This window comes from Pseudopodoces humilis, chromosome 8, assembly GCF_049639895.1.
Source record: "Pseudopodoces humilis isolate 2021_Gansu_Grassland_sample_001 chromosome 8, ASM4963989v1, whole genome shotgun sequence".
In the NCBI taxonomy this organism is placed as follows: Eukaryota; Metazoa; Chordata; class Aves; order Passeriformes; family Paridae; genus Pseudopodoces; species Pseudopodoces humilis.
The window spans coordinates 8129993-8202081 of NC_142207.1; the positions used below are offsets into that span (position 1 = coordinate 8129993).

The window sequence follows — 72089 nt, forward strand, 5'->3', positions numbered from 1 at the left end:
CAGCCAGAGACATGTCAAGCCTGGTATTTGAGCAAGGCTCATTCTGTATGAGATCTGCTGACTCAGATATATTTTTAAAAAATAAATAAAATAAAGACTGAGGGCACGGCTCATTAAGTGCATTTTCAATTTGCACTGGAATACACATCTCTTTAATCAAGTCACTCAAAATTTACATGAAGCCACAGCCCATAAATTGATCATCACAACTTTTCCAAAATCCTTCCAGAATGTCCATCCCTGGGTCTGAAATATTTCTGTACCACTCCTATTACAATCAGTAGGATTTGAACACTTATGTCTGCAGAGAGTATGACATTTATACGCTAATGAAATTCAACTTTTATAATGCCAAGCTATTTATTTACTGCCATCCATAACTTACAATGGTGCTGATTTTTATCTTGTATTTCTGATACACTCTCCATTATTGCTTATTAAAATAAGCTGTGCCATCAAGAGTTCTATTCCTCTTTAATGAAAGAGTCACTAACTAAAATTACAACTACAGAGACAGACCAGACTCGCTGACCTGTGATAGAGTGCAATCACAGGGAAAAGAAATATTAGTTTTGAATTACCATGAGTATATACATAATCTTTATATTAATTTGTTTAAATGGACTTGAGCAGCACTCAGGGACAGTTCATCTTCATCTCTAAGATAAAACACCTGAGAAATCAATGTCACAGGACCTCAGTAGTGTACAAAGTGGGGTCCACACTGGACATTGTAAAAAAACATTATTTTGCTTTTTCTCTGCCTCCACTACATTCATATGAAGCTTTATGAGATTTTTGAGACTAAAAGCTGGAAGCTTTGACTGCAAAATATCAGTCCATTTTTCAGACAAAGAAAAGGACTGATGTGCCCTTAAGAACCAGAAGACGGGTTAGTCTCTGCTGGGGAGTAACTGAAGAACCAAGGGTGATTTTAAATTAATAGCATAAAGGCAAGCTAATAAAGGAAAGAAATGAACAGAAAAGTCCAAGATTTCATGAGAGTTCAGCCGAATTAGGAAAGAAAGACAAGAAATGCTTCAGTTATCACTGTATTAATGACAGGAATCTGAAAAACAAAGCAAAAGGAATTGGAAACTCACCAGCGGGAAGAAATTTCATATAATTAGCATTAGTGAAGCCAGATGGGAAGGTTTGCAGCATCACTGAAATGCTAAAAATCCAGTTTTATAATCTGCTTAAGGGCATAATGGGTGAAAGAGGTGGAAGTGTATATTATAGCCATCATTACTTGTTTTATGCTTAGTGATAACTGTGGAGTGCCTGGGTTGAATATGCAGCAGTGTTCCCAGCAGCAGCTTCCCAAAAGGGGCACAGATGTAGCAAATGCAGCTGGGGAACAGGATGGGCACCTCCTCCAGAACCCACCTACATCATGCAGGAGAAAACATCCTACACAGGGCTTTGGTCTGAGCACTACACAAAAGTCACTCGAGCCTTGTAAAGTTTGTGAGAGTTACTTGAAGTTACTCTTGAGAACAGACACTGAAATGAACAGAGAATTAGTTAACTCTATACACAGCCACCTCCTAAGCTAAAGCATGGGTCTAACCCTGGCACCAAAGCCTGAATTCATTTTGAGACAAGTGACCACAAAACACAATGCTTGATGCCAGCAGAGGTAGAAGAACATGGCTAAATATTAATTCAGAGGTCTGACATAGGCCAAAAGAAAGGCATGAAAACTAATGGATTCTTTATTTCCTTACATTGTCTTCTCAAGATGGGAACAGTTTCAGAAAGCAAGCCTACTCCTACAAGGTGTGCTAAAATTACTCTAACATTGAAGCACTTGAAGCAAAATGGATCCAGTCATGGAATCATAGAATATCCTGAACTGGAAGGGAGACATAAGGATCAAAACTCCAAAGTTGAGAGAGCTGAATAAAGCAGCCATCAGGACTGAGACCCAGATAGCAGGTAAAGTGGAAAGCAGACACAGCACTTTCCAGGTAACCCCTACAGAAAACAAGCATGGTCTTCCTAGATTACTACTTTTACCAATCACATATCACGCAGCAGAGCCCAGAGCACACCTCAGGGACTGGTTTTAAGGCAGAATCTAGATCCAAGAGCAGAGTTTAAAAAAATATTCCATTTATTACCATGATATCACATAGTCTAGCCTAATGTGCTCATACCAGAAAGTTTCTGTTTTTACAAGTCAAAATTACACAGAATACATCAACAGATGCAATGTGTTCAGCCTTTCCAGTGTGCTTAATGACACATGTATTTGTGATTAGAACTGGAAAACTTCATTTACCTAGCAGCTTGTTTTAATAAAGCTATCTTCCTGTGATTAGGCAGCCTACGTAGAATTTACAAGCAGAAAGAGTAGCTGATGAGAAAAGCTATAAGCTCTTACATACTGTCCTGAATTGTAAAACATCCCAAGAGAACTCACCAAGGAAAAATTATTATGCACTGTGAATAAGCACCCAACACAGCACTTGCTCTTTGCATTTCAGATTTGATAATCATCCCTGGAAGTCTCAGCTTCACCAGAAAAATGCATTCAGTTCTGTAGTTCAAATGTCTATGAGACCTGCTTGCTAAAACAAATACGTTTTCAGTCTAGTTTTCCAGCATAATCCCCACAGAGAAAACTCAAATGTAGCATTGCATGGAAATGTATTTTGTGCCTGTATCACGTAAGTCCTAAAGTATATTATTGATTTCTTCTGTTCAATAGAAGAAACTGAGTTACAGGCTGAGTCTTAACTGGAAACCCTGATGTTAAGGCCATTACTTTCCAAACATCAGATATTACAGCCAAACCCACCCAACTCCTAAGTACACAGCAAAAAGTCTACCACCAAGGATATTTTGGAATTCATTTAAAAGCAGCTGAAAACATCCCATTTCAATGTCAGAAAACATGATTGGGTACTTTGAAGGCAAAAACTTCTCACAGCCATCAAATTGCAGGATTTTTGCTCCTTTCAGTCCATCTGTTTGTTATCTCTGTAGCGCTAACAATAAGAATTCCAGGTTTTCCTTTGGGCTGTTGACTGACAAGATAGGCTTTTCAATGAATCTTTCCTGCATATCTGTAACTTTTTGTGAGTATGATTTAAGCGAATGGGGAAAATGGTAACACCAAAAAAAGACTGAAAACACCTAAATTGAGATAAACACTTCATCTGCTTGACAGACTTTTTGTTTTACCCACATTTTCAAGCTCCTTAGAAAATAAAGTCATTGTCATTGAACAGAGAATATAAAAAGAACACATGTTCTTAAATTACAAAGAGAATTTAGACATTAGAGAGGAAATTAAATTACAAGATGGGAGAAAATTCAGTGTTTTAGTAAGAAATTGTCATTTAAGTTTTCCCAGGTCCTGAGCTGGTGCTATAACTATATTCCATTGTTGGAACTTCCTGAAAAATACAGAGTTTGAGAGTGGATTAAAGCACCAGAGGTTATCCTTAATGAACCAATCTGCTGAAACTTTATGCTACTACCATCTTAGGTAAGGGAAATTAAGTGGAAATATAAGCATATTCAGATTTCCAAAGGGTACTTGATGAGATTCTATGATTTAAGATTGCTTAGCAAATTGGGAACCACCAGGTTAATTAGGACAATTTTCTTGACAGACAATGTCTCAAGAGCAGGAATTTGTGCATTAGCAATTCAGAAGAACAGTGGTAAGTACAGGAATCACTTGAAAAGTCTCAAAAGTAATAATAATAATAAACCCTTAACAGACCACATCATGTAAAGTGCCAAAGAATTATCATGAACTCACATGGATTGAAGGCATGAAAGGCTGATGAGGAGAAAAACCAGAAAATTGACATATCAGAGAAGTAATCAAAAATAAACTACATGGTTCACCAAAAACTTCAAACACATGACTTCAGAGAAATATGCATCTATAAAGAGTTGATGGGAAAGAGCTGCTAGCTGACAGGGCTTTGGAAAATGGATGATGAGCACCATGCCACTGTAAGATAAAGCATTGTAGGAGTGTGCTCTACACCTTTGTTATAGATTATGTGGAAGCAGCAGCTCGAACCACAGAAGGAAAACATTCAGGCTGGCTCTCAGGAAAATGGACAGCGTAACTGGGACGTGGGAACAGTCTGAAACACACTCATCATCAGTGCAATGGATGGGTCTTCATCCAAGATTTAAGAGGAAAAAATAAATTATAGAAAATAACTTCCCTACAAACCCACTTTCTATGGGCAAGCAGTGTGGCTCACACAACCTGCACAAGAAAGCTGCTCTTCCTGTTTCTTACATACATCAGCAGAGAAAAACATCTGCACAGGGGATGGGTAAGAGCTTTTTTAAGCTTTTACTCTGAAATGCAATCAAAAAAAACTTAGTCTCTTTTCTGACTAACAGAACTTGGGAACACAAACTATCTAATCTAGGAAACCCTTGAATTTAAGCATTGTGAATGCTGCACTATGGCTCCACCTGGCTCAACAGGATTTGTGTTAGTTTCACAGTAGTTGCTGCTAAGACCCTCACTGTTCTATAAATATGAAACTAAGTTTGACTGAAGTCAACAAGGAAAAATTAAAGCTGGCTCAACAAGCAGAGGTAAGAAGGCATAAACCTCACTGCTGGAGAGCTCATCCCAAACCTGCATGAGCTACTGAACACTACAGAAGAAGTGCTAAGAGCCAAAGAGATTGTAAGTGCCTCAGCAAATGGTTCGACAGAAGGAGAACACAGTGCAGTGCAAGTTAACTTAGAAGAAAACAACCAACCTGCCCATACCCTACCCAAAAAGGATTTGAAAGGTCTTGTGAGACCACATAACTGGCAGAGAAACGTCCTGTTGTGGTTTTGTAGAAATTACTGTGCTTTTAAGCACATCTCTCAGACACGTGGCATCCTGGACACCACGACACTGATCCTGGCTCAGCACCACCTGACACCAAAACCTCACAGCCTCTGAAGAACATAAATGTGAAAACTATTCAAAGAATCTAAAAGATCCTTTAAAAGATGATTTCTCATAGAGGGAAAATGAAAATGCTGAGCTAGCCTAACATGAAAGATTTAAACAGTAAAAAAAACCCAAGAAAACCCAGAGGTTAAAAGAAACAAAGTCAGATCATCAGATGGTGTCAGCTGGCAGAACTCCATTGGCTTTAAGAGTAACTGCACCAATTTCTGCTAGTTCAGGATTTTCTTGGCCCTTATCATGCTCCATTAAGAGTATCTACTCTTAAAAAGAAAAAAAAGACAATCTGTTAGGACTGGTCACTATACCACATACAGAGAAAAAGTAAAAATTTGAAATACAACTGGGGGAAGAAAAATTCCAGATGTAATTGTCTGACTGTTGACCAATACTGTTAGGTGCATTTTGATAACAGGACAGACAGAGGGAAGAGGGAAAAATGCAGCCAAGAATATTGAGAACATTTATAAGAATGATGCAGTAGTGCTGCAAACATTTCCAAACCTAATACAAACTAGAATTATTTAATATTTAATATATTTAGTTTTAAGTCAGCATATATAGAACTTCTCACTGCCTATTTACTGGTATATTCAAATATACACAGTATGGGTTTTATCTTCCTCTTGCTAAATAGCAGGTACATTCTTGGCAGATCAAACTGCTTCCTACTGATATTGCTCATTTCATGTTTCTCATCCACTTCTGGGGCTCTGCTTTGTTCTGGGAAATGGGAACCACAGGCCAAGATCTTCCCAAGCATCCATTACAAACACAAGCTCCATCATCTCAGCCTGCCTTGATGGATGGGGTGGCCCACTCTGGTAGGCAAAATAAGGTCATTTTCTGGATCATGTCTGTTCAAATAGAACAGATGTTTAAAGACTTGAAATAATCCAACCCAGCTACATCTAAGTCACTTCCCATTTGACCTCCTCAGAGCTTTTTTTCCCTTTTTTTAAATGAATCCTGGTAAAAAGCTCTCACCTCTAGAAGGTTTTTTTGCATAGAAAATTGCACTTTGTCCTGCCCACCAACAGAAAAATACAAGTATATTGTATTTCAAGCTGCAGAACTTTACAAGCTATACAAGACATTTGCTACCCTTTTCATCTAAGCTGAAGATGTTATTTGCCTTTTACAATCAATGCTATTGAGAAACATCTATTTCCACACAAAACAGGACTCCTGTGTATCTGAAAGAAATAGGAAATAGGAATATTATTGTGCTTATGCAACCCCAGTGTCAACTCAGCATAAGAAAAGCATCTCTCCATGACAGGAAAGATTCCTATATCTGATTTTATTCTCTGTGCTCAGGAATATCCAAGGCAGTAATCATATATGAGCTGACAGGCTGCAACAATATTTGCCTCAGTTGATTACTTAGTTCTGCCACGGATTCTATTACCAGAGTCCCTGGCTCGGTTTGCCTGCCTCTCTTTGGAGAGTCTGAGACATGTTTATTTGATTTCCTCTAAGATTCACACTCACTTTTAGGGTTTTGGTTATGTAGTTGGGGTTTTTCAATAAGTCTGCCAGAGCCCCAGAGCAGGTATGTCCAAACCAGGCAGAGTGACAAATTGTTGTAACACTGTGTTTCACAGACAGATAAACTACCAAGATGTGGCTGTGATATGCTGGATACAGCCACAGCTAAGATCAAAGGGAGAATTATCTTGACAACAATCAAAAACACGCCTGTCTGATGTCAAGACAAACCACAGTTTACGCAAACCAAATTTTCACCTGGCCTTGTGCTCTACTTTTGATGTTCTGCACAGGAGGAGACAGCCACAGATGATGTTTTTGCTAACATCTATTTCATGTAGTTCACAGCCTGATCTTTAAAGAGATGGGGAATTTTGAATTTAAAAGCCACCCCACACACTTTCTGTCTGGTTGTATCAATGAGACCTTGCCCCAGGTGAGACACTGGTGGTGGCTGTCTGTCAGGTGGGGGCTCTGTGTGACCTCATTTCAGCTACTGCTCACCCCATCCTGAAACCTGGCACCAGATTCTCTTTGCTGAACCTTTGCATTGCTTCTTGCATGAATTTCAAAACACTTTTGTGTATCCTGTGCTATTTGTCTACACCAGGATTGAATGAATCATTTACAATGAAAATTGCACCAATGGGACTTCAGCTGCTTTTCTGTTTGCAAATTGCCTGTGAGCAAATTGCAGAAGCCTCCAACAGATAACTCAAAAATATTGACAATTTTTCATAGAGTAATTAATTAGACTTACAAGCTGCCAGCAAATATTTCACTGAAGTGGTTGCACACTCCCTGTTCTGCTGCTTGGTGTTCAGAGTTACTAACAGAGTTGTACTAACTCCACTCTTTTATTGGGACCCCTCTGTATGGCACACTCAGCATCATCTAACTTGAAAACAAGGCATCCAGCCATGACAAACTCTGAATCATGCACTTGAATGTCAAAATTAAAACCCACAGTTCAGAATTCTTTCCAATTCAGAACATATTTCATTTTTTGAGGTTGATAGTGTATTTTTGCTAATCTTTATCTTGCAGTGTTTCCACACTGTCACAGGAAGAAGTATCTTCCAGGATTACAGGAATTAACCAAGGCAAAGTCATCTTAAAATTGAAATGCATATTTCTATTTCTATCCTGTGCTACCTCTCACCTTTGTTTTCAATGAATGAGAATGTGATTAATATGTAATTCATGTCATTAAAATGTTTTTCTTCCTCCTGAATGATTAATGACTGCATTAAACAAATACTCCATTTCCTTCTCTTAGAATCCTTAGAAAGATTTTTTTAATCCAGATTTCACAGTTCCCTCAGCCAAGTCAATTTCTTTTTTCTCTGCTAACATGTTATTGTTTGCTAAAACCAGGAAGATTTATTTCTGTCAGATACTTTAAAACAAGTGATTTTCATAATTAAGCAATCTGCTCTTCATAAAAGCTTCACAGGCTCAAGTTATGGTAACAGCTAACATATTAAGAACTCAAATAGCAGTTCTAACCAAAATTAAGAAATCTGAAACACGCCTGAAAATAAGATACAGCTGCTAGACCTTGTGGCAAAAGGTGACATTTTTTTCCCTCCTCCAACAGGAAACAACTCCCACTCCTCACTGTCAGAAAGAGGCACAGGCTGCTGTGGCTTCCAGCTGCCTTTGTCCTCTTCCAGTCTGATTTTATCCACAGACCCAGAGATTCACCATAAAATCACTGCCACTGTCTCATGCAAAGCTAGGGCATCTCAATTACACTCAAATATTGATATTTCAATTAGACCAATAGGTCCTAAAAGTAGATACTAACGTTAAAAAATGCCTAGATTTTTGCAATCTGAAATTTGGGACAAAGTTCTACCACTGTGGGAAATTGGCAACAATTTCATATCAAGGTAGGCTAGAGAGCAATCTAGTGTTTCACTCACAAGTGGAGTGTGGGAAGAGCTTCCCAAATAGGGCATGTAAAGAATGAACAAGTTAGACCCAATCAGTTGAGAAAAAGAAAATTTTCCAGCATTTTCCTTGTCTTACAAGAGAGCATAGCATGAGAGAATGATTAGAAGCTAGAATTCAGACTGAAGATACAGGATGGATTTTAAGCCACTGGAGCAGTTATAGAAAAATATTTCCAAGAGACATAGCAGCTTCTCCACCTCTTAAAATATATAAACCACGAGCAGATTGCTTTGGAAAAGGCCATGTCCTACCAGGGACAAGGTTTTGAGAGCTGGTACAATATCATTGCTTGGTATTGCATGCTGTAAAAAGCTGGGCTGATCACAGTCTGGCCTTCAGAATTCAGAATTTATTCATTTCTAAGTCACACATGAAAAACATTTTTTTTGTTCCTTCCAGAACAAAAGGCCAGTGAGACACACTTATTTTGTTTTGAAAAAAGAAGAGCTAGAAATCATCTGGAAGGCAAAATAAAGTTCATGGTGTGAAAAACTGAACTTTGAGATTCTATATTGAGATGTCTATTAGAAAGTTACAGTAACAGAATTGCAGAAGGATGCTCAGCTTTCCTGGAAAACAGCTGAAATTGTTGAAGATGAGCAGAGGCACAACAGAAAACACAAAAGGAATTCATATTCTGAAGCTTTTGAGTTGTTCCACATACACACCATGAAAGCCAAGCAGAAACTTCAATGTACAGTAATTTCAACTAAAGCCTTAAAAAAAAATGCTTTTTTAAATAGAAGCCAAAAGTATTTGGCTGAAGTCCAGGAAAAGCCTTCCTATTATCTTTCATTTTGATGTTGTGGGCCACAAATTCACCTTTCCCGTTACTTGAATGGTACTAGGATGGAGAAGGGGGGGAAATTCAGCTTTTGTATGTGGTGTTTTTCCAAAAGAAACCAGTTCAAGAGAGTATGAAACACTGAAGGCATTGCATTCTCCCCGACAGCAGCAAGAGGGGAAGGAGTTCAGAGGGCAGTCAGCCTTTCTGCCCTGCCATCCCTGCAGAGCCCAAGGTCACCAGGAGGGAAATGCAGGGACACCCGGGTACATCATGGGTTCTCCTGATTTTATATTAATCAGATCTAAAACCCTTACAAGTAAATGATGATCAAAAAGTGCAGTATTAGCAGATAACATACAATCATTGGGAGAAAAAAGAAGACATTTCCATTAATTCATATTCCTATCACTCAGATATTTTCCTCATATGGAGGAAAATAACATTTGTCCACTTTATTTCTGTGGTAACTATATAGCAAAAAAAGTCTTTACTAAATGACGTTTTTAAATCACTTAAGCCACCATTTTATTACTACCTGACAATTCAATATTAAGTTGCTTAGGGGATATTATTTCAATTTATTCTCAGTATGCTGAATACAGCTTTTAGAAAGCTTTTATTTCCCTATTGGTATTCATATTCTTTTGTGTTGATTTTCTTCTGTGTTGATTTTTCCATAATAGAAAATTAATAAAGGATTATTCCTTTTCAATTACAGACTATACAGTAATGTGAAAATTGTAGACTTGGCACAAGGAAAAAGCCTTCAGTAAAAGAAGGCTAAGTATTACCCTAGTGGGAGTAGATAATGCACAATCTCTAGATGAAAAGGAAGCATCTTCATCAATTTGGACTAGTTAATAATTACATATCTCATGCATTCTCAAGACAAAAACTCCCGCTGAAGATCTGCACCAATATTAGGTTAGACAGCAACATAATAAACCTTAGGGAAAAAAATGTGCCTCTTACAAGCCTGGATAACAATTTTGTAGATAATTTCTGATTGTGTGGATGACTGGCTGTTACTCCTGTTTCACCAGAAGGAGGTTACCTTATTAGCTGGAAGTAAAGTGAAATGAGCATTGAGTTATATCATTGTAAGGATCAAGTTTTTGTGAGATACACAATGATTATGTCAAGTAATAATACACCCAGGAACTGCAGTCTGAACAAAGAAAATAAGGTTTATAATGTCAGTTGTGAAAGCATTCCATATTTCTTTCCATGTGAGATAAAAACACTCTTGAAAATATCCCTTAAAACACAGTTTTTCACGAGGGAAGTGAAGGCACATCTGAAACTCGAGAAAGCAAAAAGCAGGGACAGAAACAGAGCAGGTGTGTGGGGTTTCACAGCTCTGCCCTGAAGCTGCTGACAGAATTTGGACATCAGGATAGCAGTTTCTCCCCTGCCCACAAAAGCAAAGGAGGGTGAATTTCTATAGCATAGAAGACAGAAATGACTACTTGGGCTGGAGTTCCACTGAGATAAGAAGTCATCCTTGTTTTAGGGCAGCACAGAAAAATCAGCAATCAATTAAAGTGCACATTTATATGAGTGCTAAGTCAGAAACTACTTCAGTGTCGTTAGAAAGCATTGACTACTCATTTTTTCAGAAACACTGGCAATTTAAAATCTCCTATCTATTCCCAAACAAAAACAAACCTGTATTACAATTTCATAGTACAGATTTGCTATTTCTCATTTCCACAGTCAAATGCTGTCATATGTATACATTATTCCCTTAGACAATAGAAGAAACAGATCTCAATCCTACTGATTTCAAATCTGACACAAATCCCACTGAAATGCAGTGGCTAAATTATATAGATGATTTATTTGCATGAACTGAATGAAATTAATAGACAAAGTAAATTTTCTTTAAAATATTTGATTATTACATCAAAATTGTTTTTTAACCTCACTTCATATATATGGGCCAGTATTTTATCTTCAAGATTTCTATCTTAATAACTAGCTATTACTGCACATTACATAGATTTACTTTTTCTACTACAGTAGAATTACAGTAATTAACTTTGTACCAATTACCAGGGTGCATATTAATATTCATACACTTTCACAGAAAGAACGATCTTGAAATCTCACAGCAGGGATAGTTAAAATGATTCATTAATGTTCTGCACAGGTTTCTTTTCTAATTCATTAAGAAAATATTAGCATAATCATGTGAAATTAATTTCCTTAAAAAGGTTGATATAAGTAAGGGATTAAGGGGACTGGTTCTAATATTAAAAAACATGGTTTGCACCATGCTCTTGGTCTCCAGAGGCTGACTATCGTATTTGAGGTATTACTTGCCACTGTACTTTGATAATGAAGAATAAATGAGAGATAGATGGAGGTAGCTGAGCTGAGGATTTCATTTTCACACAGATGAAGTCTCATGTACCCTCTTCTTATAGAGACAGAGAAATAACACATTACTCAACATGAACAGGAGGTTGCAAGGAAATAAAATGAAGGCTAAAAACGATAGGCTACAAATGAGAAGACCATCAAGAGAATGGAATGCATGACAATAAAGGGTAAAGAGAAAGTTCAGCGAACACAAGGAAAAGTAATCCAAATAGAAAAGACTTGAGTTAAAATAAATGTCCATTAAAAAAACAAAACAAAAAAAAAGCAACCTCAATAACAACTGGCAGTGAGAGGGTAACAGACCTTGCTCACAGACTGGTGTAGAAAGACATAGGGAAAAAGACAAGATCTCCTGTGCTATAATCCAAAGTGACTCGATAAATTCAACTCTGGTGTATGTAGTTAAAACAAAAAAGTGTGTTGTGGAAGCTACACTGAGTGAGAATAACTTCACTGAAACAAACCCAGGAAAGTGTGTGCTGTGAGCCAAGTCCAGGACTTTTGTCAATACCACATTACATCTGGCATTGCTGTTCCATTTTCCTCCTGGCAACTGCACCTTCCAGTCAGCTTCTAGCTCCATAACAAAACCCAGCTCAATAACACTTGAATGTCCTCCAGAGACAAAGTTTTCTTCTACCAGGAAAGTAAATGCAAAGGTTTTAATCTTTTTTGCAAGGACTGTATCAGAGGTGGTATGGGAGGAGCTCATTATAAAGATACATTTGGGGGCCCATTTTTTATATTTGTTTGTGGTTTTTATTTTCCTTATATGACCCAACAGGCTTTCATGACCTAAATGCTTGAGCACCTAAATGCTCTTTGTCCATGAAACTGTTACCCAGCATCTAGCTGTGCCACCCTCCTCACTTCTTTTCACAAAATCATCTAATATTCCAAGTGTGGAAACTGATTAGAAAAATACATTTTTTTATCTAAGTCACAAAGCACCTGTATCTCTGTACCAAAAAAGTGCACATAGACTTAACTCTTCAGCTTCAACATCCTAGAAATTAGTATTTCCTAGTGTTTGGCACCAGTGATGTAATAGTTAAACCTTGGTACATTTTCCCAGTGCATTCCATTATTTATGATCCCTGCAATTATTCCGTGGCACAGAGAGTCAAACCTTTCACGAGTAAATGATACGCACATAAGTCCCACCGATTTATGACGGACATCCATTAATTCTTCTGTGTGCTCATATTATTCCATCCATTGCTGTGAAAGGGCCATCTCTCACTTTAAGCAGCAAATCCATACATATGGACAGGAAATGCAGTGGAGTGGGGACCCTATAATGTGGTGGGGGCAGAGGGAAGGGCACTCTGGGATGAGTGTGCACTTGAGAGAAAGACAAGGAACAGCCCACACAATTTATCTCTGCTCCACATTAATGCAACTTAAATATTCTACAAGCTTTTTTTTTTACCTCCCCTTCTAATTGCTTTAAATCTACATAGTTCCACTTTTTTTTTTAAAAAAAATGTATTCTTATACTTTAAAATGTATTTAATTTCTTGGAACTGTAACAAAATTGTCCCCTCTCCCCCCTTCTATTTTCCACTTTTAATTATTTTCTGCTGAAAATTTTTTAAACCAGTTCTTGTATCAATTCAGACCTCCAGGTACTTCTCAAAAATTTTAAGTGTCCTTAGTTTTGTTGTTTTTTTTTTTTTACTTTTCCCCTCTAACATTCTGGTTATCAACTACTAAGCAAGATCAGTAAACTCAGGTATTTCAGTTTCCTACTTCCTAAAATTTCTGTCATTTTAAGTGAAAAAAATGCCCTTTAACTTAAACTTAATAAGATGTTATACTTCTTATACATATATACAGAAAAAAAAATAATATTTTTTTCCCAACTAATTTTTCCTAATTTGTCCTAATTACAAAGGTTTTGTAAAAACCTCAAAATATTACTGCTTTTGTAAAGATTTTTTCATCCAAATAAAAGCTACAGTTCTGAAGGTTTTAGATCTATGTGGAAAATGTTCAGTTCAAACGTATAACAAGTGTTCATTCTTCTGTTGCCATCTCTGTCATCAATTGTTCCTGAATGAGGAAGGGGAATGCATTCAAAATATACTCAAGGGCAAGCTTCCATCTTTTTCCCTCACGGTCTTTTCTTTTGTATTTTTTTTTCTTGCAACCACTACCTGCTCAGAGGTAGGAAAGTATTTTTTACTGACATGAAAAACTTCTTTGAAAAAGGAATGTAAAACCACTTTCTGAAAGCTTTCCAGCTGCTACTGAAAGATCATCAACAGGAAAAGCAAAGCAGATTAATTTTCCTCATTATTAAAAAAATAACAGTTAGAAAGTCATGGACATACCTCTCAAAGAGCTTCATGGAATCTCTTTTTAAGTAACGTTAGTTTCTCCCAATTTTATTAGCATCCCATCTTTTTCTGTCTCTTTGTTATAAAACTCAAGTTTTTCACTTCATCTAACACCTCTGTTGGCAGGATTTTCACCCCAATTTATGATTCATTTACTGTTACTATATCGAGATTTATTTCAAATTGCTTTTGAACAACTAGACTGTTTAAAAGGGGTGGGGAACCAAACCCAGTTACACATAACAAAGAGGAGACTTTTTCAAGCAGTCTTAGAGAATGAAATTTCAGCTCCATAGCTGTCCTGAGAAGTGGGTCAGGCAGCCACACAGTTATTGTTCAGCCCTAACCAGATCTAAACTTCTGTGTTATGTCTTTGAAGCCTCATGGGCACTTTAATTACAACAATTCTTTGGCTAAAACTGAAGGAAGTCAAAGGAAGACTGGAGATTCAAGGGCAGGTTACACAGAGATAACCACACACTGCAAGATACCACCACAACAAGCACTTAAAATGAAATTTAGAAATAAAAATCAAGGCTCTCACACACAAGATGTAGGCAAACATCTGTGTACAAGGAACAACCTGAGTGCCACACAAAATGCTCCCTAGTGCTCCTGGATGCCACAGGTGCTTTATGCTCCACCCAACATCAGAGTTAATGCAGCCTCACCTTACCTGTTTTGAGAACTAATATTTGTTCAGTGATTCTGGGATTTGGTTTTTTTTGGCTTTATAAAGGCAGAACAAGTTTGAATTTCTCTTTAAAAAGGCAAAAAAAATGCATTTGTCAGTGTTCTCCACCGTCTTTGTTGCAGATCATTGAGTTTTGCACAAGTCCAAGTTGCCTAGGTGTTCCCTGTGCTGCTGTTGCCCTAACATTTTTGGTTTATCTCAAATCTCAGGTTTTAAAATGACTGTACTAAAATGCTGGCATGAAAAGAAGGGTAGTGAAACAATTCAATTAAATAATCCAGTCAGAGTTTTCTATAGCTCTTGTATTTATTCTGCTTGTTTCCCTTATTTATCAGCACCAATGCTTGAAAAATTGGGTTCTCTATCATTCATCAACACTTCTTTGACAACCTTTTAATCAATTCTCAGTTTGATCATCCTATTAAAACTGGCAAACCTGATTTCCATTTTTCATGTCAGCTAGGTCTATTCTCTTAAGAGCCTGAACCATCTGTCTTTTCTAACTTGCTATCTAGGGTCAATGCCTCCTGTTCTTTGAGTCTTTTATGAGATCGCAGTGCAGTGTGTCCCACTCTCTCTGGAGGTTCTCTCTTTTGCTGCACTATTTTCTCCTTACTTCTGTTTGCCATGGAGTTTCTGGTTTTGGCTTTTTTGGTTTTGTTTGGGTTTTTTAATAATACACTTCATCCTACATCTCTTGTCTGAACCAAGCTGGTATCAGCTGCAGTCACAAAACAAAAAAAAAGGAAATTATATAGGATAGGTGCAGCTTTTCCCAGAATAACATTTAATTAACCACACTTTCATGGGCATGCAAAACCCACCCTGTTTTAGAATTAATTCAGTCATTCCTTTCTAACGTCAAATATCACCACCACACCTCTTTTGTGAGATGATTTTCAACCATTAAAAAACGAAATAAACATAAAAGCATAGATATTCTGAAGTTCTGAAGTTAACCTCACCAAGACACAGGGCAGTAGGGATAGGCCAACAACAATAAATTAAATCCAAAATGCAGAAAAGTAAAATTCTATCAATGAACCAGATATGATTGATTCAAGAGAAAACAAGAAATGCAAATTACTGCCTGACTTAAAATCCGGGGGGGGAACCTTGCTTTAAAAACTGACAACGTGAATTAAGCTTGCAGAAGTAATACAAGACAAGTAAATTCAGCTTTATAAAACTGAGGATGTGCACAGTAAGTTGACAAGCTTTTCTAAGAGCAGATCCAGGAAACTGGTGTAGTCTCACAGATATCGTGATGCACATCAAGTGGATTACATCAAACTCATCAAATCCATAATAGAATCATGATCAGGAAATTACTTTCTTGATTAAGTATTCCTTGAAATAATGGTAATGACAGAGGTTTCTCAAAACACAGAAGTGTAGTAAAGGAACAATTTGATCATATGTCATTGCAGACAACCCAATTAAAATGTCTATTTGATGTTCAGTAACAGAGGAACAGTAAAGTTGTGAAGTTCTATTAAAAATGAATAAAAATAGCCTAAAAATATGGAACTTTTAGTTAGATTCACACTGACGCTGAACTACTGTCCGACTTTGGCTGTTCCATTGCTAGAAACCTAGAATTGAAGTTTCACTAAGTTAAAAATAAAACAAAAAATAAAGGTATTAGGTAAAAAAAAATAATACAAGAACACTATTTGAACCTAATAGTGCAGGAGTTGTAAAGCACAAATCCAGAAGCAGGTACATTTCATCTTATGGGCATAATTGCTGCTTCCTTTAACACATCCACCTCCTGCAGGCACTGATTTCTGCCTCTTCTTCCAATATTTATTCCCTCCCAGTTCAGGGCAACAGCACATCTTCCTACTGCCACTGTACATCGCTCCTATTACAAGTTAACTATTCTAAAGCACATTTCACTCAGCTTCCAGGCTGAAGACTGTTAGAAATATTCAGTATGAGGTCCTAGGAAGCTCCACATACATCCCAAAGCTGGCTGGGAGGCACACAGCTGCTGCCTATTGCAGCATCAATGGGCACCCACTTCACCCCTCAAAAGTGGCCACTTCATGGGCACTCAGAACTTTTTTTTAAATGCAATAAAATACCCTGCAGCTGAATTCCTTCCCTCTTCAGATTATCTCAATAGGTTTTCATCCTAAACCACTTTGCATCTCAAAAGCAGTAAGTACTTAAGCTTCCAAGTGGACTCGGGATCTCCTGCCTGCAAATTTACCCAGTTGCAGAACTTCTCTCTCCTCCTTCTCACTCAGCATTGTAAATGGTGCTACAGCATCATGTTGTGTGTTTGGTTTGGCTTATCTTTTCTGTAACTCATGTGGCAATCCAATCCACTAGAGACAAAAGTAAAGGAGAAGATAACATGATCTCATCGTATAAATGGGACTGAAACTAACACAAGAAAAATTCTGATTCTAGAAACCTGCAGTTCCTCATCAATGGCTACGTGAGATGTCCATGCCCAAACTTATAATTCTTGTCTTTGCAGCCATCACCTTGAACAAATAAATGAAAACATGCAGAGGGGCAGGTGGCTGTGCAGCTGCAGATGTCACTGTGAAACAGATTTGATCAGGCTAAACTTAGTGATGACCCAGTAGGAAACAAATTAGAGATTATAAAGGGGACTGTGGGCATTTTAAGCAACCTGAATTGCATTTAAATTAAGCAAAACCCTTAGGCAAATCTGTGCCACTTTGCAGCTTCAACAGAACTCCAAACCTATTTAAAACAACCTGAGAACATGACATTACCCCACTGTTCATCGCCTGGAAGTGCAGGATGGTGTTCTAGTTTATAGCAAACCATTACAGATAACAGGACACAATTGTACCGCACCTTGTCATTACTGGAGACTCTGGGTTTTACAGTGCACTTACTCAGAATAACATCTATCAGCTCACCAGAGACAGCAGGACAGCAGCCATTCCTTTCTGCTGTTTTTTCCTCCCTGTTTTCTCGCCTCACCATTTGTTATTGAGACACTTTTCAGCTGTTTGCTTCTGAGCAGCTCATTCCTACAATATATGACACAGCAAATAATTCAAGTTCCCGTGGCATTATTACATCAGTGTGCAATGGAGGAGCAACACATGGCTCACTGTAGGGTTATTAAATCACAGGGCTATCTCCACAGCTGCCACAGAAAACAAACAAACATGCATGCAAACAAACCTCACTTATTATTCCCCTCCTCTTTTTTCATCTACCCCCACACCTCTCCTCCTTTTGCTACCTCACTATGCTCCATGTTGTCTTTTAACATAAATATACAAGTAACTAACTCCAGAAGAACATGTGCTATTCCTTATGGGTTGCATTCATTTAAAAGGAAATTAATGGCAAAACCCTCATTAACTTCAGAGGTGCCAAAGCAATTCCATTTGTTACATTAATGGTCTGAGTGAACACAACATCACCAGAATTTCCAGCCTTCTCCAACCTCTCAAAATGAGTTTGCTCCTTGCAATTGCATCTAACCATTAGTCCCTCTCCTCAGAGTGGCACTACATGTAAATCTGTGCAAACTAAATGCAATTCCAGGCTGCAGCTCCTGGCTGGATAAAAATACATTTCTCTAGGAAAAAAGGACAGTGACTATCAATTCATCTCAAACACTATGCATTCTTTCGGGACATGTTACAAAAGATAGAGATATCTAAGATTGCTCCAATAATCAGGCTTTGGAACCAAAAGCAATACAGTAAACATTAGCCCTTTGACCCGCTAATTAGCGTCCCTGAAAGTGAGGTATGTGAATTTGAGCAGAGCACTGGGAACTGGATGTGTTGCAAAATTTCTATGTGGTTCATGATAGCTGTAGGAGGAAACACTCCTTTTTCACCTGACATCTGCCCCTTTGTAAAAACACTTCAGTTTTCATTGGGTTCCTATGGACAAGTAGTCACTGAAGCTCATTTTTACCTTTAACAAGTTAAGAAAAAAAAAGGAGAAAAGGGTTGTTAATACATGCCTAGATAATCACACAGCTCAAATTCAGGCAGACCAATATGGGAACAGACTGTGGAGGGAAGTTTGTTGTGGTTTTATGGTTTGGGTTTGTTGGCTTCTTCCTTTGTCCCCAGCCCTTTAAAAGGTTTTGCTTCTTGCACAAAACAGTGACCTGCAATTTTCAGGTATCAGTCTAAAGCATATCACAAAATTAAACCCTCTGTAGAAAAGAGACTGAACAAATGCACTACAAGCACTGGGTCACAAAAACTTGACCAATTCTGACACAGAAATTTTTATTCCTCTCTCTTACTAATCCTTTTCACCAGCAGGATCTTTTGGGCTAAAAGGATTAAATTCAGTACTTTTGTAAAGGTCAGAAAGGACCACTTCTAAAATCTGTTCAACTTTCTTTTTTGTTTCTTTTCAACAGTGCACCAGAGAGAGCAACTGTATGGGCTCAAGTTTCCATTTAACGTATTTTTGACATTTTGCTCCTCTGGTGAAGGAACGAAGGGCAGTCAGTTAACTTTACCAGAGCTCACAAAGGAAGAGATGTCAACAGAGCTTATCTCATTTCTTTAGAGCTGACACAAGTCTTCAGTATGCTTGGGAGGAAGCCACATGAAGTGTTTTGTCATGAAATTTTTCTTATTATTTTATATTTCAAATTCTTCAGTGTTCCCTGGAATGGACCTAGGGTTCATAATGCTGTATTTCAATTTATTTGATAAAGCTAACTCTCAGTGCTACTACAGATTATTTTAAAATCTCCCTTAAAATATTAAATAGCATCTTGGGTCTGCACAAGGAAAAAAAATTATCACTTAATCACAGCACTACTGAGTAGCAGAAATTAGGGATGGAAGAGAACATCCACTCTATCCCCATGCCAGTGAAGAATTGCCCCCTAGAGTACTCTTTCCACTGCTTTTTCATGTCTAAATTTAAGCTGTCTTAAGTGATGGGTCTTTCACCACTTCTTCCTCTCCTGCATTCTCAATTTAGTGTCAGGAAGCTTTATCATGGAATTGAGCCCACATTTTATTTTTCTTAATTTCAACCCATTATTCTCTGTTATACCCCTCTGTTCCTCTCCATAGTAATTTTTCGCCATCATTAGTCTTTACTGAGCAAGTATTTCAAGATAGTTATCATGTCCTCTGCTCTATTTGCATATCCAGTCTGGATATACCTTAATTTTACCTGATCAATCGGATCCCTCTAGTCACTTAATCTTTCTGGTTGTTCTTCTATAACTTGCCCTCAAATTTTGCACATCCCCAGGGTGGCAACAGACAAAGGCATCAATTTATCTTTCAATGCTTCACTCAGGCTAAACTACCAAAGCAAACCCAGGTGTCGTCCTGACAGTCTCCAATAAAAATGCAACTTTTGGTGGCCTTGCTGCTCTCTAGGTTTCCTTTTTCTTTTAAAAAATTTATATTATTATCATCTGGAGTCATTGTTCTTCAGGGTGAAAAAAAAAGTCTGCTTTAATTGTCTTAGTACATATTCATATACATGGATTTTAATCTGAAAAAAAAATAAATATTGGATAGAAATTATCACAGGAGCTGCTTTTGGAAAGAAGAGGGTTTTACAGTCAGCAAGGCTACAAGGACAAGAAAAAATAACTACTATAATTGAAACAAAGAAGAGAAGTCAACTCCATGTACCAAAGCAGAAAATTCCAGTCTCAGGAAATGTTTTGTTTTGGTTTTGCTTTGGGTTGGCAAAACACAGTATTTCCACATAGCTGTGAAACTTGGAATCAGTCCCCATTGAGATTAACAGTATTAAAGGGCTTTTATTTTTTTTTTTTTTTTAATATTAATCCTAAAAGCACTTATTGGCCAGTTTCACCAGTCAGATTGGAAATCTCCACTGTGCCTCATCATACCTCAGCCCTCAATAATATGGGCAGCACACAGTCTTCCATCCTCCCTTTTCAAAATAAAAACAGCTGCTTTCTCTCTTTCTTTTGGTAGAATCAATTGTCTCAGTATTAACTGTCATATTAAGTCCTTCTTCCTAAGGACACACATGAGAGATTCCAAGTTTTCCCAACTTCTGCTTCTTTTTCCCAACCTCACCACATAAATCATGGTAAATCAGGGAAATTAGTTGATCCCCTTTTCAAATCCAGCCTCACTTCAGGGAAATAAAAGAGCACAGGGACTTATTTTCTACTACATATATATTTCCATTAAAGATTATTCATATTTCATATATGCAAGTGTGAACACTTCCTGTCTGACAAGATTATGTGGTAAGACTAGAGTGAATTTCAATATTGTCAAGTTTGATTTTTTATTTTTTAACCACAAACCCAGCACAGATGACTCCCTCTATAAATATTGTTCAAATTAGTGTGTAAATTTGGAAACTACAAGCACCACCTCAGGGTGTTCAGCAGCCTTCTCCCTTATCTGTCCTGATAAAAACATTTTGTAAAAGTTCAGAAGCATCTCTCAGCTATTTAATGCATCTTGTCCCTAAACAATAATGATGGATTTTGTTTGGTCTGGAAAACACAAATTATCCCATAATCATTTTATCTTGCCAGCCTCCCTTGACTTGCTTACATTTTAAGAAGAAAATGCAGTGATTGTAATGAAAAATGGAAAAGGCTGGAGGCACGCAAAAGATTTCTCTGCTTCTGGAAACACATCTACTACATAATGTATTTAAAAATAAAAGGGCACATTCCCTTTAAACTTGCCTTGCAACTATCCAGGGCTTCATTTCCACATTTTTCCTGCTTTATAACAAAATAACATACACACAACAGTGATGTTTCTTTCCTCTTATCTTGTCAAATAATTTTACACTTTAAAAAGACAGAAACAGAACAAAATTCAAAACTTCATATGCATAAAAGAAGCTTTGAGTGAGACAGCACAGTCAAGTGAAAGAGGGATTGGGCTGGAGCAAGGTACAATGATGGCTAGAGACAAAGAAGAAAACAAAAATTCACCAAACTTTTGCTAAAGAGAAAAAAAAAATAAGTATGGTAAAAAGGAAGTAAGAAAATGCTGGGTTTTACCTGTATGAGTTCATAGGCCTACACAAGAGCATTTGAAACTTAGTTTTCTGTGCAGAATAACTGGCATGGGACAGTGAGGTGTCTGTGGAAGGAAGGCAGCCTGTCCTGAAACCACAGACCCAGTGTTCCCAAAGTCCTGAGCTGAAAACATTGACAGGGAAACAAAGTAGATTCCTTCTTTTTTTTTTTCTTCTTCCAAAATTATTCTCCAGGTTTCACACAGCCTCACAGATAAACCATTTCTTGAGAAATACTTTTTCAGAAAGTTCCAGCTGAACATGAGGAAGAATTTGTTCTCTCTGCTCTGGAACAGTCTGACCTGTACTGAAACTCAGAACACCAAAACTCACCAAATCTGAACAAGAGCACCATCAAACACTTAGATCATAATGTCCAGGACAAAGTGGTGACTGCAGCATGCACAAAGCACAAGAACACACTCATGGAGTAAAGTAAAGGATATTGGAGCAAACAGCCAAGGAGCTGCAAGTTGTTGCCACAACAAGGCTGAACATGAAGGTCAATGTGACATGCAAGGAGCTTTCTGCCTTTAACAGCAGCTTTATTACATTAATTGCAGCCTAAAAAAGGTATTATAGTAATATTGCTTCTGATCTATATCTTCATTCCCAGTAGAATGATCTCCTTTTAAGGAAAGGGGAATTTCCAACAGTTAACACATTAAGTCCAGCTATAATCTTACTAGATTTTGATACCTTTATGGTTCTCCAATTTCCTGCCAGCAAGATAACTCACAGCATTTCTCTGAAACAACAGGAGTGATATGCCTGCACTTACTTCTAGTAATATATCATATTTAAGAAGTTCAATCAAAAGCTGAGGTAGCCATTTACAAGGAATTATTTGATCTCAGCTCTCAAAGACCCCATAAACTGGAAGAAAGAACAACTTTAAGAGCAATAAATCTATCTTTAATGTCAATACAAAACTCACTGCTGTGGTCAACAGCATTTCAGAGGAATTTCAAGATGCTCAGAAACAAAACACTCCCTGGAAGCTCCACCAATGTAGCTGCTGTGTCAAGTCAGCAGTTTTGAAATGCTCTATTTGGTAAAATAGCAAACAGCTACCACCTATTAAATATTTCTGTTGATTCAGCCTGACAGTGATCCAGCTGTGCCTCAGCCAGCATATTTCAGCCAGAGCCCCCTGCACTGTCCTCGTCCCCCCCAGCTCCAGGACAGTCTCAGTGGAAACACACAGTCCCCACACACCCCTTCAGCTGTTACAAACTCCAGCTCCTCAGAATATGCTGTCAGATGCTCAGGAGGAACAAACAACTGTTGAGGAAGGACAATCATACAGCTGCCACACCTCTCAGTGTAACAAGCCACCCCAAAACCAAACCAAGAAATAATCATTCTTATTGAGGTTGTTTGGCTTTTCACTCCAATTTACTCCTTGCATTACATAGGCCCATCTTGGCATCCAACTCTTCTAATAGCAGAGCTGTAGTGTGGATGTGATTAAAGATGAAGGAGCAGGTAGTTTCACTCTAGTAAGTATTCTTAAGCATTGGGGGTTCTCAGCTACAGATCCCTAGGGATGCACAAAGGCCTTGAGGTGGCAGGCAGGTCTCAATAAGGAACAGAAACAGCTGCAGTGATGTTGCTTTAATCAGTCCTCTGCCTCCAGACTCAACCCAAGTGTCAGAGCTCAAACTGGAGTTCATTGGGTGGGAGGAACCTAAGCACACTCACACTCTTGATAGGGTACAGTTAGTTTTCTTTTAAGGCTGGAATAAAAAGTTGACAGCACAATTAATCTTCCACTGCAATGGAAGCTCCAGAAGAAATGCATCCAAACAGAAACATTTTGTTTTGTTTTTCCTTAAAGCCAAGGATCTTACTGCTCCTTCAAATTAATCATTTGTGTTAGTCTACTGAAATGAAGCCAGCTGATCCAAAACTCATCTGTATTTTCATATAATATATGCTAAGTGGTTTCCCCCTGGCAGGGTGGGAGGATGAAACAACACCTGTTTCGTTTCATCCACAACCTGTAAGTGGATGATTAAATTAAAGAAACAAGAGGGAAGAAAGTCCTTTCATAAGTGGTTTTCATTCAAGGGGGAAGAAAATCTTTTCATAAATGGTTTTCATTCCTGCCAACAAAAATAATATGCCTCTTCTGGTTTGAAAACAGTGTCCCTTTGACAGCCAGCCTATAACATGCCTTTCAGATGTTCACCCAGAATCAAGATCAAACCCTGCCATCAGAGCATGAAGCATCAGAGCTGTGTCTCAACAAACCCAGTGACCTTCTACCCTCTGAGCTCTCATGTAAATCTACAATCAGCATTTGACAAGACCAGCCCATGGAAGACACTGGCTCTTATCAAGTGCAATGAAATTCCACCACCTGATCCAAAGCAAAATCAGCAAACTGAACTCCAGGACTTGCCATGCTCTCTGGAAGCAGTTTATTTGCCCAAGAGCTCACCACTTGCAATTTTAAATCTTCCCCACCTCAGTGATCTCCAGCATAACAGATCAGAGGTAGCTCTTCCCTCTCACTGCCTGGAGGACTGAGGCCACGCTGAAATTACCTTTTTTTCTTTAATTTCTTTGGGGGTCACAGCCCTTTCTCACAAAGGCAAGGCAGCAAATGGCAAGACAGACTGGAAACCATCTTGGTCAGTAAATTTTGTCTCTGCAGGGGACTTGCCCACAATTTAAACCAATGAATTTCATCTGAGAGCCTGGCTTTAAATTGACAGCAGTCAGCTAAACTCTGGCATGAGCAAACAGACAGCAAGAGCTGCTGCTTAATAAGAAGCTGTTAGCAGCTGGACAGCATAGAAGTCTTAGATTTTCTGAATGGATGATTATTAGAGCTGCAATTTCTCCCCTTGCCCTGCACTTCTCTTATGATGTCCCACAAGCTGCTCTGTTGAGGAACACCACAGACACTACCTGTAGGTACTGAGCACTTAATTTAAGTTTATTAGGAACAAAAAGGAAACAGATTGAAGCCCATTGCAATGAAGCAGCAGCCACATCCATTCCCTGAGCTTCTCAATCACTGCCTAGCAGCTCAGAGTCCAGCAAGGCAGAGCCCCCAGGCCCAACAACTGAATTATCCACAGTTTGCCCTGGAAGGCTCCAAATACAATCCTTCTCAGCAATACCCTTCCTAAAAATGACAAGGGGTGTTTATATTTAGTCTTGTGTGCTGCAGAAGTTATCAGTGCCCAGCAGAGGCATTGATAGGAATCCAGGGGAATACCCTGCACTCCTGGAATGGACGCTGCACTTTCACAGTGGCATCACAGCTCAGAAAGACCCTATGGTTCCATGTACCCACTATCTTATACTTGTCCTTTGACAAAAAATTGTGCATCTCTGATGTTTCAAGAATGTTCCTCAGGGCACTGTTATCACAGATACAGAGATTCAAAACAACCTGCAATTTCATAGCTACACAGTTGTAAAAATCCACAAGAAATTAAAAGACTTGTGAGAATATCAAGAACAATACTGCACTTCTTGAAGAGACAGGCAGATATATCTTTAAAACCAAATTATTTGCTAGTCTACTTCTGCAGTCTGGTATGTATGAACTACTGCCTGCCTTGGGATCTAAGCAGAATAAACATTCCCCACTTTCAAGCCAAAGAGCACAAAACCAGGGGGAAGGAGCTGACAGAGCCAAGGGCTCTCCCCACCCCAGCTGGGGAGTTGCTGCTCTCACCTTTCCACCAGAGTGACATTGTCCTGTCACCTGGTGACAGGGAACCTGCTTTTATGCACAGCAAGACAAAGGAGGAGGGCAAAATAAATCAACTGACCACTGGCCCATGAGTATGGGGCATAATGGATCTTCAATTCATCAGACTAAAACACCACGTTAAAAATGGTCAAGGAACTTTCTACTGATCAGTGTTTATTTATTTTTAATGCTGAAGTAATTTAGGGCTTTCATTTTTATTTTCTAGTAAACCATCACATCTTGTTTATATATCAATTCAAGGATAGAGAAAATGCCCATATTTACCCACACTTATGCATCAGATGCAGCCATTGCAGTTCCTTTTTAATTTATGAAAGGGGTCAGGCTTGCAAGACGTAGAAAATTAACAAATGCAACTTTTGAAAACACACAGTCTCAAAAATAAAGAGGACAGAGAAGCAACCTGCTGCAATTCACAAGTTTTCACCACTCTCTGCTCCCAAGGGTTTTGCAGAAAAGAAAAAGAAAGTGGCAGAAGTAACAAGCAGAAGCCGTTTCTGAGCATTGGTGATAATACAGGGGAACACACACTGCCAAATCACATATTTTACAGTGTTATTCTAACGAACTGACAATAAAATGCAGTGAAATGTAGTGCTGGGATTGAATCCCATCTGCAAATGTAAATGCATTTTAGACACGTCAGCTGTTCACAGCGTTCATATCACCACTCTGGTTTCCTCCAAAACGGCAGTAGGAAGCCCTACCATGGAAGAAAAGGCCATCAAGGGCTATTAAATGCAGACAGAATATAATCTCCAGCTCTGAAAGTCCCTAAACTGCAGATTGCCAGACGCTGGAAGAGCACAATCAGAGCTGCAGGTTTGATTTATCCCCACACTCTTCCCCTAAAGCATCTGCTGCTGGCAGCTGCTGGGGGTGACTGGGGGGGGCAAGGCAGGGCTTCCCTCTCTCCCACTCTCACTGGGGTCACTTTCCAGACTGGCTGAAGGTTCAGGTTCTCAGTGGTACCCCCCCAGCCCCCCAGAATGTCAATAGGATAAAGAAAAGGATAATTTTACAGATGAAGCAAAGAGGGAAAACCCTCACAATCATAAAAAAAGTATGTCACAGATAAAGAATGCTAGGCAGGAAAAGGAGACACAGGATTTTTAGTAAAATCCATGGGAGAAGAGCTCAGCAAACTGTAATTCCTTAAAAGTAAGGGGATATTGACATGAAAATACCTGCTGGGGGAAACCAGAGGCATCTCTGATACAGTTAATAGCCACATTAATATCACCTTTGGTTCCTCACAGGGCCAACAAAAAACAAACCTGTTTGATTGGCTCATTAAAGTAGAAAAAATTCTAATGAAGCTCTTATTGAGAGTGCAAATAGGAACAGATTTATAGTGATCTTGCATAGCTGCTGTGGTCTTGCAGGAGCACACACAGTTTTCAGAAGGATTCATGCCATTTCAGCGCATATTTCTTAGCATATAGTCATTTAGCCTGTAGAGAACAAATAGCTGGGATAAACAACCCTGCACATAAAAGTTTGTCATAGCAAGGGTGACAGACAGGAGTACTCAACTCTCAGCTTCTACACTTCCATCAAGTGTTCTCAGCAGAGCTCAAGAAAAATCCTTCAGTTTCTCACCAGCCATTGGATAAAGCTTTAAGAATGATAAGGAAAAAGAAAACTCTTCAATTCCCATCCCCAAGCATCTCTTCACAAGCCTGGAGATCACAGTGCTTCAGTGCTATAAGTGAGCAAGAGTGTCTCCAAACCTGTCATGTCCATAAGGAAGAGAAATTTAAAGATTCCCATTAAATTGTCTCTTATTCCATACACAAATGCACATTTTCTACTTTAAGCTGCAGGTACTGCTGGAGACACACATACACTAGGAATGAAACGTGTTTTTCTCCTTCCAATGATGTACAAACCTGGATTCAACTTTAATGACAATTCTTTTTATGTACCAGGAAAAAGAAATCTCCTGAACAAGGTATTCTGCTTAGTAATACTCTATAAAACTGCATACACAAGACACTTGAATTATTAGGATTCCCATTACTCAGGCCAGTAAGTATCCATAATTAACTGCTGCCTTGAGTAATTGCTCATGAGAATCTCTGCTGCTGTGAACAAAGTAGAATCCACCCTAAAAAAATAATACTACTGTTAACTTATAGGTTAAAAAAATTAGAAGTGCTAAAAAAAATTAAAACAAGCTACTGAACAGGATCAGTTACTTAACATCAGTTCTTCTTTTCCCCTTACAATAAAAAAAAAAGTTCTATATCCAATGTGAAAGCACATTATTTCTTTCAGAAAATGCAGTGAAAATAGATCATCATCCACAGGAGAGAAAGTCCCCCTAGGCAAATCCCTAGGTATTTCTAGGACAGATCCAGTGTTAATAGACTTGTTCCCTCACAAAATAGCTGGTACTGGAGATTGCGTTTTCTGCAGTCATGAGCTGCAAGTTCAGATCAAACCTGCTGCTTGCAAGGTTGTATTTGAAAAAGTCCTTTCTGACTGTGGAACACCAAAGCAGCTCAGTGTGGCTCTGTACTCCTCCAGACTCAGCATGGTTTGAGTTATAGCCCTGGACAACCATCCTAACTCAAGGACTCTTAATTACTACTAACATTTCATGACTTCATTAATTCCCTGGAGAGGGTAGGAACAGACAAAAAAAAACCCCACTTGAGTCATCCAGCACTCTGAAGGGCTAATGGTGCAACAAATGTGGAATTTAAAACAAAAAACAAATAAAAAAACAAACAAGAAAAACCAAAACAAAACACACACAAGAAAGAAAACAACATAAGGAAAATAATCCTGTCCAATATAACTAAAGAACTAAAGTAATATGAATCACAACTACTAAATGGGAGAGGAGGGAGAAACCACAGCAGAAAAGCAGTAAGAAAGCAGCTGATAATGGTGCCTGTGCCCAGCCCATCTGTAGGAATTCAGCAGCAGAAGGCCAATACAATTTTGGAAGACAGATAAAAGAACAGCATATCACTAAGTGCTCAGGGGAGAACAAAAAATTCTTTTCTCCAAATCCAGTCAATTGATGCTGAACCTCTATTGACTGAGGCAGCTGTGAAACACTTCAAGTGCAGGTGTAATACTGAGACATCCTGGTGGCCCACACTTCCAAAGAAATGCTCACAAAACTGCAGTGAAATAGAGCCTCAGCATGCAGAGGCACTGCCAGCAGGTCCTGAAGCAGCAGGTGACACCCAGCAGTGACAGTCCAGTGGGGCACAGCACCATCGTTTGGGTCTCTGCATCACTGGGGGCTCAGCATCACGGGAACTGGAGAACCCGACCTCCAAAGCTGTACCAAAGCTCACAACAACCCACTCAGCCACAGAAAAGGGACTTCTCTTTAACACAGCTTTTCTCTACGAGAATAAAAGCATTTCCACAAGGCCTGTTGGCACAGTTCTGCTCTCCAGGTGAGGCATAGCACAGCTACCTCATGCTGCCCAGGCCACACCTACTTTCCCTCTTTTCCATCCACTTGTATTTCCTCCACATGAAAGCAGCAGAGCAATCCATACCCCAGGTCTTTCCTCAAAGCTGGGACACTTCCAAGGCACAGCCTAGGAAACAGGATTTCAGAAGCATTTCTGGGTCACATGTACTTCAGCTCATATTCACTACTGGTCACCTATTTACACACACACGTGCAAAAATCCAACCCAACACCATCCAAACTCAATCCCCAGCTTCTTGAGCAAGCACAGCTGATAACAGGGCACTAACACTCAAAAATGGAAGGTTTCCATCCCAGGAGAGACTGTGGAGACACTAGAGCAAAGCAGACAATGTGACTGAATCAACCAAAGAAATCCCACCGAATATAAACAGGCAGCTTTAGAGCCAAGTGAAAAATTTTAGGCCAGAAACTGATCTGACAAGAGCACCTTTTCAATAAGCCTTTCCATTATTCAGTCAAATTTCTAGATCACAAGCACTCTTACATGCTTTCTGAACAAGTCCAAGCACTCCTGAGACAAAATAAACCAACAGAATAATTGTGTGGGTCTCTGTCCATGACAAATCTCCATGTCAGATTCTACACAAATGTTGCTGTTTGCAGCTTGGAGAATTTCATGCATCTTGAAAGCTCAGAAAAGGTTTTTGTTGACTAATTATCTCAAAAAGCACAGCTTGATCACTATAATCAAAACCTGAAAAATTCAATTATTGTTTAGTAAAGACAATTGGCTCGATAAAACAAGATGAAGTTTGTACCTTTGTTGTGTTTTCTTTAAAATCAAAATTTCTTTTGACCTAAATAGAAAAGATAGAAAAGAAAAAGAATTCATGAACTGATTCAGATTGCAGTAGTTCCTCATCTCCAGATGGCTGAATGATCTTCTCTGGAGTCACAGTAACTCAGACTGCGACACATTACTGATTTCCCCTATTTTCCAATATATCAAAGATAATAACAGAAGTTCCTCAAACTGAGCCAGCAGCTAAAGAGAGAGCTACTGTTCCACAGGTAATGGGCCACTGGGGGTTCAAACAGGCAACTGGGGGAAAAGAAAGCAGATGGGAAAAAAAAAATATTGGTTTTAACGGTAAATGCAAGATAAATGCAAATAAATAGATGGAGAGAGTGCAAGGAAACTATGGAGATTCTCCAAAAGAGTACATTGAGCCAAAAGGAAGGTCTTGGGTGTTAATCAAATCCTAGCATTTCCTTTATGTGGTTCAATTCCTTGAAAGTTGCCATTTATTTTTTTCCCTGTGCTTTTGTGCAAAAGGACACTAAATAATATCCTTTTATCAGCAATGAATTTTGGGGTTTAGCAGCATGGCTCCACTGACATTTGAATCTTATTGTCCCTTCATCAGAGCTCTGATAATGACCCAAACCCAATCTCTAATTTGCAAAAACTCACCATATTTTCTTTTCAAAAATTAACTACTTTGGCCATTTCTGTTTAAAACAAGAGAACTTAACATCTCATACTCTAAGCAGATTTGTGTTTCTATGGCTGTTTCACAGCAGCTATTGACTTGTAGCTGAGGAGTTTAACAGACACAGGGGCACAAATTGGTTTAAGGGCAGCCCCATGATCTGTGCAGCAGCACAGAGAGGACAAACACTGCTGACACAATTAAATACAGGGATGGTGTAAGAATCAGGTTGAAAGAGATATGGAAATGATGCCATGAAACATAAGTGTCTTCAGGAAATAAGAAATTACAGACAGAAATAGCATTAAAAATATTTATGAAGAACATTTGTCTGCATTCACGATAGAATGAGGACAGGCATACAGCACCAAAAGAACCACAAGAATTAAGCTGGAGATAAAGCATCAGCAAATCTACAGCTATCTAAAGATATGAAACCCATAAGTTATCCCTCTGCTGCACTTACCTTTCAATTTGAATGGGAAAGTAGAGCCTCTTGGTTTTCAGCAATTTGTCTTATATCTAGTTTTTATTTTCCATTGATTTCCTGTTGTATCCATACTTTGTGTGAAATAGCATACAACGGAAAATAATATCTATGCCCATTTTACTGTCCTAAATTGGATTTCTGTGCCATTTCTTCTGATAGACCAGTTTTATTTCATCCCATCATTATTTCACCTTATGTCCTCTCAGTCTTCATTTCATTTCAAGGAGAAATTCACATCCTTATGCAGGAAAGCCAGCATATGAAATGCCCAACATTAAAAACTTGCTGAAGCTTTCTTTGGAGCACATAGTTCACAGCATACAGATGAATTTCACCCTCAATAAACACCGAGGATTTCTGGCCAAATGAGGGATAATACAGGATGCCAGCATTCAGCACATTTTCCTTAGAACAGAGTCAGTGCTTCATTTCTGAAGTGATTTGTGGCCAGCTCCTACTCCTGACTTTCAACATCCCTTAAGTATTTTCTGAAATGACAAAATAGCAGAGGTGATGATATTATCTGTCAGCCAGCTCCTGACTCAGAGTCAAAGGTATGGCCATGTAAGTTTGACTCTTGATGACTATTGGACCTTCTTTCAGGAATTAAAAATAGATAGCTCTATACCCCTAAACTATCATGTCATGTAAATCAGGATGGAATCACATACTCAATTGTTTATTGTCACAAAAACAAAATGCTTACCTTTCACCCTGTGCCACTTTCCACATTTAACCAAGCTAAATAAAACTGACTCTAAATTTAAATTCTTTAGAGTAATACAAGTTATTCTTCTTTGTGATTTTCAATAATAGTTGTTCGTATAGGAGAAGGCCTAAAATATCTACCTCCCTAAAAGAGAATGCCATCAGGAGAGGAATGTGAAGAATATACATGTTCCTTCAGCCTAAAACTATTGGAGTAGAGCAGTAAACAAGGACATCCCTGAACATCTATGTGGTCACAGGTGAAAGGAAACTCCCAACAGAAACTCTATTTCACAAATTATTTGTGTTGATTACTAACTCAGGAATGAGGACAGCCACATAGAGTGTCTTGGGGGAATAAAATAGCATCAAATTTAATGTTACTAGATCTGAGTGCTCTTATCCCCCTGGTCTTGTTTACCTCCTTGCTCAGAACTCCTGCATTCACGGCTGTGTCACCTGAAGCCGGGAAGCAGCAAAGCTCTCAGGCCAAGAGTTCTCAACCCCATGGAATACTCAGGGCAATGCTCTGCACCCTGTCCCTCCTGGAAAACACATTCTCCACTTGCCCTATGATCTCCCAAGAGCTTCTTCAAAGCACCCAGACTTGCCTTGCTTGTAGCTTCACCTGGTTTTAGAAGGTATTTTTCACATGGAAGGCTGAGCAGCATTTCCCAGCCTTGCCAAGCTGTTTCCTGTCTCTCCTCAGCAAGAGGCAGCACCTCTGAGTGTGATGATATATGAACTACAAACACAGTCTACCACGACGAGCTTGTACTAAACTTCAAGCTCATTAAATGATTCCTGCCTCTAAAGTCAGTTACATTCAACTGCAAATACATCTTTATCAAGGCTTTTTGGTTTCATTTACAGGTTGCTTCTTTTCCTTTTTCCACTTTCTCACTGTTTTAGTTTGACTTGTAGTTTGACATCTTTTGTTATTCCCTTATACCAGCAGGGGCTTCTACAGACTTGCACAAACTGAATTTTATTAGACTCAACAGGGAAATGGTGCCATGGGATTCATCACAGGTTTGCACCAGTGACTAATTGGCAGCAGACTAAAGGCATTACATGGTCCTGATTTCATGATTCCCAACACAGCTCTGCAACTATTTTTTTCTTTTTCTCTTGAAAAGCAGAAAGTAGTCATCAAAAGCAGCACCAAGTAATCAAAAAGAAAAATGAAGAACCATGCATTTATATGAACAAACCTATTACAAGCATCTTTGGTAAAGCACAACACTTTCATGAAATTAAATCATTTAGTAACTTAAATAGAAATTAGAAAATAAGGGGTTATTTAGAATTTACAAATTAATTACACAGTTATTACATAGTTTGGATTTAAAAAGGTGTAAATGTACCCAGGCCAAACTTATCAGCCATGTCCAAGCAGTAGTTTGAGTGGCAGGAAAGACACTGAGATGTAATCTCAGACATTTGAGCCCAGTTTAGTTGTAAGAAGGAGATTAGGCGGAGTCACAGGAGTTCATTTTTTAACAATAAAACATTTTCTTATCTCTGATCTGTCTGGTTAGGAAATAATACAGTTTTCCATGAGTAAATGCATTAGTTCCTCCTGAAATTCTCCCCGTTTCACGTTCCACATGCAGGCGGAATCATCTCATGTGCAGTGACAGCTGCCAAAGTGCTCTCTCCTCCCCAAAAGATGGGCCCTGTCTTCTATTTCAATCTGTTAACCTCACAGCCACAGTGCTCCTAATTATCCACAAACTCTGGATTGCCTCATATCCCTCAGATGGAGCAGTCCCTTGGAACCTCAGCCCTCCCTGGTGTCTCTGAGCCACCCACTGCTTCCAGGGATGGGCCAGGTCTGTCCCTTTGGCTCCTTCTGGGGACACTGACAGACTACCTGCAACATGAGCACTCAAAACTTGCTGACTGCTGTCCAGCCAACGTTAAAAAACTATTTTCTGGTGTTCTGGGGGCAGTTCCTGGGATGGGAGGGAAAATCAGGGTTTCTTGGTGGTGTTTTTCAAACTTTCCCTAAAAAAAGAAATAAAAGAAAAAACTAAAAATTTTAAAAAACAACAGAAACAAAACCAAAAAAAACCCTCTTTCCTCACAACAACAAATACTAACATGCCATGTTAAAATACTTTCCTGCCATGTTAAGGACATTCTTAGCATCTAGAATTTTAAGGTAATTTAAACTCAGAAGAGGGTAGAAAGTATAGATTAGAAGCCAGAATGAATCCAAGTACGTCATGCTGTAATGTAAGGTTTTATTTTAAGCCAAGTAAAATGATAATTTGCCAACTTTCTGTTCTTGTCACTAAATTACATATAGTGGCTGGTGTCTCAGAGTCCCTTTTTCAAAAACACTTCAGATCATTAGATGTGCTTGTTGTTCCAAGAATATATTACAATCACAAACAATTCAAAATTGCCAACACTAAAATCCCATGTCAATGAACTTTACTTTTCTTCCTGGTTTTCCTGTTTGTTAGCAATGCAAATGATTTGCAATTATTTTATTTCACAATAGCACTACAAGTCCAGGAAAGTTGATAAAGTACCAAAATACAAGTCGGATAAAACTTTTCATAGAAAAGTGTAGGAAATGCAAAATTTTTCTTCCATTACTGTGCACAAAAACAATGTGTTAGATAGAGGAAGGACACCTTGTCCACAGAAGTGCACAGAACAGCCACTTAGCAAGATGAACCTAGCAAGACTTGGGTTTTACAGAGCCCAGACCAATAAAATCATCGTTAGGCTTCCAGGAGGACCTTGACTTTCACTGGTGCCACCTTCCCAAAAGGTCTGGAGAATATTTCCCCAACCTGCAGCTGTGGTGCCCTGGGTTTGTTCTTACACCAGCCTAGGGAAACAAGCACCTCAGCAGGTCCAAAACATTTTGACACTGTTTTTCCCTTCAAATGGTTCCCTAAATCACATTACTGAGGCTGTAATTGAGAAGGGTAAACCAGGCACTTTCTCACACATCAAATGAGAGGTTGGTGGCAGCTCCATGGAGGGATTTGGTCACAGGGACAGCCAACACAGTGGTAAATCATCTCACAACGAATCATGGCCTTTCAAGGATGATGTTTAAAATGAGGAGCATTTGCTGCTAAGACAGCAAGAGCAATGACTACCCTCAAGTTGCACTGGCACTGTGTCATTGACTGTCAAGGGCAGAAAGCAGAGGAAAAATGCACATGCAGGAACTGTATATAATATTTAAAAGGCCAGGTATCTTTAATCCAAAGCAACAAGTAGACTGTGAAGCACTGGAGAAACTCCAGTGTGAAATCTCCTTAAAGGAATGAAAGTGGAGCATGAGAGCCATGCTGATTATTCTTATCAGGTGTTAAGAAGTAAAAAGTGCACAGGACTGCAAATAATTATGTAGGACTCTCTTTTTCTCTAACAATTTTTTCTTTCTCTGCATCCATCATGAAGATGGACCTCACACTGGGGAAGACAGCACAGAAATATGTGCTTGGAAGTTTTACTGTTTCTCACTACCATGAAACATCAGCACCATTTATGAGCCTATCCTGGATTGAAGGGATGCAAGTGACTGTGACCAGCTTAACACAGTCTTCCCAGATAACAATTTTAAAAATCCAGAATTACAAAAATTCCTTTCAAGGAGTGAAAGGCTCCACATGAAACTGGAATTTTAGGCAGTTTCCACTGTTAGAGAAATGAACAAGTGCTGCATCCAGGGCGCACTTCAGCAGTTGCACAGCCACGATGGGTAAAACCAATCCTAATCTGCAGAGCAGCTTCAACCTGTCTCAGAGAGAGAAAACCCAGATTACAACAACCACTGAACACAGGAACACATGAGAAGATGAAATGGCCACCTGTTTGTCCCCTAGGTAGAGGGGAACACATCCTTTTAAAGCAAGCTCTACCGCTCCACTCAGATGAAGACAACAAATAAAGCCTTCATGCCACCACTAGGTACAGTAACACATCCAAGCACCCAAGAACTAATTAATCCAATTATTCAAAAAGTTAAATTGACTCAAGCTCCATTTTAACAATTATTTAACAAAACAACAATATAATCAGGAACACCTGTGGCTGGCTACACCATGTTTGATGGTTCTTGAAGGAGAAAAGCCAATGAATTGATTAAACATTAGCTGTAGGAACTTGTCCATTTTTTTCCCCACTACAGAGATGTTTCTAAGCCTGACAAACTTTAGTGAAAATATGATTTGCCGTATTCTTGTCCAGTAAAGCAGGAATGCCAGCCATCAAACTGGACAGATAGAGCAGAAAACATTAGTAGTATTTAATCTCAGCATTATCTTGACCTGACAAAGTTAATTTCAAGTGTCAGGTATCTCAAAGCATTAATATATCACAGCAATATAATTTTTAATAACTTTTTAATTCTTTACCTCTCAAACTGGATTGGCATAAAAAGCCAAATGAAAATTATTGTTTATCCTTCTCTGTTGCAGCATGCATTTGATATACAGCCCTCAATCAGTATGGCTCTTCTTGTTTGGATCAGATTGAGCAAAGCACGCCTTTTTGCTATTTGTTTAATCCAAAATTTAGCCTAAATACATCTTTTTGTCAAACAAGCAGTGACTATGTGGGGAGATGCAACTGCAAATGTAGATGATGTGTATATATTGTAGGTTGATTAGATGAGGCTTTTTGTGTGCTCTCAACTTGAATAGCCTCTCTTCAGAGATCTCTGCTCAAGCTATCTATTAGTCATGGTTAAATGAGCAACAATTTCAAATATACAGAAAACAGACACACTTGAGTCATAGAAATTCAGTGTGTGCCATGCTCAACATTAAGCACAGCAACAGAAGTTATCCAGAGCCAACAAAGTGTGTCTGCAGCTGTGGAAGGAGAAAGGGATGCTCTCCTGCTCCAGACACAGAGCAGCAATCCCACCTTCCTGCCTGAGGTGCTGGGGCAGTACAGAAGTGAGCACCAGATTCTGCAGACCATGCTTTGGAGGCAGATTTTGCACCACTGTGGTTTAATTGCAAGATTTAGCACACAGCATATATCTGCTGCAGGGATTTCTGGTCACAGAGCTTTATATTTACTCTTTGCTTCAGTGATTTCAGAATATAATCAAACTCCTGGTTGACAAAATTCAAGAATTGAGGTCCCAGAACATCTGTGCAACCTTTCTACTCTGTGTCCCCTTTATCAAGCTGATCTTCCAAGCATGATACTGATGCCCCACACCACATGAAATACCACAAAGCATTGCTTGACAGCTACCAAACCCTCACTGTGGTCCTCTGAGTTTTCATGGATCATAAAACAGAAAGGATGAGCAAGGGATAATAAAAGTGATGTACTAGGATAAGAAAAAAAATCACATGTGAAAATGCAGCACTGAAAAAAGAGATTGAAATCCTGTTTTAAAAGGAAAGCTGTAGTTTTTTATGATTCTCAATCTCTTTTTTCATACTTGTAGAGTTTTGGAAAAAAAAATAAATAACAGAGTGCTTTATATTCCATATGAGTAAAAATAGTCCTCCATAGAAGCCTAAATGTCAAAGACAACCCAACAAGACATTCTAGGGAATGAGAGGGGCATTTTTCCATGTATTTTTCACATGAAAGAGCACAAAACACAGGAAAGATCAGTGATCATGCAAAATGTTAATATATATCATTAATCCTAATAAGCAAAGTAGCATTACCACATTTGTTTTTCTATCTTGCGGGGCTGGTAAAAGAAATACCTCAGTAAAGTCTACCAACCCCACCTCCAAGTGAAAACAGGAGCTTAAACTTCACATCACAGAGACTGAGCTCAAACTGAAGCCTCACTGGGGGATCATCTTGAGAAGCATCATCAAATTAGCAACAGTACCTGGTGAGCCAGACTGAGGGACCAGACATCTCTCCTCCCTCCAGTGGCCTTTATTAGCAGATTTTTAATCATGACCATGTTATTCCACCTATTCCCCTTCTCTCCAAGCCCTGGGCTCCCTTACACAAAATTTGACCAAGAACAAGATGAGTCTGTGAGACAGAAGTGGCCACAAGCAACCTGAGCCCTCCTTGCCCAGACATCAGCCTTCACCCAGCTCAGAGTCAGCTGTGTCATACTGCAAGAGCTCTCACACACTTGCAATTTAAATAGTGGATGTTTCTCCAAAAGGGAAGAGAGAGATAGACACACAAGTACAAAAATATTCTGATAGAGATTCTCTCAAATGGCACTACCTTTACTGATTTGAAAATACTGGTTATGATTTCACAGTTAAAGCAAAACTAAGCATTGGTCTCTTCTACCAAGTTACCTATAAAGATTTTAAAAACAATTACAGTCAGAGGGGATTGTGGCATCAAGTGAAATGGCTAAGAGAAAGCAGCTGATGTTTTCCTGATCCTGCTTCCCAGAGATAAATCACAAACCCAGCCAAAAAGGCTTTGTCATTTGCCAGCATCAGCCAGAGCCAACGAGGTGTGGTCAGAATAACTGGAGATAAAACCAGTGCTGGTGTGTGAAGTGCATGGTGCATAAATGCTCAGCCTTGATACTCTGTGCCCACTCAGCACAGCCATGGCTTGGGAAGAAGATAAGGGTCGTGGTGTTCCTACACTGTGCAGCAGCACGAGGCCCCAAAGCAGAGATTTAAAGGAGAGCAGAAGGTACAGTAATGAAACTGGAGACTGAGAAACTCATGGGGTCCAGGCTTTTTTCAGTGTGATGTATGTTTACAGAGGCCTCAAGTGCCCTTTTCCATAACTCTGCTTATAGCTCATCTGTGTGCAGTAAGTCTTGACCAGAATTGGTCTTTGACACAGACTGTAAAATACAAAACCTTAAAAGGACCCGATGGAAAATAAAAGTCAGTATCATGACAAAATGGATGATTTCTGATGTAATCGCCTTCCACTTGTGCCTTCCATGTAAAGGAGACATGGAAAATATGTTTCCTGCTATAGAAATTAGGAATTCTGCTTCAGTGAAAACATCTGCCTGCTATGACATTGAAGTAAGAGCTTATTATTGTTATTGCTGTAATTATTACAGCTGCTCCCAAACAGGCAGCCCTCCTTGAAGGAGGTCTTCCTCAGATGCCTGTTATTTGTCAAAGAGAGGGGCTGTTATAAGAAGAGATGGCAGTGTCATCCCAGTAATATACCAAATTATTACCAGGAAAACAAGCTGAATGCAGCAAAGCTGCTGCTGAACTATGTGGAGATAAAGTACCTATTTATCTGCTCCAGATATTTTGACATTGACACAGCTCAGTGACAGAGACAAAAAAAAAAGTTTCTTCTACAGCTAACAACTTCTGTGACAAAGCTTGAACAGGGGAGGAAATACAAGTAATTTGTTTCCTGGGCTGTCAAGCCCTGTGTCTTGACCCAACAACAAACCCATTGATCTACTTCAAAACACAAAAGGAGTGGCAACCATCACGACAGTATGACACAAACCAGACTTAAAACCAAAAGAGAAAATAAAAGCAGCTTATTTATAGTCTGAGAGCTGTGTGCTCTGGCCTTACTGCTCCATCACATTATGTGCAGTCACATCTGTCCCATGTGGCTGTGGCTCTCTGGATCTCCTCTGCACTCGGAATCCCCTCTGCTGTGTCCCACGGGCCCTCTGGCCCCAGCTTCCTCAAGGAAGAAAACTATGAGAAAATATAGCAGTGCAGCCTCCATCTGCCCAGACAAGGGAATTTCTCAGTCTGCTTCACAGGAGGATACCTGGCCTGAGGCAGGGATGGAGCAAGCTCAGCCCCACCTCCAGGAGCAAGAGCTCATGCACAAAAGTCACTCCTTTCCTAGTGGACATCTCCCAGAAATTAGGGGTTACCATGGTTTCCCTGCACTGCCAGGGAGCAGCACAGCCATCTAATTTCCATCCCTCAGGCATCCACAGCTTTCACTGGAATCCAGATGTCTCTTTCTCCCTGGCTTCCCTGTGACACAGAGGAGTGTGGCCAATGTCTCCACACCACCAGCTGAAGCCTCCTTAGACCATCTCCAAGCCCATCTTCCTGAAAAGCACTAAAAAACTTAACATTCAACGTGTTTTGATGCTTAAGAAAAGAGCACCTTACTTGAAGAAATACCAAAAGGTTAAACTAGGATTTCACATAGACTACCTGGTATTTCTCCTTTAAGAATTTTATTGGAAAAGAATGTTAAATAAAAGAGAATGCCTTCTGTGCAGTTGTTTTGATCAGTCCAAGTTCAATATATCAGATACCCTGAAAAGTCTATCTCATTGCAGCCTGACTTGATCCCCCCTGTTTATTGCTTTGATTGTAGAACAAAAATATATTTCCCAGCTGTATTAATCAGATATTGAGGATATTCCATTATTACAGACAGCTATACAGAGCTCTCAGGTTTTTCTTTTAACAGAAATGAAGTTAAATCAATACTAAGCAAATTTCCCAGAAGTCAAATTACAATGAAGAGAGATGAAGAAGAATTATGCCAGCTAACACTGCAAAACATGAGGGCATCTGGGGCCAAAGGTCTGCCAGTAAGAGCTGCTCCTTTGAGGAGATGGACAACTGTACAATTCCTGCAACTCTCACGGGTAAGCAAAGCACAAAAAGAAGATAAAACACACAATTTCCCCACCACCACCAGTTTAACATTTTCTCTTTCTGAAACCAGTGGAAATACCTGGACTGATGGACAGTATGTGTTGTGATGCCCACCATGAGGCACCAGAATGTGTCTGTTATATTCACTGTATTTTTCAAAAGACAACAAAAGATACCCAGACACAGCCTCAGTGACAATGTTGTACATAGGGCTCATAAATATTGGTCTTGCTTTTACAGGATTACTTCCTTAGAATATAATTTTTCACTAATCTTCAATTCATGCATCACATAAAATATTCTTCCCTCCAGAAAGGGATGCAAGTACATGCTAAAATTTAGCACTGGGGCACACACATTGAAGTACAAAATAAACACATTTTAAAACTTTTTTATTAAATTCCAATTTAGCTTAACTATGCTAAGACCTGACTTATTTTTTCTTTGAAATTTAAAAACTGTCAATAAATAGGATTTAAACATAATCAGATGATCAAGAGTCCCTCCACACCTACTAAGATGGTTTCACTACACAGATACAAACTACATTGTAACGTATGCAAATTACATAAAAAATTAGATAAGGGCTTCAGTATTTACTGTAGTGCAAAAGACAGACTTTATAATGCTAAATATAGACAGTGACAGGAATAATAAACAAAACAGATGACTATTTTGTAGGAAGAAAGCAACCAATTTTCTTTCTGCAAACAATCCATGTTATGATGTTTATGTACTTCTCACTTTTTTTTTACAAGTCCACAACTACACAGACACTATTTAGTAAAAGTGGAAAACCAGCCTTGGATATAAATCCCATTTCTAGATGTACACAATTTTCAGACATGGCTGCTTGTGTGGTGTCAGCAGCCTATGAGTAAAATTAATTTATTCCTTCGTTTTGCACAGCAGTTACACCTCCCAGGTTAGTTTGCAGCTTGGAAAACATTTTTTCTTCATGGTTAAACCCTAATCTGTCAGCCACTGCCTCTTCATGGACACTGAGATCTAAAAACTTCTTCATCTAGAATGGAACTCTAGATGCCCTCTAGTATTACTTTTCAGGGAGCTATGCTGGCCATAGCTAACCAAGCCCTAAATGGAAGGCATAGAGAGCCAACAGTGCAACCCCCCGATGAAAAATGTGCATCACAAACCAGAATTGATACACCCATATTGCAGGTATTGAATAAATTACCATCCACACTCACATCTATGTGAATTAGGCAAATACAGATGTACAAGGGGGGTTTACTTCTGTGTTCAAGTATTTCTCAAGAACAGACTGACAGGCAGCACAAAAGAAGCTCTAACCAACCTTTCCCTTTTATGCTTGGATGTGTCATGTAAGATGGGAAATATCCGAAGCAGGGAAAATTTGAAGATGATTGTACTTAAAAAGATTAAATAATTCAGTCAATGGCATTTCTGCAACCCTCTGTGTAATTGAACAGCCTTTCTTCCACCTTTCTCCTGAAAGGAAACCTTAATTGTAACCACTGAAAGGAAATAAGTTTCTGGCTATTTTTACAAAATATGTGTTATGTCTCAGCAAGCCGCTCCCATTTAACTCTGCAACACAGCTATAAAATGGTTTATTTGATTTAGTACCTTACTTCTGAAGTACCTCACACACCACACGAGGCAGTGAACCACTGAAGAGGTTCAGACTGCAGATGGAAATGCAAAATCTTGAATAAATCCTCTGTAATGAGGATCTTCTGAGGGACTTTGCTGCTCTTATTTCAGGAAGAGGAGGGAAAGTCACTTAAGTCTGCAGAGAACTTCAGACCACATCAGTCCAAAGTGCCATCAGCAAACCATTCATGTATTACCTGGAAAACAAGGTAAATTGTTTTCTACCTCTCAATCTGTCCCAAGGGATGTCATTTCTTTCCAATTCCATCCCCTGGCATTATGTCATGGATATTATTCCCATCAGATTTCAGTCACTTGCCTGCTAGTTTGCAGTCTTCAGGAAGGCTCATCCCTGCCTCCCCCTCACCTGCACAGTGCTCTGTTATCTTCCTGCATCCTTGCAGAGGGTGCCCTTTAGCCACAGGGCAACTAAAGCTTGTTGGCTGACTCACTCTCACACAGCATCTCATCATTGGCTCAGTTCAAACAACCTCATGGCCCTGCTGCCCATTTACACAAAAGCAAATTAGCCTGAAATTCCATTTACTCTAAACCTACAATATCACCCTGGCAGCACAGAGGGGCTTTAAATGAGTCACCATGCCATTCATTCCTCCTTCATGATGCCAGAAGAGCATAAATGGCCTGAGTGCAGACAAGATCACAGCCAAATGACATCTGCCACAGATTTCATTAAAGAAGAATTTGACCCAATTCAGCATTTATTGAATTGAGTGTAAAGCCCAGCCCAGTGGTGCTGGAGTCAGGGAAGCTACCTGTTTGGCTCAGCTGGGATGCACACTAAGATATCCAAATGTGTTCAGTTTAAGAGTCCCAACAAGTTGGGCTAGAAGAGCCAGCTCAGACAGTGGAAATGGGACAGGCTGCAACTCAAACCCTTCTATTAACTCAGTGGGTGGACACTAAAAAAGAGAGGCATTCATGAAGTCCAGCTGTTCCTGACCATAATTTCTAGGCCAGCTTTCATTATCTCATATGCAGCTTCATATCACATAACACTGATCTGCTATTTTTGAGTCTGATTTTCATTTCCCCCCTCTTCCTTCCCTTATAGTGGCTGGAGCACCAAGAGGTCTTGGGCAAAGACAGTCACAGGTCTTTTCCCAATGTACCTAAATGTATTCTCAATGTATCTAAACCAGATCTGGGATGTGCTAAGACACAAAGGGTTGTCAGAGAGGAAAAAGTGGAGAGTGAGCAGAAGATCCCATCAGCCCTACTCTTTTCAAAAGCCTGTTGTTAAAAAGCAGTTTCTCAATTTTAGCTTGTGTCCACTTTTGGACCTCAATATCATCATCTGACTATTTTTTCCCCCCTAATTTTTTGACCTTACTTACCAGCCCCATGGATGAAAAAAATGTGAGCATTCTCTTAGTTTTGACTCCAGAGGAGCAAGGTTGGAAGGAGGAGGGATGAAGCTTTTTTGGCAGCTAAAGGTCATGAATTTAACTGCCCAGTTTGAATCACATAAATCTCCTTTGCTGAGCTTGCAGACCAGTAACATCCTGTTTGCTGCTCTGTTCCTCTAAGTCCAAATGTGGATTTATTTAGCCAAAGCAATGCTCGTCGCCTAGGCATGGGCACTTCTTGAGGCAAGACTAGAGCCACAGTACTAAAACTGGATCTGAAGTTCTCAGCTCATTTCTGTTGCCTCAAAAAGGCCCAAACCACTGATTTTCTTCAGAGTCTTGGTCAGAATCCTGCCTGTGATATTGATTTGATGTTGTAATAGGAACTCAGCTCTAAAGCTCTGGATAGAAAATTGCTTAGAAATGCAAAGTACATATCATTGAGGTAAAGATATAACGTCACATCATATCACTTGTCTCTCTCAGCTGTTGTAGGTGAAAACAACTCTGAGTGCTGAAGAACAAGCAAATGTTTTCATGCATCAGTCCTGCAAACAGCCTAATAGCACTACTTTTCCTATCTTCATTTTCAGTGTGTATTTAAATCATTCCTCTTTCCTGTCCAGCTGCTACAGCTGACATAACATGACTAATCACCACTACCTTTTCTGCACAGAACAAGTGTGTGGCTTCTGACACTTCAACTAATTCACTTTGGCTTGATATTGGGCTTGAACTAATATCAAGCTCAATTTCATAACAGGATGTGACATGTATATCCCCTAAAAATAGAAAGCTTCAGTCAAATGTGTAGTACCTGCAAACTGAAATCAGTGTCTGAACTGCAGTTATTCTGAACACAGTAAGTAATGAAAAATAGCTAGGATTTTGTTTAATAGACAGAAAGATATTACTTCAGAAAAAACCCAAAAACATCCCCCTTCCCTCACCCCCCTCTTAAAAATCTGCAAACCAAACAACTCAACAAAAATCTCCCTCCCTTTCAAAAGTTCTGGAAATAATTTGGTTTAACCCTTTTTCAAAGGACAAAGAACTGTTCATTCATTAGGAAACATTCATTAGAAAATAACCTTTCTACAAGGAATTTAGCTAGAGAATTTTCTATTGAAAAACAAAAAAATAGAAGCATAGCTACACCTTCCAGCCAGTAAAATTAGCTTAAATGATTAGCAGTAGGAGTGCAGAACTAAGACCTGTCATATCTGTTCAGTCCCTGAAGTAATCACCAACTCCAACCATATAAGACATGTCAACTATACTATTTTTTTCTTCAGCCTTTCTTCAGCAGTTTCCTCGTTACTTTTGGAAACAACATGTTCTTTAGACTCTTTTTACACAAACATGCCCATTAACAGGCCCAATTAATCACAAGCTATGTGTTGCCTCACTTTGTTCTTATTACAACCAGCACCGCATAACTCCTTTATAACCTCTAGTTTTCTCTTCCCCTACTCCTACTTGAGTGTATTTCAATAAGCATTTTTCCAAATCTCATCCTGAACCTGCCCACACACATTCCCAGCCTGTTTATAGCTTTGTTCAGTGCCAACAGTACCCTTTAATTTAAGCACTAGTGTTCATTTATGATATTTTAATCATATTCTACAAACAGCAGTGAAAATGTACAGTTGGGCACAAAAAATAAAAATTAGCCCAGTCCAGGTGCAAGTTTTCAGCCTGCAAACCTGACTTGGCAGTGTCCTGCCTTGTGTTCCTGCAGAGGCCTCAACAGGCACCAGAGCATCCCAAACCCTCACAGAATCACTAGGTTGGGAGAGACTTTCAAGATCGAGTGCAACCCATTCCCTAACACCTCAACTAGACCACGGCACCAAGTGCCACATCCAGTCTTTTTTTAAACACATCCAGGGATGGTGATTCCATCACCTCCCCAGGCAGACAACTCCAGTACTTACCACTTTCTCCTTAAAAAACTTTTTCCTAATAGCCAACCTATGGAAATACCTCTCAACTCACCCTCCTGCTGCATTTGTCACCATCACACTGGTGTCTACTGTGTGTCTGTTAGAGCTCCCAGCTTAGACCAGCAAATACTCACCATTCCTTCAGTAGACGTGGCTTTGCCTTTTGGGCTGCTGGGTTGGATCCTGTTCTCGCTGCTTTCTACTCCAAAGTCATTCATTTCTTGTGTAGAGACCCTTTCTTGGTATTCCATCATTTAATTTAGATTTGATCTTCCAAGAAGTCTCATTAACCTAAATTGTGGGGAGTTTTGGTGGTTGCCAAGTTTATTTCATAACCAAAGGTAAAGGGATATTGAAAAAGATCATAGAATGCTTTGGGATGTAAGGCATGTTAGAGATCATTAAATTCCAATCCCTCTCCCATGGGAAGGGACACCTTTCACTACCCCAGGCTGCTCAGAGCCCCATCCAACCTGGCCTTGAACACTTTCAGAAATGGAGCATCTACAGCTTCTCTGTGACAACCTGTGCCAAGTGCCTCACCACTCTCAGTGTGAGAATTTCTCTCTAACATCTAATCCAAACCTCTTCTCTTACAGTTTAAAGCCATTCCCCCTTGTCCCTGTGCAAACACATGTTTAATTTTGGTGTTTATCACAGTTTTGTGTAAGAATCTGCTGAGCCCTGGCTTGCTGAGATTATTTAGGCATTTATATGGACTTAAAATAATTAAGATGCAGCCCTTTAGAAGTTCAAAATACACCTCTTATATGTAAATTTAAGTAACAACTAAATCCTGGGGGGTACCCCTATGATCTACAAAACAAAACAATTAGTTGGCTCTCATTTTCAGAAACCCCCCCTATACAGTATTAATAAAGGATAAATGACAAGGCATATTTTACATGTGCCATTAAACTGGTAAAATTAATTTTGCACAAAATGTAATTGCCTTTTGATGTGAATAAAGCACAAAAAGCCCAATCAGATGCAGCACAATCTAATTTATGACACAACCCTAGAATTTTTTGGTGATTGGTGCCACAACATCACAAGTTTGATGTATTACAGTGTTAAGAGGTACATAGCCTTGTCGTAAATTATCTCACTTTTCTCTCCTGCACATCTGAGGTGACAGAATGAAGGTAAATTTCTTCCTGACCATTTAGACAGCTCATTATTCCCCCAGAATTCTCCTGTGCCATCACTAATCTCTGCAATGTACCATCATTTATTTAAAATATCAATTTTTTGCAACCTACATTTAACAGCACATTTTGTTTTCTAACTTTTTACTATTTTTAAGGACAATTTCCTAACTGAATTCTGCAAAGACTGACAAATGGCAGCTCCTAAAACCCTGATGGCAAGACACCTTTATGAACTGGTTTCTCAGGTGACACAAGTTGTATTTTTTTCATTGCATGTGTTACATCAGGGCTTAGATTGGTTCTCGCAGTAACCAAGGGACACAAGAGACAACTTTTACTTGTTACAAGCTTAAACTTCGGCTTCTTAGAAAAGATGAAAGGACTCTTCACTCAAAAGCATCTGCCTAACAAATGGTAATTCTTGCACTTACATTGTGAGCATCAAGTATGAGGTTCTGCAAACAGAGATGCAAATATCACATTGCACTGCAATAGAAAAGAAAAGCCAGAGAAGAAAACAAAGCCTCAGAATAAACTATTTCTAGAAGATTTCTTCCATTTTTCCATCCGCAATCAGTGTCAGGGGGGATCATCAGATTCCATCAAAGATAACCTCAAAAGTAAGTTTGTGAAGTAAAGGATGCAACAGGCAGCTGCACCCAGTTGTGAAGTTACATCATGGAAACAGGCATGGAAAAAAAACCTTCCCCACATCCACTGCTGGAAACAACTTGGGACAATTGTAATGATGCGCAAGATTAACTAGCAAGCAAATCATAAATATTCAGAAGAATGCATTATTTGACATTTGCCTTTATCCCTTGAAGAGCTGTGATTGCTGGGGAAGGAGGCAGCAGGATCAGCACAGTACCTGGGAGGGGGACTGCAGAGCTGTGTAAAGTTTATGTATCCAACTAAGGGCTGAACTCTTACAGTTCCAGGGCACAGAGTGGGTTTTTTAAACATTGCCTTCATTTCACACCAAGTTTAGATAAGCTCCTACCATCCTCTCCTTTCCTCAAGAATCACTACTGTTCTTTGCAGTCCAAATTTGCTTGTCAGCTTGTGCAACAACATAACCTTGATTTTATCAGTTCTCAGCTTAACTAGGAGCAGAAATATTTTATCTTCCTTTTTGGAACGTATTTAGTTATTTTTTTTCTTATTGATGAGGACAACTGAGGGAGTAACTTGGATTTTCCCACAAATCTGCATAAATCAGTGTGAACTAGGGCAACTTCTGCGCAGGAGATTGTAAGTACTCCCTTCTGTTTAGGAGCATCTTTTCTCTCCAGAGCTCAAACCAAAGAAATTTGTTTTTCATCTTCCTTTTCTGACAGGACAAAAAAGCTGCCAGCTCACAAACACCTGAAGACACCTGCTTCAGCACAGAGTTGGTGCTTATCTATCAGCCTCTGGGCAGCAGAGCAATTGTGCCTTCTGACTGCTTTCAAACTGGATTCATAGCTCCCCTGCAAGAAACACTGCATGTTTCTCTATTCTGGATGTGGCAGGTAGAGAGAAGACATTTTGTTAAATTAACCTTTTTTTTTTAATTGGAACACAGTACAATCAGCCTATTCACACATCAGAGAGAACTCCTAGTAGGCAGAGCTTTGCATGTTGTGAAACACATTCAGAGAAGAAAGGTGTCTATCAAGAACAGTGATAAGAAATGTCTGCTTGAAGCCATGAGATTGCTGAAGGGCTCAGGGATACAAAGGCAGAGAGCACCAGTTAAATTGCCACAAAACTCCTGCTCCCAGCCCAAGCACAACAGAGTTCTTTGTGTTGCACCCAGGCTGAGTGAAGCACAAAAGAGGAAAAGGACAATTGCAGTTTTCAGGTTTTAAAAATATTCCTAGTTTTTTGTAAAGAATTAAGCCTAGAAGATATACAACAGAAGAGACTGCTCGTGCCAGGTTTATACAAAGAGGTGAATCCATTCCAGCCCTCTCCTCGTACTGAAGAGATGTTCAAGACCTGAACAGTTTCACCAGTGCTAACTTCAAGGACAGCATTCAGCATGACTTAAGTTATCCTATAGGTTTGTTTGATTTCAATGATAAGGCAAAGAATTAATTAGTTAACACAGCCTGAACAAATTTGAGAACCCATAATTAAAAGTGAGGAGACCATAAAAACTCTGTATTACCTACACTGCTCTGGTCTGACCAAAAATTCCTCCCAGACAGAAAACCTTAATTCTTAGACAAGACTGTTCTGTTTGAGCTGAGATTTTTGTCCTGAGCAACTGCTTTAGTGGTCTACAAGGTTCTCCTTGCCAGAGAGTACCTTTAGGTGCCATCATAAATACACAGACTCTTTTAGCCAATTCCAAATTAACAGGTGAAGTTCAGTTCTAAAAATCTACCCCAAGTACCAGAGTTTTTTCCCAAAGTACCTTGATTCCATTGACATCCCTTACTGAGATCAGACTGCTCCAGAAGTCTTCCTGCAGCTACTTATGGTTCAAGTTTATTAAGTCTGAATAAACCATCAAGTGTATTGACTTCACCTGCACAACTGAGGGGAAAAACAGTCATACCAAATTTTCCTATTTGAATTTATTCCATAACTGCTATTTACAAATGCAAATCTTGACCACTTAGGAAATACCAGAATATCAAACTGATGTTAAAAGCTTTAAATGGACAGATTTCTCACACTGATTATGATTATTTATGTAATAAACACTATATCTTCCAGGCCAGAAAGTGCTGATGGCCATTATCATAGCAAACTTACTTTTAAGGAGAGTGAATTAGAATAAAGGGAAATAAACTGAAAGAAATCACATCTGCTCTGCTTCCTTGCACTGAGGCAACAGAGAAAGGTAGGCTGCAACCAAGGAGCTAGAGATGACTTTCAATAAAGACTGTTTTAAGTTCAAAAAAAGCCTGGAAGAAAGTGCTTAGCTTACTGAGCAACAGACACAATTTGCCAGCAGATATCAGCAAGCTCAGAGGAAGCAGCAGCAGCACAGGCTCGAGGGGTTTGTACAAGGAGCAGCAGGAATCCCCACTAGCAGAGCTGGGGAACTGAGCACAGATAACTCACTTTAGCCACATCCCCAGCACTTTGTCAGTAAGTGAAGACCATTTAGTTCACAAAATCCTCTATTTTCTTTCCTTCAGTTGCTATATGTCCCCAAAGAATAAAAATATGAAGTGCAGTAATCGGAAGCTGAAATTCTACCCAGGGCAGGGATGAGCAACAGGCAAGGCCTGGAGATCAATATTCCCCTGCAGGTGCCTTTCCCAATCTGTCCTGCCAGGGAGAGCAAACATCAATCTGTGCCCAGCAAACCTGCCCACGGACATGTGGACAGAGGTTGTAATTAGACCCATGACAGCTCAAAGGGGGAAAAATAAGAAAAAGCACACAGCTCCAAAAATTCAACTTCCAGTGCAGTTGTTCACAATCAGGTACTCAGCTGGGACTGAGCAGACAGGTTTGAAATAAGCTCCCTGCAAAACTGAAACACTTGAACCATGTTTTTTGAGATACCAAAGTAGGTGGGTGGTTTTTTCTTTAATTAAAGACTCAAATATGCAGGATTGAGTCTTTTAATCCAAATTTGGCACCTAATGGAGAGCAGCTCCCCTGCCATGTCAGAGAGCAGCCCAGCAGCACAGACAGCCCCAGCAGCCATCCCTCTGTACCAAGGGAAATGTCTACAGGCCACACAAAGCAAAGAGGACCAAAGGGAAAACTCAGCACAGGGATGCAATTCTACAAATGGAGCCCCACAACTTTAAAAAATATTTATGGCACTTCAGTGCATCCAAAGGATAGCTGCAAAACAGACCCATAGGAAAAACAGCAATAAGAGGAGCTGATAGAGGATCCCCTAAGAAAAAAAACATTACCTAAAGGCAGATTTTAATCTACTAATAGAGACTGCATCTCCTGAGTTCATTACTATATAGGTCATATGCACAGCCTTTAACTAAGCACACTGAGAAGAAAAAGACACAGCAGAAATTAGAAAATACTTTCATCAAAAGGAGATAAAAATTTAATAAAGATCAGAATATACTAACAGCATTCCTAGATGAAAGTAATAGGGAAGAAATAGTGTTCAAGTCAATGCTGAAGTTGCCAGAAAGTCACAGAAATCCAAGTTACTTGTTATTTCTTCACTAGCACTTCAGTATTTGGTACAATACAGCTCCTGTGCTTGCAACTACCAGTAATAGCAGCTTTCAGTATTAGCAATTTCTCTTGCAATAAATTGTGGAAGGTCCTGTTATAGCATAAGTCTTTAGTTAAACCAAAACAGAAATAGCTGTTTGGGGAGAGGGAAAGGCAGATGTCTGGCCTCAATTATTTTATAGTTTGTACAAATAGAAGCAAGAACTCCTGTGGGAAAACATAAAGTCATAGGTAATTTAAAAGGTGCCATATCTTTTATTTTGTCCAAGAAAATAGTTTTATTAGTTTTGCTATTGAGGTGAGAGAAACAGATAAATCAATGTAATAATTCAGAAAGAGAAATCAGGTTTAATAACAAGCAGCTGTAATATATGAACCACTACAAGACAGGCCTTCAAGATGATGGTTCTATGCCAGCTTTCAACAAGATGTGGCTAGAAGATTATACAGTGCATTTTATACTGGTTTCTGCTAAATGGTTACAGTAAAATTGTGTTGTTCCTCCTTATCTCTCTAGCATGCCACTAACATGAAAATGGCTTTTTTATTCCTTTTAAAGTTACCTAACTCTACTAAAAAGTACTATTGTACCTGCAGAAACATCAGCTCCTCCAATACTTTCAATTGCAAAAAATAATAACAAAAAAATGCAAATTAAGGCAAGGCAAAACCAACAACCACTGACACAAGGAAGACACTCGACTGGATACAATGAAGACTGCTACACACAAGTCAGCAGAAGAGTTTAAGTGGTCAGGTCAACTGATAAAAATCAGCCCCCCTTACTCCACTTATTTCCTTGCTCTACCTCTAGATTACAAGTGATTGCACATCACTTGATGTGTGAACTACCACTTGGACTGCTGCTCAGGGCAACAGAGGAGAGTGAGGCAGATACAAGAAAAGAGAGGGGAGCCTATGCTGAAGCTCTGTCTCAAAACCATCAATTCAAAAGGCTCAACAATTCACAAATTACCCATACCCACTTGTTTAGATGGGGGCCAAAGATAACCTGTGCTGAATCTAGACCCTCATGGTACAGCCCAGAAGCCCTTCAGCCCCTAGGTCTCACAATTTATTGATGTATTGTGCAGTACTCAGCTGTTCTAACACCCCTACTAAATCCTTTAGTCCCAGCAAGTTAAGCTTTGTTATCTCATTTGTCCTCACTTTAGGGCATTTGGCTCTCCTTAGAGAGGCTCTGCATGCTCTCACAGTTCAATCACTAACACACAACCTACTTTATTCCACTTCTGAGCTCCAGAAATAGAAATAAACAGCAAGACAGTCATTTTACAAATGGACAAGGTACCTCCACAGCAGCTTGTGACATCCAGCAGAAGACGCATCCCTTACCTTGCAGCAGGCAGCTCAACAAGCAGCATCCTGATCAGCAGGGATTATTGCAAAATCCCCCACAGTTCATGGAAAACACTGTAGCTCTACTATACCTCAAATACTATTGGTCTAAACCCACTCTTTTACCCTGCACTCCTTCCTCCAAGTCTCCCTTCCTGTAATGAGCCTTGGCCACCTGCTCTACCCCACCCTCCACATGATGCCAATTTTCCAAGGCAATTTGCCTTGAGGGGTTCTGGCTGTCCCTGGGGCTGGACACAAGAGGTTCCTCACATGCATCCAATCTATGGGATTACAATCTCTGCCTCATGGTTGTGCACTCAGCAGCATCGTGTCATAAACAACATCAATCATCATACCAACCACGTGTGAGGATACAAAGATTTGCCTGTGTGCTTAAGAGAACTTTAAATTGAACTCTCACAGCAGGTGAAGCGCAGAAGTTGTTTTCTCTGTTCTCTCAGTGCTTGGAATTGATATCACTTAATTTCACGCATTTGGGGAAGAAAATTATGCAATTAGCAGTCTGTAGACAGTTTGTATTTGACTTTTAATACTGTTAGGGGAAGAGCTTTGGCTACTCTTGTTGAACAAGCACTCAGCTACCCTGAGCAATGTCCCAGGGTTGCCAGCCCAAAGAATTTAGCAATCCTGAGTTGGAAGCTTCAGAACTATGAGATTTCAATTATAAAATGTAATTTTTTACTCTTTGCCTTCTGATTTTATTTTTTTTTTCATGTTCAAGGTACTTGCAAGTTTCTTCACAAACCCAAGAGTTTAACAAAAGCTGAAATTCTCATATTAATTGCCAAGAACTGGAAGCTGTTACCTTAAGCAGGACAGTAAATACTGTATCAAAGGCAGAAGTTGTGAAGTCTGAGCAATTCATATTTCCAAAACTGGCTTATGACTAAACTTGTGGAAGTTCTTAATTATTTAAATTCACCATTAACACAGGAGACTCAAAGCTACTTTCAGGGTTATCAGACTTGCTACAGATTTTGAGATCCTCACTGAATATAATTGGCAATTCATATTATGACTTCAGTGGAGCTGTGTTGATGGACACCAGAAGGTGATCTCAAACTTCACCAAAAAAGATGTAATTTCCTGTAAAACTCCAATTCAAAGTTAAATAGAATATTGGAAATGCCATATTTACCCATAAAGTAATCTAAATACATCTGCAACTTGACCATGTTTTTCTTGAAATATTTGAGCTTTCTTTGATAATACCAAGTTCCAGTACTTCAGAAATACATTTATCAGTCCTTCTGGTTTTCTACTCTGGTGGCCAGTTTTTTCCTTTGATCTCCATGTAAGAGTTTTCTCCTGTATCCTCTTTGCTCCCAGTTTTTCTGGTCTACTTCCAAGAACCAAACATTTTTAGTTCTCCCATTGGCTTTTAACTTTTGTGTATTTTGCTTTATTGGAACTGGCAACATGGTGCTATTTAAACACAGCTCCATCTGTCAGAGTCAAGTCCTGCAGGTAGGGTGTCATGTTTGATTTCATGTTATCATTTGTTGTGTAGCCAGAGCTAAAGAAAAGAAATGTTTACTATAAAACAGTTACATTCATAAATTCCTTTGAGAGCTCTTTTACTGTTGTTGTGGGACCTATTTGTGTCCTCATGAACAGAGTCCCTTCTGCACTTCCAGAGAGAAAACAGAAGAGATGTGCTCAGCTTTACTTTGCTCCTTGAGTTTCCTTCCCTCTTCTGCTTTCCATGTGTCCAGAGCATGTATGTGAATTGGAATGGCAGTGTTACAGCTGATGGAAAACATTGTAGGCTTAAAAGAAAGCTGATATTTTGGAGATTGAGTTTTCAGATTTGAAAAGGAATCTTACTTTGATTGCCCAGCTTCAGAGCTGCTGCCTGGTATGAGGTTACATCTGACACTGAAAGAAGAGACATGGTTGACTTTTATCCCAGCAGGACAACAGTTGTACTTCACAGTCAGGGCTCCCCAGCCAGAAGGGGACTGGATGGGAAGCAATGCTTAACAAAAACTTCATTTCCTGGAGCCTTTCTGACACACATATCAAATAGGTCTGGTGAACACAATTATTTCCTTTGCAGTCTCCTAGATTGTTTCCCCTGTTCCTTTTTCTTCTCAAAAGTACATAACCACAAAAACAGCAAAAATATGATGTTGACTATTGTCCACAGCATGTCTAGGAACCTTTGAAGCCCATTACTTGTCTTTTCACAAAGGCTCATCTTGCTTTTCAGGTCTCAATGATCACACATTTTCTTGGGAAAAGCATTAAATGAAAGCTTTAATTTTGCCTTATCCTGGGCACTACATCAACACTGGCATTTTTTTAAGCTGGATAGAAGTGGCTATTCAGGTGCCAGAGCTTTCCTGAATTTCTTTTCCCTTAAAACTTTCACAGTTGTTTGGTTTTTTTCCCTTCCAAAAGCAGCATGAATGTTTCTAGCCTGACATTTCTTAAGAGCTGCAATACACACTGTGCACAGCCTCACCAAAGCAGTGGTGTCCAAGGCAGAGAGCACCCACTTGGAGAGACACCGTGATCAAGTGCTGACAGACAATCCATGTTTCAGCAGTGGGAGATCCAGCAGATCCCAAAGGACTGACATGTGTGTCCTCTTAATATTTAGGAGTAGTTTGAGTGCTGTGAGGCTGTTCCCTCATGAAGGATCTGGCAGTAAGTGGCACTAAGAGGGGTGAACTGTGCAGAGGCAGAGCAGCTTTCCTGCCGCCAGAAGCCAGCAGACCTGAGGGGTCAGGGGCTGAAAGTGCAAACACAGGGAAGTGGGATGCAGGTGGGAAGTGGGATGCAGGTGGGAAGTGGGATGCAGGTGGAGGGCTGGGTGCAGCCCTCACAGATGGCCCTGCTGCCACAGACACCTCTCTCAGCCGCAGGAGCCTGGCCTGACTCTGCACTTGGAAAAACAAACAGCTGGGGAAAGGCCATGTCTTAAACAATCAAAGCTTCTCTGCTCAGTAAATGTGAGGCATAAATCTTAGGGCTTACATTGACATCAGCACAGCTGACCCAGTGCTAGGCTATCACAGGATCTGTGCTTTTAGTGCAAATAAAATACCGTGTCAAGGGCAGGAATCAGCTAAGCCCTCTGCTATTAGCTCTGGTGTCACTGTAAGCACTTTCCCAGGAAGTGCTGCTGGAAGCAGTTATTTCAATTCACCCACAATTTGTTCCAAAGCAGATATGACCAGATTCTCCAGACTGGTGGAATGTAAACCACCACAGTAGATGCAGCGTGTCCAGAACTTGGGATACGCATGCAGACTCTCATCAATGGTTGGAGTGAGCTGGGGATTTGGAGAGCTCTGGTGTGCTGGAGATTGTGCAAACAGCACAAAGAAATCATGTTCACCATATAAAACTAGAAACAAAATTGCAAATGGATAGCTGCTATCCTATGGATAGTCACATGTGACTTGTGCTCCAATTTAAACTAGAACAGGGCAATCCAAGCCCTGAACAAATGCATTAGAGTTACATTAGCAGTGCCCTTGCTGAGGAAGGCTGCTGGGATTCCTGGGACTCTGATTTCTGGTGCAGTTAATTTATCCACAGCCATCCTCTCTCTTGGTTATTTCATGGCTGTCCTGCACACATGGAAGGAACTGGGGACAGCTGAAAAGCCCTTACCCTGCAGGAAGCAGCTCCCAGAACCTCACTGCTCACAGCCTGCAAGGGCCCCAGAGCCTGAGCCTGGCCTGCAGAGGTTCCTGTTTCTAAACAAAAGGAGACAAGAACAAACTCTGGATCATGTACAGCTCATGCAAGCCCTGAAGCTGATAACACTGGAATTAAAGAGATCTTTCTCCTTTTTTTGCCTTCCTTGTATTTACAGCTACAAACATCAAAGGCTTGCTCACTGCAGAGACCAACAAGCATATTAAGTACCAGACTTTGCAGAACAGCTGATCCTGACCAGGAGAACCACCCTTCAGGGCCATTGTCATTAACAATTCTGTAATTCATACTGATGGCAGTGCAGGGAAACAAAAACAACTGTTGTTCAGGCACTAGAAATCCTCTGCTGGACAGCCTGTCTCTCTCCAAGAGCTGTATACAGCCTGCTCCAGTTTAGGGAAGGGTGGAAAAATGGGAGGTGCTGCTGGTCGCAGACATGTTCCAAATACCTGTCCCCTCCTTGGGGACAGCAGAGTAAAGGTGATCACCAGGGCAGACCTGGCTGCACCAGCACCAACCAGGCTCTTTTTAAGCAGAATTAGAAGTTTGAGCTCACCTTTTGCTTGCTTTTAAATAACACGGGTTACAAGCTGATTCAGTATTTCTGCAGTGATGTGTGAGCTTCTTGTCCCCACATCAAGCTGACATGACTGATGTCACTCAAGAAGGCTGTGACACGTTTGGGATTTGACACCAAATAGCCTGAGCACCTTCACCACCATGATTCTGACAGCTGCAGACCATGACCTCCCATCAGGGCACGAATTCCCTGGAGGGATTGTACCAAAGCAAGCAGAGGATTCCCCACAAGGGTTGCTTTCTGATTGCCATTCGTACCTTTCTTGCTTTTGTTTCTCTGTATGTCACCTTTTCCCATATTAATAGTATATATAGTCCCTAATTCTCCAGACACTTCTGTGTCCAGGCAGTGATGACCTCCTCCTCAGTTTGCCTCCTCTTTGTTTGCAGCTTTTAACAGTGTGCTGCTTAAGTAACATGAGATTAAAATAAGCAGAAAAGCATTAGCATTTTTAATCACACTGACAACTCTGGGAGAGCTTCAAATGCCCTGTGATTAATGCATAGATTCTGAACAATTTAAGGCTCCTTCCCAGGCTGATGAGACAAGAGAAGCTACAGCTCATCCACTTCTCAGTTTGGGGAGGACAGAGTTGAGGTGCCCTGTCTATAGGTAACACAGATGTAAGTAGGTCTGTGGGAGTAAAACTGAGACAATGGATAGAATTCTAATTTTAGATAAAAGCAGTCAACACATGAGATACAACTCCTTCCTACTCCACAGACCTTTTCCTTCCAGATCCCTCTCTGTATCTAACCTATCTGAAAATTTTCTCTGGGCCAAGGCAGAGGAGATTGTTTTGGCAATGATGTACATTATTTTAATCCTATATTTTCTTCCTTTCTCACACAGAAGTTTTTTTTTCTCTTTTTGTCTTTTTTTTTTTTTTCATACAAATGTGCCTAAATCCAACCATGTCAGACTACATAGTTGCTGGGCATAGTTACAGTGAATTTTCATTTCTGCTCAGGGTTTGTTGTTCACAAATTCTTTGTGCCTCAAATTTTAGCCATACTCAGACCCTCAAGAGAGAGCACCTCCAAACAATTCCTCATTGAAAATAAAATTGTGGGATTTTATGATGAGGGGTGGAAAAGCTAATTATAATGGAGAGATGATCTGGCTGCTTCCATGTGGAATCTGTTCAGCCAAGTCAATACCTATGCATGTCATACCCTGCTGTCTGTGCTTCAAACACAGGAACACTGGGCCAGAGTTGGACATAAAGTCAGAAGTTATCCTCAGAAAGAGAATGGGAGGAAAAAGAAAAATGTTCAGTGAATGTGGGGAGCTGCTTCCTGGGTTTCCTCCTGAGATCCATAAAGTTAGATCTCATAGAGCAGTAAAAACCTGTTCCCCTGAAATACCCACATTTTTAATGATAACAAAAGTCGGGAGGATATCTCAGACCTGAAGCTGATTTCCAACTGGACAGTAGTGTGTTGTTCAGCATTTTTCTAACCCTGAAAGGAAAACTTAAGGATGACGTAGAAAATGTGGAGGCTTTTCACAAATTATGGCCAGTTACACAAATGCAGGTATGTGTTCTGTGCAGGAAAAAGCACACAATGACATGACTGACATCATGTCTACAAAATAAATTAGCTGGGCATTAGATCCTTCAATCAGTTCCATGGGAACCCTCTCCCTCCCACTCCTCCTGCTACAGGAATGACTTTCTAGCTGCTGATAAAAGGTGCAGTGGATGCAGAGAATTATTCTAACACATTTTATCATGTAACCCACGGTGAAAGTGGGCTGTGCTCTGACAAGAGGCAGCTTGCAATACAGGAACAGGTAGCACTTCAGGAGGAAGAATGGAAAATTGAACCTGAGGGATGCTTTTTTTCTCTGAGAGTCTTTCTGGAGAGCTGTAAATTAGAAAACTTTAGGTGCAGCAGAACTGTAGTGTAGCATGCAAAGCTTACTCACTCGCTCTGAAGCAAAGGAACAGCTCTGCTTTTATTTTCCTGTCCACCTTCTGTGTCTATTCTGCACTGGTTAAATAATAGCAAGTGTGATGTGTCATTAATCTTGCATTGAAATGCTATAATTGTTTTTAAGAGAGGAAATCTACTATCTATTATATGAATAATTATTATTATTGTTATTATTGTTGTTTAATTTATTTATTTATTTATGACTGCTGATTGGCCCATCTGCCAGAAGTATGGAGAGATTTTTGGTTTCCTTTCAAATAAGTGTTTTGCAACTCTCAGGAGAAAGAATCTTTCAGAATACACTAAATTTATTTTTTTTTCAAAAAAAAAATGGAAATGGAGAGGACTAAGACAATATCTGATGAAGCAAAGTCCACAAAAACACATTGCTTATATAAAAAGCCTAGTTTCTTCCATTGCTAGGAAAATGTTAGAGTATTTTAAATGCTGTAGATTTTATAATTAGTGGTGTTCATAAATGAACAATAATCATTTCCTACAAAAAACCTGAGCTGAGGCAATGATGAAATGTTGGAAACATTTCTAAAAGTAATGAGATCAATAAAGTTAAAGCCAAATGCATTTGGAGCAATGGCATGACTGTATGATATGAAGCCTGAATGTGACTGGAGAATTCCCATTATTGCAACTGTTCACTCACGTGTTCACTTCATTAACTGTGTTGAACACCCAGAAATCATACTGCCACGGGAGAAGTGCCTGGCTTAAATATTACACCCATCAATTTTACAAGTTAAGAATGAAACTTCTCTTTCTGCACTAGAGTTTGGGCTTGGAGCAGCAGTGGTTGGCTGGTACCAGACAGGGAGTGGGACCTGGGGGCAGCAGGGCAGCAGGGGAGGGACCTGGCTGAGCAGAAGGAGGGACACCGAGATGAAGTGTGGGTCTGGATCTGGCCCAGAGGCACTGATCAGGGTCTGTCTCAGTCCCACAACCACTGGGGCAGTCCAGAGGGACAAGGCAGGTCCAAGGTCAAGCCAGAAAACCAAGCCAACACAGAAAGCTCTCAGGTTGTGCTACCACATTTACACCGCACACTGCTCAACACTAAACCACTTAAAAACATTATCCATTATTTTAGGATTATATTAGTTTATATTCTGCTTGTTTTTCAGAGGAGATTAAATTCTTAACTAAATTTACACTGGTATTGCAAAAAAACAAAGAAAGGAGGAGTCAGCACCGTACTTTGAGAGCTGTGACAGTGCTTCCTGAGTGCATTAGACAGGAACCAGAGAGCTCTTGAATATCCATATGCATCACAGATATACTAAAATAGAAAAGAGAAATCCCAGACTCCTTGGAATCCAGTGTAAGGACAATTGCCTGGGCTGTAAGAAGTCCAGGATTAACTCCCTGCTGAGCCATTCTCCTACTTCCTACAGGTAAAGTAGGAAAAGTAGCTAAGTCCTACAGGCCTTAGCTCAGAACGTCATGACTGCTCCAGATGACATCAGACAACTTCAGAAACCTTCTTCCCTGAAAATACTTTCCCAAAACAAAGATTACCCAAAGTTTTAGTTTCAGGAAGCGCTTGCATTTCCAGATATTTTTACTTTTAAAAAATCAGGGATGTGTTTGAGAGGCAGTAGGAGACACTTTTTAAGAAATCAAACACCTCAAAAGAAAAATATTCTGATGCAGCTCTAATTCTTACACAGCATAACTCTCAGCCTAAATGGGCAAGACCAACGAGAATAGTAGAAAGAATAATTATTCCTTGAGAGGAGGGAAACAGAGAGTCAAAGTGGTTTGCCCAGAATAAATCTTGTGGGTAATCATTCAGTTAGCACCTTACTCACAAGGCTATTCCAGATATTTAAAATGCATTCCTCCTGCTTTCTGTCCCATATAACAAACACCAGACAGATGCTTGCATTCTCATAAGTGTGGATCTTTAATTCTTCTTCTATCATCTGTTTTAAACAGCAGAGTCTGATCTTCCTGTGATAAAGTTGTGGAACCACAATATATAAATCTGTTTGTGATTTGTAAATGTCAGTACATGCAGTACTTGGGCATTTGATTACTGGCTGCCTCAAGCATATAAACTAGCATATTAAAGCCTTGGCATTCTCATCAGAATTAACTCGTCTTAATGCTTCTGAAAACATCTCCCCCACACAGAAGTAATTCCCTTAAAGGTTTTTCAAATATTCTTTCATTTAAGTTACTCTACTTGCCCTTGTAAATGGCAGAATTTTTTTCAAAAAGATTGAGTTGATAACAAACTCATAGGGTCACACGTACAAAGTATTTAACTCCTTTAATTTTGAGGGACTAATATGAAACAAGCAGAAGCCTAAAAGTCGTCAAAGTAATCCCAGTCAAAGTCATACACCAGCATTGTATGCAACTCCCACAGCTGTGACTAGAAATAGTATTCAGGCCAAAGTTGTGAAGCAAAAACAAGTAAAAAAAAAGGTCCTCCTTCCACCTGACAGAATTTCAAATATTCAAAAAAATGTAACAAATACCATCATTTCTCTCCTGACAAATTAACTTATCCTCTCAGTTATTCATCTCTTGCTCCTCTTGTCATTTGATGGAGCCCTCTCATCTTTCTTACTTAGATTCTTCTCAGTGGAATTCACTTTTGCCTTCTTGTTGCTATCACTGAATGGCTTCTCTGGCAAATCTCTTTTTGGTCCAGTACAGATGAAAAATAAACACCATCTTCAGCTCCACAAGCTTGTAAATTAAAGCAACCTCTTGTTTTACTTTCTCTGTACTCAAAGAATGTCACTTCAGGAGCCATGCACTGCCACGAAGAGATGCAGGGCAGCTCGAGTTCCAGTGCCTCCACTGCACAAAGCTCCAAAGAGAGAGGGACAGATAAAGAATCTTCTTTATAAAGCACCTGCTCTGTTCCAATCTGTTCTGTTCTTCCACTGCTCAAGGATTTATAATGTTACACAGTGCAACATAGCACACAGGTGTGCAGTATATTGTTAAACAGAAGACTTGATATCTCTTGTCTAATCAATAATACTTTTACATATTAGAGTTTAATCCTTTTTTTTTTTTAATCCTATTCAGAAATATGAAGATTAAGCACTAACTGATGAAGGTGAAAACCTACTTAAGACCTAAATGATACTACGTCCATTAAGACAATCACTTGTTTGGATGATTGCAAAAGCACTACTCAAAAATTTGTATTAAAAAGCTGAAAAAATGCCCTATAATTTCCAGGAAGTTACTAATTTTTTTATTTGGTGGTTTGGGTTCTCTCTTTTTCCTGCGTTTTAATTTTGAGCCAAAGCAAAGCAACCCCATTCTTCATTTAATTTAGAAGTGGCAGCATGACACACCTCCAGAGAATCCTGCCTACTGAAAGTTCTTGGGTTTTATGTTAAGGGTTCATTTTTTTCAAAAGGAAAGTGAGGGATAGTTAACCATTACTGTTAACCATTTGTCTAAAATTCTGCAATTTGTGGAAGCCTCACTGTGTCTCAGAAGACAATGGTAACAGTCCCTTCTATTCACTTTCAATTAAATGGAAAAGTCATAGGAATCCTACTGTTCTGCCATGGGATAGTGAAAGGCTTCCATGGTCAGTGCAGTATGCAATTAGTGAAAACCATTACTTTGGAGTGCATTGCCAGCACCCTGCAGGGAGAATTAGATGTTCACAGCTGCCACTATGCCTATTTTTTCACAAGCTGCGTGGAGAGTTTCCTGTACTGAGGACTGAGACTGAACAACGAACGAGAGTGACTTTACTTGTGCATATTTTTATTCTGTTTTTCTGGTTAAATAAAAAGCAGGAAATTCAGTGTGATGCAATAACAATGGACACCTCTATGTTAGATGTTTAACTGGCTTATAGGAGTGTGTTATTTCTTTGAAAACAAACCACAGGAGCATTAAAGAGGTCCCTAAGGATTCGAGAGGTACAGACATACCTGCCCATCCAGCCATGCACTGGATTTTCCACAGGAGGCTAAGCAATTAAATATCTATTGCAGATGGGTTTGATTCTTGCTACTTTTGTGTGCCTCAGGTCTGCTTCCATAAATTGTGACATCCTTAGTCTGCAAGGCCTCCTGAACATTGCAGTGCCTTCCTAGGGAGAGACAAAACACTCATACCCATCAGAGACCTCCAGCCACTGAGAACTCTGAACACTCCCACACCAAACTCCTGTACTGTCTCCTTTCCTTGGTTGTCACAGCAAAGGGCACAAGCTCAGTTTGGACAAATTAATTAGAAGGAGGGAGTGGGAAGCTGAGGTCAGAGATGGCTGCTCTGAAAACTAATCCTGGAGCATTGCAAAGCCAGCCAGTAAAGGCAGTGATGCTGCAGCTCCCTCATGCACACAGTCAGTGCATGCTAAGGCCAAGTTTTGCTTGCCTCTTGAAATGAGGATTTGCTGCAAGTACCCAAGCAAGAGATTAAAATTACAAAAAGTTTCAGAAATAAAGATAAGTATCTCCAAATTACTGCTTGTGCTCCCGAGGGATGCAGTACAGAGAGCCACATATGAAGTAGTGGCTGTGTGCTAAATCCCTGCGTGGAAGAGAGCACAGTACCTGTAAGGACAGGTATTAAATATCCATAGAGACTTGGATTCAGTTCTACTGCATGGACACACGGGGGTTTTTTCACCCAAAAGGAATATTTAATCCCTGTATAAGAAAAGGACAAAGGCTGAGTTTCTGTGGCCTAGATGCTTTTGGGAATGCAGAACTGACTGACTGGATCCAGCAGACAGTCTTGTTCTATTTTCAAGGAAGTGCTGATTATTTTGCTTCCCTTTTTTGTTGCTTGAGCTGAGACAGCCATAGGGAAAACCATGCTGGGATGAAATAACCACAGAAATTTTCTGGAATTCATAAGGATTATTTAAAATTCAAAAAGTTCTCAGGTAGTGTGACACTACTACTATTAATACTAATACTAAATATTGAAAGTATTTACTCTGAAAAGTAAATAAATATGACTGAAAGCAAAGAAACACATTTCCACTTAATTACTATTTGTTCAATACCCACTTATGACGTGTTAGTCTTTAGGAAATTAAATAAATTGTTCGACCTCACCAGTGAAATTCTACACTTGTGCATCCTGTGATTATAGCAATCTCAAATTAATGACCCACTGATTCCTGATTCTCAAAGTTTAGTAGTTCTGGAATTAGCATTGTCAATTAAGCAATACAATTTATGGAGGTGGCTGAGGCAGCAGCACTCTTCATTGTGCACGTGCTCGATCTACAAGTGTGAGTTCTCACTTGCAGCTCTTCAGGAGGAGTGACAGAATCAGGAATTAGCCACACACTGATGAATTAAACCATGACTTTTCAGTGGTAACTTTTTTAATTGTCGCAGGCTTATAATTTATGGATCCCAAGTTATTATAGGTTAATGCACATCAAGCACAAAAAAAAGCTATAAACACAGCTCAGAGAAAGGACTCATAACATGAACATCCCTGCTTAGCCAAAATTTTAAATCCCTTAAAATCCAAACAGCCTCAGGAGGCTGGATCTAGTCTGCTTGTTGTATTATGGAAAACCTACAGTATTATCAGTTTCATGTTGCATATTCTTTTCATTAAGGGATAACATCCACTGTGCTCCCAACAATAAATCTGGGGAATTAATCCTTACTTCCTACGAGCTTGAATGATTGTAACTTCTCTTTAAACACCACAGACAGTAAAATTCCCAAAAGAGAAAATATCTCTTGTTTCAATAGTGAGGACTCAATTTCTAGGACTTCACAAATCTGTGATTCCTAATGTATGTGCTATCAATTTATATATTTTCTTACTACTCTCATACTGTATCAAAGTAAAGTTTTTTGTGACATGTATACCATGAACTTCTACTGGGCTATGAAAAGATAATTTGATGAAATCAATCAGCCATTTTTATGGACAGCCAACAGTAGGCAAACAAATACCAGCTGTGTTTCCTACACCAGACAGAGACTGGTCAGTAGAGCACATGGTGCATTGAAAAAACCCTGTAGGATTTACAGAGAGGAACTCTAATCAAATAAAGCTCATTATTAGAGGCCAGATATTTCAGATGTCATCAGTGATCCTTCTGTGTTCACATAAAACTTTACTTACCCCTTGTTTGCACCAAGAGTCAGCAGCACTGAGGTCCATTCACATGAAATGGCCATTTTAACATAAATATTACAAATATTCACAGATATTGATCTTTGATTTAGCCCTGCCCCCATGTGGCCTCTTATGTAGTTTTCTTCTATTAAATCTACCAATGCCAAATACTTAGTAAAGTCAAGATATTTATAGCCACCTTCTATTCTTATTTTTAGCTTCCTCCATCCACTTGTTCTACAATTTCATCTTGATCTACCTACTGTTTTCACTCCTTCCCATCTCTCATTCTTTTTCAAGTCTTTCTAACAATGACTGGCCATTTATAAGTAGGTCCATACAAATCTTCTCATGATCCACACCCAGCTGTAGTGTACAACTGAGCCACTGCATTTTGATAGGACTCATTTTGGTTGAGTGGAGATATCTGAGCAGTAAAATTCAGAGGAAATTACAATTCACAGTTGTTATATTGGACAGGAACAAGAAGTGGGATGAGTTATCAGGTGTGTTTCTGTGGATGAGCTCTTCTCTCAGGAATATCTTTCCTTCCCCATAACAATAGAAAATAGAACAACAATAATCCCATCAACCTAGGAAATTCTGAATAATACTAGCTGGCAGTTTATTTGCATTTAAGACTCAAGTCAAAACCATTGCAAAGGTTGCTCTTGCAGTGGAATTTATAGACTTTCAAGTTACAGGTGGACATTTTCAGAAGACATGAAAGGAAATTGGGACAAGGAAGCATTATTAATTGTTAGCAACATCTTTTGCTCACAAATTTTCCACCTTCCAGGAGTGAGTTGGCACCGTGAACTTCATTTTATCAGAGAACATTTTTTTCATCTTTGCAGAATGGATGACAGGTTAGACTGAAATTTAACAAAGAGGGATTCTGCTGATATATCCCAGTTGTGTTCTTCTCTTCACAAACTCATCTGGCAAAATACTGTATGATCTTACTCAACTCCAGTTCAGTGAAACTCCTGAAATTCAGTACATGTTCCCTACATTCAAAGACTGCATTCAGACTTCTCTAACCCATTTTAAAGGGTTTTTGATGTCATCGTCTCTGGAGACACCATCTTTGCTATATCCCTGCCATATACCAACTGTATTTCTAATGGTAAAACATGCTTATCCAAGCAACTTTGCTTTCTCAGAATATGCAGAACCTTTTTCCAGACACCAACCTGTAAACACATTCTTGTCTTCTGTCTTGTCCTCTTGACATCAGCCCTAAAAACACAAACCTAGAAATGAAAATGCTGCCTGTGAAGTTTGTTGCCCTCCCATCCTGATCACCGGAGGACAATCTCTCCTTTTTGCTAACAACACACCCCATTTCATCAGGAACGTGAAAACTTTGTGTTGGCTTGGAACAAGCAAAGCAAAAAACCTTCCCATATGAAACAGAGTATATTCCATTTCCCCAGGCTATGTAATGCCCTGTGTAACCCTGGTACCAGTCAGAAATAGTTATAAATAAGTACTTATGACTACATAAGCTGACTTCTGGTGATAAACTACTTAATCATGAGCTAATGGCTCTCTTACAGTCAGTTATTCCTGTGCCAGAGTCTGCTGGCTCAAGTTGCCCTATATGCCCTTGTGTTAATTACTTTGACTAACTACAGGAGCAACTTATTAAATTTACTGATTGCCCTGTCTATAAACCAATATTTTTCAATTCTTCTGCATCCATAACCAAAGTACTGCTCTCTTTAGCACTGACAAATTTTCATTGGCCTATGTTGCTTTTGTAGAAATTGAGTGAAATTTCCCTCTGTTTACAGGGCCAGCAAAGCACACTTAGATTCAGTGATTAAGTTGTGTTTTTTTATAGCTTTCTCCAAGGGGCAATTTTTCTTCCAACTCCAAGGTTTTAACATTTAGCAATCAGTAAAATAGACAAATATCATATGCCTTTGATATTAAGATATATGGGACCTCATTCAATTTACATCTTCTTCCAATGCTGCTGAACTATTCTTGTAATTTGCAGAGATGCTGTAGCAGTTCAGGCATTATTAGCAGTGCCATTTTCAATTTATTTCAAGAACAAGTTACTGTCATTATCATCACTATGTATCAGTGCCCCACCTGAGCTGACAATTATGAAAGGAAGAACACCACTGGAAAAAGTCAGAGACTTCCTCAGCATTACTAATTGTAATGCCAGGGTGCCTGTCAGTCTGCATGTATATATCAGGGAATAAATTATTTCAGGTTGCTATTACATTTTCCATCCTCTCCCATCACTAACTAGTTTCTGAAATTCCTGCTTATTTTGGTCTTCCAAGACCACAAATTTAAATATCTTTGCTTAGTGTGCCTTGAAGCAGACAATAAAGGTCACCCTTCTGCTAGGTGCATTAAACTTGGGTCTCTCAGGTGCAGAGTTGAGGAGGACCTTGCTCCCCTCTCAATTATTATAATTACTTATCTCAGTGCTTCACCAGTGACTGCTGCCAGAATCCAGAGCAGGCAGTGATGCAGTACTGCCTCTGTTACCACAGGGTAACAATGGCAGGGTCTCACATTTCTTAGAGACAACCTGAAGAGGAGCAGAACTGTAATTTCTGGTGTCTCTAATGCATTACCTTCCACATGTGTAACTCCTTTTAGCTTTTCAGACACTCATCTGGGTTTAGAGGTCGTGTGGTAGCACAGCAGAGGCTGCTCAGCACAGGAGAATTAAGGGGTCATTAAACACCTTGGTACCTCCTTCTGGAGGGAATGCAGCTTAATTAGGATAAGGACCCAAGGCTTGCCAAGGCACAGTAACTTTCCCAGACTGTTCTATGGCATTTCAGTATTGCCTAGAATTTCAGCAGAAAAGGGTGGGGTTTTTTTGCAATTCAATCCCCCCCATGCAGCATTCCACATACTTTGCAATGGAATTTTCAGAAGGCAGCACCTGATTATACATAAAACAAGAGAATATTTCCATGGTCAAATGAGAGACTCCTAGGAGTCATTTTCCTTTCCTTAGAGTAAAGAATGTAAAGAACAGACAGATAATGAGGATTTCAGACCTCTCTCTGTATAATAAAAATTGCAATACATTTTAAAAAGCAGCAAAATTACTTATATTAAAAATATTTATACTGTATTTCAAACATGGGAGCCACCAAAAAAAAAAAAAAAATTAATACATTGCAGTTTTGTTACAGAGCTGCTATTTTACCAGGCACTGGAATTTAATAGTTACCCTGTATCATCATGAAGCACAAAGTTTTGTGAGTCCATGCTGTTCTGGAAGTAAGCCAGGGAATGAAATAATGAGGGATTTGGGCATGAGTCAGAGATAAATGACTCTGAATATTAAAGAAGGAAAGAAAAAAAAAAGAAAGACTAAGAAATATAATTGACCACAACAGAATAAAAATCTCAGTGTTTTAGAAATCATTGGTCATTTTTCTAATGCTGCAGCCAGGAAGATAATGAAGAACCTAAACCCAAATGGCTTTATTTTCAGAGATTCTAAGCACTTTTTCATTAAGCTGGAATGGCTTCTGCTCCATTTAAATGCTATTTCTTTCTAAAAGAAGTAATTTCCCACAGTACTGTCTGTCACCTTTCACAGTGTTGTGACTACAAGCAGTCAAAACCTTATGATGACACAGACTTCTGTTGAAAAAGGACAATTAGTTCTAAAAAAATTATATTTCATGGTGAAGGCTCAGATTTGCAAATTTTATAAAGCTTTTCTACTGGAAACTTGAATCAGACTTTTCAACTTTGGAGTATATTCAACTTGGAAACATTTAAAATATTGCTCCCAAGGGACCAGAAGCATTATGAATCCCACTGTGAACCAAAGAATTCAGGGTCAAGGCAATGCTTGGCATTTCACAGATGTAGTTTCTCTGTCACAAAATTATTATCTTAAAAATTACAAGCCTTCTGTTCCAAGATGATGATATTAAATAAAAATCAAAAATCTCAGGCCTACCAAAACCCATATTTGCAAGTGTGTAGTCACAAGATCAATTTATTCAGCAGCCCAGGTTCTTTTTGGAGAGTGAGGATTCACCTAAAATGAGAATTACATGGTTTTGGTTCAAATCTCTTAAAGATCACAGGGAACACATTTCATTTCACAAAATGAAATTTGTTGTGCGTCATTTATAAGCCTTTTTTCTATTTTTTTTTTTCTGGAATGCAGCTCTGGACCAGTGGAAAGTTAAGACTCACAGCCAGCTTCAGACAGCAAGATCCCCAAGGACCACTGTTTCTTTATATTTCTATCAAGTTCCTTGGGACCTCTTACTAGAATGCATAAAAATAATCATTAATATGGCAGAGCAGAGTTAGAGGGGTCCCAAGACAAGTGTGTAAGCTGATTTGTAAAGAGCATAAACCAAGGATTTGTGCCTTTTTGTTTATTTTTCACCACAAAGAGAAATCATCTTTTTATTAATCCACACTGCAAGCAGTAAATCATGTGTTATGGTAATTATTGATAAATATACATTCATATTCCTCAAATAAGTCCTTCCACTCAATGCCACTTCAAGAATGGGGAGGGGGGAAGCTTCTCTTGATACAAGACACAAAGGATTGAGAGACTTTAGGACCACCTATGAGGAAAAAAACCCAAAAAACTGATTCCTCTTCCCCAAATCTACCTTGCCTAAAAGAATGAAGGGCCCATATCTTAAGTTCCCTTTCAGATATTTTCTGAAGCTTGCTCTACTTTACCTGATCAACTGTTTGATCAGAACTATTTGCTCAAAAAAAAAACAAAAAACAAAAAAAAGGTTATTGACTTCTAAAACCTTCTCTCTACAGATGGATGAATAAAGCCTCCAATGGAAAAAGCAGCTCATGTCTCATTGCCATTGCTACATTTGCATTTACATGCACTGAGAGTGATCAGCAACACAAGGACCCCGCTGATCTCCTGAATGTCCCAGGATGTGTGCTAGAGGGAACAGTGTGTGTGTGGATGGATGTCTGCACATCAGAGACTACCAAAAACACAACATAGAAAATGTACATAGAAAATTTAGCTAATACATAGCCTACATAGGAGAAAATAATGCCTTTTACGCAAATTTTGTTAAGAAGTCCTGAGGATTCTTTTCTGAAAGTGGTTTCAAATGTTATCTGTGGATTTCTCTTTTCCTGCTTCTCAGTAATCAGGATTGATTGGCTGGGCTGTGTACATTGTTGTGCATGCAAACTAGGTACAAAATTGTTGTTAGCACTGGAAAATCACCTGCCTTTAAGATGCACTCTGTGGATGCAAATTTAGCCTGCTCATAAATGGAAAGCTTGAGAGGGGTACAGAATGCCCCTACAGCTACAGCTCAGAATATTAATCAGTTTCAAATATATTTAGACTGGATGAGCTGGGATTAATAACATCTCAGAGACAGCAGATCTTCCTTCTTTAGATAATCGATCCAGGTTTTACTTTATTACTGTTTTATAGCAGCATGATGGCCCCTGTGAAACAAATGGGATGTTCTGAAGTTTCCTAGTGCACAGCTTTGCCCACATGTCAAGATCTTTCATCTCAAGCAGTATTTGTGGTCCCAGATGAAAGGTGAAAGCCTGAGTGAGCAAAAGTAGCCCAGGGTGGGATTTTCAAAGGCTGGATCAGGGCATTGTCTCAGACTCAGAAAGCCCCTTTCTTCTCCCTACCCACCTCAGGGTTAGAGAGCTCACCACGGATGGAGAGGGTTGCTCTTCATCAGCACCTCAGCACTGCCAAATTCTCCGCTGAAAACCAACGTGGCTTCAGCAGGGAAGGCTAAGAGGGAGGATACCTCTGACAGCCAGTGGTTACAGCATTCTCCTGGGGAGACAACACACTAAACATTCTTTCTTGTGCAAAGGGAGATCTGCTACCTTTCCTGGTGTGTGTGTGTGTACAGCTTGTGCATGAGGTCTTAGGGCTCCTGCCTTCTCCTCTTGACTGGAGAGTGAGATCACACAGTACGAGAAGGTCTCAGGCACCGGGTGGTACCAATCACTGTGCAGTACTCTAGCTGTGCTGGCTCCCATCAATAAATCTGGACTGCAGCATCCCTGTCTCAGTGTTGAAATCCAGCTCTACCCTCTCCTCCTGTATTTTAGCTACGAGTTTCTCTCACCCCCTGCTCTGACACTGGCCTTATCCCACAGAAAACCAGTGCACCTCCCTAAGCACGAATGCCATTCGGAAGACACATTTTGAGCTAAGACATTGGCTTAGCAGTCTTATGAAACCCTGCCCCAAATCCTTTTTTAGGTCCAAGACTAAAAGACACCCAAATTCTGTGCCCATCTAGGTCAGGCAGCACTTGAAACAGCATGCCTTATGGTCCCCTGTTCCTGTGTTTAGGTCAGTGCTCCTGAACCTCCTGCAGGCGCTGGGATCTGCACCAGGATATCCATATTAGCACAAGCTTTGCCATACCTGTGACTCAATACTCTGCAGGTATTTACATGGATGCCTCCCACTGTTTTCAGCTGAGCCAGGAGCTTAAATACCTCTGAAAATGGGATCCTGCAACTCCTCTTTCTCTAGCCTCAGCTAGGAACTGTCATTTTTGGTTACAAAAGGCTTACACTCAGACCTTACTGATGACCTAAATACAGGACTTCAATTTCTGAGAAGTGATTTTGAAATATGAGATAAATATGCCACAGCTCTTCTGCAGCATAGTTTCCAACTTATTTTACTGCTGACTATCAGCCTAAAATGAGATTTTATACAACCCAACCTAAAAATGGAAGTTTATCATAGAACTGCTGATGGACTCTCTGTAATATGATATATGCCAATGCTTTTAAAATTCCTTACCTAAAATTTAATTTTAAGAAAAGGAGCAGAGAAGAATGAAACCTCACCACTTATAGTCTTTCCACTGTGAAAAGATCTTATGGTATTTCCATGCTTTACCCGAGGGTAATTCACCTTTCAGTTGCTAGCAAAAAAATTGCTATCTCCATATAAAGAATTGCCTCAAGGAATTTGACAAAACTTGAACTATTCTATTAATGAGATTTTAATGAGCTACCCAGTAAAGATAAGGGAATTTCACAAGGATTTTTTTTTTTTCTGTTCCACAGCTATAGTTGGTTCACAATAGACTAAACACATCGCCACAAAAACATCTGTCATTTTTCCAGGTTTTACAGTGGGGATAAATTAAACCTAATACTTCTTGTTGCAGTTCTGTAGTGCTAGTTAAAAAAAAAAAACACCATTATGCTTTTCTCTCAGCAGCAAAATCTTGTTATTCCGAACACTGAAAGTCGACCAATTGGATGCCTCTTCCAGGCCATGTTTCACTACTCCTGGCAAAATAACCTCAATGCAGAATTTTTTTCTTCTAACATTGCATTCATTTGCCACACTTCAGCCTTTTGTCCCAGAAACAAAAAGGAATCAACAGTCATATCTCATAAATTTCAGTTAATACCAGTGATCTAGATTTTTCTGGTGTTACCTTCAAGTCATTATCATTATGTTGGGCATTTCCTTTTGTATGGACTCCTCTGGAAGTTTATCCTGCACCATGCAGATCCCCTTTCCATAGGATCCTAGTCTCCAGTTGTATGTCTATTGCTGTCAGCAGCATTCCTCCTCTCCAGCTTATTCTCTGCACACCCTGTACCCAGGAAGGAGGATGGGATTGGGTGGGATTGGACAGCTGTGGGCATTTCCCAACACAATAACACAAAGGTCTTACTTGTCAGCTATCACGCCCTCCTTAAAAAATACAATGAGAATCTCAATTGTCATCTCATTTGCAGTAGGAATAGAAATAATATTTATAATATTTTAAAATCAATAGAAAAGGAAAAAGAAACTTTTCTTAAATCTAAGCTATTTTGGAGAGTTACAGTTTTTACATACTTTTAATCCCCGATCCTCTCATCTCCAGCCATAATGAATTTTTTAAGCAAATAAATAAACATTACCACAGAAGCAGAAGAGTACCACATACTAATTACACTCATAATTTGTGAGGAAATTAAATTGTTGTGATCACTGACAGGGAAAACAATACACAATACGGTATTTGTTCAGAATAAATATAAAAGTAAAAGCCAAAACCAAGCAAAAGTAACATTTCTCTTTGAACTCCTAAATTTTGTTTCAATTAGAAACTAACAGGCAGACACAGCAGAAG

The 72089-nt window shown here is 39.4% G+C and overlaps 1 long non-coding RNA gene across 1 annotated transcript; it reads right to left on the reverse strand.

Annotated features, from left to right (window-relative positions):
- Positions 1-41582: 41582 nt before the first annotated feature.
- Positions 41583-51756, reverse strand: LOC148183833 (uncharacterized). Its single transcript, XR_015773131.1, has 3 exons — positions 51637-51756; positions 45106-45262; positions 41583-41852 (listed from the first exon to the last, which is right to left on the reverse strand). It is a non-coding gene; the product is annotated as an uncharacterized LOC148183833 (long non-coding RNA).
- Between the last annotated feature and the right edge of the window lie 20333 nt (positions 51757-72089).